The sequence below is a fragment of the Squalius cephalus genome, assembly GCF_949319135.1.
Source record: "Squalius cephalus genome assembly, chromosome: 22".
NCBI classification, from domain to species: Eukaryota; Metazoa; Chordata; class Actinopteri; order Cypriniformes; family Leuciscidae; genus Squalius; species Squalius cephalus.
The window spans coordinates 29,430,611-29,502,699 of NC_137143.1; the positions used below are offsets into that span (position 1 = coordinate 29,430,611).

At 37.2% G+C, this 72,089-nt stretch overlaps 3 protein-coding genes and 2 long non-coding RNA genes across 6 annotated transcripts in view; 4 read left to right on the forward strand and 1 right to left on the reverse strand.

The window, feature by feature from the left end:
* Window positions 1-14,405: 14,405 nt before the first annotated feature.
* LOC307150729 lies at window positions 14,406-26,350 on the forward strand. 2 transcript variants are annotated; one of them, XR_013819773.1, is made up of 6 exons: window positions 14,406-14,465; window positions 16,242-16,299; window positions 17,445-17,513; window positions 18,842-18,924; window positions 19,029-19,088; window positions 26,234-26,350. It is a non-coding gene; the product is annotated as an uncharacterized lncRNA (long non-coding RNA). The 2 variants fall into 2 exon arrangements; XR_013819774.1 differs by lacking the exon at window positions 14,406-14,465 and adding an exon at window positions 15,318-15,388.
* Window positions 26,351-33,514: 7,164 nt separating this feature from the next.
* LOC307150803 lies at window positions 33,515-43,953 on the forward strand. The gene is made up of 4 exons (XR_013819779.1): window positions 33,515-33,933; window positions 34,761-34,884; window positions 38,535-38,590; window positions 43,620-43,953. It is a non-coding gene; the product is annotated as an uncharacterized lncRNA (long non-coding RNA).
* A 9,421-nt stretch (window positions 43,954-53,374) lies between these two features.
* svbp (small vasohibin binding protein) lies at window positions 53,375-55,573 on the forward strand. The gene is made up of 3 exons (XM_079858007.1): window positions 53,375-53,451; window positions 54,095-54,250; window positions 54,954-55,573. Exons 2-3 carry the CDS (start codon window positions 54,140-54,142, stop codon window positions 55,038-55,040), a joined length of 198 nt encoding a protein of 65 aa, XP_079714133.1. The 5' UTR covers window positions 53,375-53,451; window positions 54,095-54,139; the 3' UTR covers window positions 55,041-55,573.
* Window positions 55,574-57,166: 1,593 nt separating this feature from the next.
* On the reverse strand, window positions 57,167-61,926 carry fbxo2 (F-box protein 2). Its single transcript, XM_079858006.1, has 6 exons — window positions 61,750-61,926; window positions 61,171-61,235; window positions 58,472-58,598; window positions 58,204-58,299; window positions 57,982-58,120; window positions 57,167-57,727 (listed from the first exon to the last, which is right to left on the reverse strand). Exons 2-6 carry the CDS (start codon window positions 61,205-61,207, stop codon window positions 57,593-57,595), a joined length of 534 nt encoding a protein of 177 aa, XP_079714132.1. The 5' UTR covers window positions 61,208-61,235; window positions 61,750-61,926; the 3' UTR covers window positions 57,167-57,592.
* Window positions 61,927-64,631: 2,705 nt separating this feature from the next.
* phf13 (PHD finger protein 13) overlaps window positions 64,632-72,089 on the forward strand; it is a 10,386-nt gene continuing 2,928 nt past the window's right edge. Inside the window, exons 1-4 of the mRNA XM_079858283.1 lie at window positions 64,632-64,781; window positions 65,551-65,591; window positions 68,352-68,453; window positions 71,728-72,089. The exon at window positions 71,728-72,089 is cut by the window's right edge and continues 329 nt beyond it. Coding sequence (XP_079714409.1) covers window positions 65,553-65,591; window positions 68,352-68,453; window positions 71,728-72,089 — 503 coding nt within the window. The 5' untranslated portion in view covers window positions 64,632-64,781; window positions 65,551-65,552. The remainder of the gene's footprint in view (window positions 64,782-65,550; window positions 65,592-68,351; window positions 68,454-71,727) is intronic.

Here is a 72,089-nt window from a genome sequence, read left to right on the forward strand (position 1 = left end):
CAAAACATGTCAAACACGTCAAACAAGCCATTTCAAAACAAAACATGAAGGAAGATTTATCTCAGAGTGATTGAGAGAATTGTGCAATCAATCAATCAATCAATCAATCAATAATAATTTGTTTTTTTATTTATTATTTGTCTTCTCGACAAATGACTGTAAAACATTATTTTCGTATGTATGTATGTATGTATTACTTTATTTTGCTATAAGGCCAGATCATTTGTTGTTCTTTCAACAAATTACTGTAAAAAATAAATAACCATAAAATAATTGTAAAGCTATTTATTTACTTATGTTGTTTTATGTATTTTAGTTAGTTAGTTCATTTTTATTTTATTTCTAGTTTGATTTTACTATAAGGCCAGATTTCTCAACAAATTGCTTTAAAAAATGTAAATAACCATAAAATAATTGTAGAGATATTTATTTATTTATTTTATTATTGTTTCTTTTATTATTTATTTATTGATGTATTTATTTATTTATTATTTTATTTCTAGTTTGATTTTACAATAAGGCCAAATCATTTGTTGTTTTCTCAATAAATTACTGTAAAAAAAAAAAAAGTAAATAACTATTAAATAATTGTAGAGATATTTATTTATTTGGGTTTGTTTTATAATTTATTTATGTCTTATTTTATTTATTATTTTATTTCTATAACCATAAAATAATTATAGAGCTATTACAGTGAATTGCTGTTCAAAGTTTCATCAGTGGCCAGAAACTAAACACTGTAAATTCAGTGTCATTTTTTACAGTGCATGTGTAGCCTTTTCATACCAGTGTAAAGTGTCTCTCCATCAGTGGCGTTTAGGAAGACTGCCCTCAGATCTCATTGAGCCACAGCCTCGTTACTCAAGACCAGCAAAGCTGTGTAAACATCACAAAAATGAGAAGTTGCGGGACGCCCATTTGGAACGTATTAGCTTTACTCCATAACCTATGTTTAAATTATTACAGCCAAACCCAGGAGTTTGGCACTGGCAAGCTGCTCCGACCAAGGCCAGTTAACCTCTGGGGTTACAGATGAAATCGTCAACTTTAGAGATATGTTCAGCTCCTTGTGGAAAATGTAAATTTGCAGTCCGCTCGGCCATACGGAGAGGAATTTCAAATGGCTCAATGAGACAGCTATACAACTGTAGAGGGAAAGCAGGTCAAAACAGCATCATAATTCAGCGGGAGTAATTACACCATCCGACCAATCCTACATTCAGAGAGCATTGTGTCATCTTTAGCACTGATGTTCTGCAGTCGACGAAAGATTTTATTCATCTATTTAGCAAGAATAATGCGTAGGCGCAATGCTAACTTGAAATGTATATTAGAATTATGCACGCCTGAGAATACAGACCTCAAACACAGACAAAATACAAAGTTCAACAGAAATTCATGTCGCCGACTTGGTTTTCAGCCAGTATTTCCTCCTATCATAATGTCACTCAAGTTTTAGAGATTATTAAATAGTGATAGTTTATTATTATTATGATTCGTGTTGTTGTTGCAATGAAATCATTGAAGGCCTGATCATTTTCCTAATTCTCATTTCTGCAGCTGATTTTCTTTATCCATTTAAAAAGATTTGTGGCAGACAAATGCAAGTGCTGCTTGTTTTAATTTGAGTGGTAAGCTCTAGTTCAGACCAAGCAAAGTTGCTCCATTTTGTGATCCAGACTGCAGTTTGTCCCCATGACATTACAGGCAGAGAAGTTGGATTCTTCAAATTAGCACTTCTCTATTATACATCTTTATTTTCTCAGACTCTGTAAAAATCTCTGTAATAGAGCATGGCAATCTTGGATAAGAACCTCCTGCTGTTCTCCATCTAATTACCCTCCACTACCTCTCTGAGCTTTCTCTGTGTTTAGATTTAATTTGATGTTGGTTTTAATCCCGAAGTGTCAATCTTCATTCCTTCTTGAGCAACCCTGGACAGAGTCCCAAATTAAACAGCCAGCACGCTCGCTTAAAAGGCCAATTATGAACACACAAAAAGCTTTTTTGTAAGCGTAATCATCTTGCTTAAAAGGTCAAGGGCGAACTGAGATCTCTGCATTGATTTATAATTATTGCGTTTCATAATTTCTTGATTTCCGGGCATGTAAAACTGCATGTTTCAGTGACGATAACATCGCTTTAAACCAGGACTTATTTCACTCTTGAAGAAAACGTACACGTCCAAAATCATTAACTGCAGTTCACTCTACGAATCCAACAAAAACGGCAAAAGTCACGCCAGAAAAACACATTTTTAATTAAATTGCATAGCTCTAGTGTTTTTCCCAACATCGTAGAGTCTTAGCTTATTAGCTCCCATTAGACGAAGTCAATTTTCCAAAGTTTATTTTGTAATTTCATCATTTCTTTTGATAAGTTGTTAGGCTCTGTTCCAAACATTGCGGGACAACCCAAATGAAGCTTCAGTCCAGGATCTATTTAAGTCATCAGTGAGGTCAGATGATTTTATTTCATAACTCAGAATTATCCAGTTCAGAAATCTATAGCGAGTCGGAGGACGTTTATGTCATTAGATAAAATTACTTAGGGGTAATCAATTATGCTGACCGTTCACCCTGTAACACTAACAACAATTCATGATGCATGACTGTAGCAATGCATCACCGTAGGAAAACACAACTGACGGCAAGATGGTAGCACTCCACGCTTTAACATCTTCCTGCCGTTTGATTCATTGGCCGTTAGCTTGGCCATAAGATTCCTGTAACTCAGAAGATAAGATGTTTTATGTTTCTGTGCAAAAGAAATGTACAATTAAACTTTTTGACAGGGATAAATTAAGGTTGCGTAGGTTTTGAATAGTGAAGTTTTATTGCTGTATTGGATAAGTCTGCTAAAATGACTTGGATCCCGCTCAAGGATGCATAAATTGTCTGCTTCTTGAGCAGGAAAACACAGCTTCCAGATTTATGCCGCTGCATGGTGAGGTTTACAGGTTCTCTTCTGTCATTCATAACTCCTAGGCGTTTTATTAAGAGCTATTGCATGCTTTGCACCAATTGTTCTCTGAGGAAACAGTTACTGATGTCTTTAGGATGAGGTTTTAAATTCCGTTATTATACGTCTTTGTTTCTCTGAAGTCCTGGTCGTGATTGACTTGATGCTAGTTGGCGTTGTTCATCATGTGTCTTGTTTTTTTTCAGCTGCATCTTGCAAGGGTCAAACATGAACTGTGCATTGCAATATTTGAAGAAGACGTGCATCTCCTTTGCATTTAGAGTACTCAGTTTTGGGACTTATATTACATTGAACAGCAGAGGTTGGCTGCCAGTTCCCATGATTTCATCACCTGTTTCTCATTCTGCTTGTTGGGGTTTTCCTTGAGCTTGGGAAAGATCTCACGGAGAGGGACTTTCACAGAGGTGCGTCTTGGTGGTCTTGCTCGACTGTGACAGAGACTCTCAAGTGTAACTTATGCAATGGGTTGAAACATGAACAGTCAAAATCATCAGCATTAAAAAAAAGTTGATTGAAAGCATTGTGCATGTTTTTAAAATTTCTCAGATACAAGAGAGATTAAATTTCATCTGGTTTAATTAGTTAGATTTGCCATAGTTTGTGAAATTCATGGCATTAAATCATTGAATGTTATTTTGTTAAATCCATTGTTAATTCCATTATTTTGGGATTTTTACATTTGAAAACTGTATTTTCATAAGGGATACAATGATATACATAAAGACTTTTTGAAGGTCTTTTTCTGGGCCCCAATCTACATATGTCCAGTTCTTTTATGTTTTTAAACTTTGGTTAATTATAAACCTATTATTTCTTATATTTTTACATTAACTCTTTCCCCGCCAGGCTTTTTTTTAAAAAGTTGGCAGCTAGCACCAGCATTTTTGATCATTTTCACAAACGTTTCATGGCCCCCAGAATATTTTGTTGTATGAATATCTGAACATGCAGTTTTTCAAAAGAAAGAACAGAGCCTCTGCTATAAACAAAAAAAAAAAAAACTGTTTTATTTGAGCTTCATGCATCCTTATTTGATCAACACTTGAATGTGGGTAGGTTTCATAAAAAGCAACATTTTGAGCAAAAAGCTGAGAAAATCAAATTTTTGTCAAAGTCTACATCTGGATCAGATTCAGAACGATGATCAAACCATAGATCGAGTCCATCAACACCTCCAAAGCTTCACAGTCCTATAGCTCGTCCTGGGTCCACATTTCATTCTGTAACATTAGGCAATTTTGATTTATATGCTGTTTAATATAGATGATCGCGTTATTTTACATATGCAGATTACATATGCTTTCGCTTGTTTCTGCTTCTTCTTCACATGTCTTTTGATCTAGAGATTCTGTACTCTTTCAGAAGATGCGTAAGAGCGCCCCCTACCGTATAATAGTGAAAACATTTAAAGTCGTACATTTCCGTAAGTGGTGGGGAACTGTAAATGTTATACATCACAAAGATTTTTTTGTTTTGTTTTCAGTTTGGACAGGCAAATTCCTTACTGATGGAAATCTGTTGCATTGCTATCTTAGAACTCAATGTACGTGGACTGTTCTTAGCCGAGATAATGCAGGCTAGTCTTTAACCTGACTATAGGTCCGTTCGTTCACACCAAGAACAATAACTAAAGATAACCATAATGATAATTGTATTAGCGTCCACACCAACGGACAATATCATTCTGTTTATTCGAAGCACATGCTGTATACCGCTTAAGCTCTTTAAAGCAGGATGGATTCTGATTGGCTGTCAATGTTTTTATCGTTCATCAGCTAGAAATAAAAATTGTTCTGAAAGTGATTCCTGCTATTCTGTTATATTTAGATTTTTAGAATCTTTGTGTGTGTAAACATAATTGGCAATAAAGCTCTTTCTGATTCTGATTTATCATTATCATTTTAGTTATCCTCCTTGGTGTGAATAAGCCTTAAAGTCCTCCTGTGGTGAAAATCAAGTTTTTAATGTTGTCTATGTGGTATTTTTAATATGCATTAAGACAAACCATGAGCAAATTCACAAGTCAACGCCATTGCTGAGTATTTTCTCCTTAAAACTGCAGTGAACCAATGACGCTTTGAAATCGCTGGTGTTTCTGACGTCACAAACAAACTTGTAACCGATCAGGTCAACGTGTGATCGTCAACGAGTGGATCTCTGAGCTGAGTGAGTGAGTGGAGGCGGGGCTCATTTGCATATTCATAAAACCGCGTATACTAAATGAAGCAAGGGTGTAGAGTTACATTCAAGCTATTTTAAGGCATGAAGATAAAAAAATTCAAGGAAAAAACTCTTAAATATGTAATTTTGGTGATCAAAGATGAGTTTTAAGGGATGCAATTATTGACTACGGGGGACTTTCAGACCTTCCTTTTTGGTCAAAGTCAAATGTATTCCAGCATTCACATCTTTCAATTGTAAGTGCATTTTCTAAAAGCAGCTCTTAATGCGCTTTAAACAACTTGCAACCCCTACAAACTCCATTTGCGTTGATATTTGTGAAAGTCTAATTTTGAAGAGGATAGAACTGTGTGACAAACTAAAGCTGGCTTGATGGATGGGTCAAATGGAGGCTCTGGCCAGGACAAACACATTGTGAATAGGTCCTCATTCATTTGGGGCCCGTGTGGTCAAGTTTTGAGCTGCGTTTCAACAACACCGCTATTGTGCCTTCTGCTTCAATAAATAGAGGTGCTTATTCAAGGCTGCTATTGATTCATCATTTTTCATATGTCCAGATGTCACACGACGTATAGAGCTGGGGAGTTTAGCTTAAGCACCTGGAGAGGACATTATGCAAGCAATTTTTCAGTTTCACTGAAGCTTTTTATTTAATGCATACTGTGTTTTGTATGGTAAAAAGTCACGATTTATGCCTTATTTTGAGAGAAGACATACGAGCAGGCATTTTTCGGCAATCACTGCCAGCATAAATCTAATGTTTTATAGGCGATTTAGTTTTGTTTAGCTGAGCATCACTCTTTAAAAGTGATTGACCTTGATATACTTCCATAATATTAGCTGTGGTAATGTAAGCTTCTTCACATCATTTCCTCTGTTTATGGTCAATGTCGTTTCAAATCTGGGTGGAGGACGATGAGATGGTCCAGTGAAGGATTGAGTGTATCATTTAAATGAATGATACTCTATGTTTTCAAGTCACATCCAAGCATCATTCATCTGTGAGTTCTGAGCTGTAATGAGAAATAATATAACTCACTCACCGGCCCTCAGACCATCTGGCCGTAAGCGAGCGAGTGTGTTCTCGAAAACTCACAGTCGCAGCTTCTGGAGAGTATCGTCTTACTCTCCAACAGGTGGATTGTTAGTGCCTTGTGCAGACAGCCAGAAAAGAGGTTTACAAATGAGAGTCTGAGAACAGTGGGTTACCAGGACCTCGTTTCTGACCCACCCGGAAAAATGAGAAATCTTGCAAATGCAAATACTTTGTCTCTCTTTCTCTACAATTTTCTACTTTTGATTTACTAGTATTTTTCCATCATACAATATTGTTTTTGTAATGTTTTTGGATCAAGTCTCTTATTCTCACCAAGGCTGCATTTATTTGATCAAAAATACTGTTAAAAATTGTGAAATATTATTACAATAAATTTTCTAGTCTTCAGTGTCACATGATCTTTCAGAAATAATTCTGATTTGCTGCTCAAGAAACATTTCTGATTATTATAAATGTTGAAAAGGTTCAGGGTTCCTTGATGAGTGGAAAGTACAATCGAACAGAATTTACTTGAAATATATATTTTTTAAATATTGTAAATACTGTCACTTTTGATTAATTCAGTGCACCTTTGCTGAATAAGTTTCTTTCGAATAAATCTCACTTTTTCAGAGCAGCATTCACTTTCATCACTATCTATTTGAAGACAACATGAAATCCATATGGACCATATTTATTTATTTGCATGTTACAGTGCATGTTACTGTATTTTATATTCAGTTTGGAGCTGCTTTTTTTGTCTATTTATTTTAAACAACTTTTGTCTATTTTCCAATGTTAACAGTGAAGTCAAATTTACCATTGCTTGTCCTATATGAGCTAATAATATATGTTGGACTCATCAGATATTTTTTCATCCTCTTCCAGACCCAGAAGCCCACCCAGAGTCCAAGGAGGTTCTGCACTTCACAGTTTAACAGCTCTTCCATCACTCGGAGCCGTCATTACGGTCACACAACCGCCCAGAGTTTATAAAACTGAGGCGTTGTGTGCTCCAGTTTGTTTTATTGATCATTGTGCGGAGGCGATGATTAAGTGAAGTGAGAGTGTGTTTCTGAGGCATCTGTCACCTCATAACTTCACTCATTTAGTCAAAACAAGCTACCGTCTTCAGACACACACTCCTCGACTCCTGCGTGTGCCGTAATCCTCTGGATCCAGCCCGTACACACACCTTCAGTGTTTTACATCCTTTTATTTCCCAAGATTAGATGGGATGAAGAACTGAAAAGACCTTTATGAAGTTCATCTACAGGGCATTCTGTCCTCTCATCCACTTCTTGATTATTCTCTCTCTCTCCCTCCCTCTCATTCTCGGGTTACTGACATCAGGGCTGCGCATTCCACGCTTGTCTTAATAAAGTCAAATCGCAATAAACCTGAACCAATTACACGCGCAGCCAGATGGGCCGACCTCGGCGCGGAGGGGATCCACCTGGAGGGTGATGGCATCCGGTTCTTTGGGGTCACAATGAAAAGCATCACCAAAAACCGGGTGAGTTTTTATGGGCGATTTTTTTTAATGTCAAATATAAAAAAAAAAAAAAAATGCTTATCCGTCAGAAATAATTGTTATACACTTAATTTGCTTTATATACTTTTTATATATATATATATATTATATTTATTGCACTATTTTCAGATTTCCAGTCAAATAAACAGTACAATCACAGAACAGAACCACACACCGAACACACAAGAAAAAAATTAAATAAAATAAAAATTAGATTCAGGTTTGCAGATTCAGGCTCTTCTATGTCATCGCTGCAAAAGAAGAAAAAATCCTTTGGAACCTTTATTTTTTAAGAGTTTAGATAGGATTCAATCCAACCCCATCCAGCCTTCTACTCCCGGTTGTGATGAGTCAAACCTGCCTTCACAGCTTCACCTGACAGCCACAGCGTCCTGCCCTCTCTCAGCGCTCCATAAACATCACGTCAGGACTCATTCACCGACCCCCCTCCTCTTCTCTATTAGCAGCTAATAATATTGAGTTACCACTCAGCACGTTGCCAAGTGGTCTCTGCTGGGGCTCAGTGGCTGTTTGTACTTGGCACGGGCGGCCGAGAAGAGAGAACCTTAACGTTTTAAAGGTACAATAACAAACATCTCCGACCCTCCGCTCTACGCTAACCTGCTTGCTTTTACACCTCTGGGAATGGCATTATTTTCATGAATCTGTGCTGCTATATGCTCCACGTTAGAGAGCAAATCAGAGAGAGAGAGGACCTCAACGAAAGATTTCATCTGCGTGGAGGGTTTAGGCATCAATCAAGCATGCAGCCTGAATGTTGATTCGTTAGTTTGATTAAAAACTATATTTTCCATTCGTCTGGGTTTAGGATTTGTTGCCACATCTACGTTAAGTGGAAATATGTGCAAATTCTTTAAGCAATATTTAAATCCTGACAAGATATAATAAACATTATTAGACATGCCAAAATGAAATGATTTAGCAGGGTCTTTTTTTTTTTTGTCCAAACCTTTTAGAAATTAGCAAAGGAATTTTGACCAGACGTGACTTCATTGCTTTTTGTGAGGTGGCATGATTTACATAGGAGGTTTAGGAGAGATTAATCAAACAAATATGTTTACATTTGGCTTGTGCTCCGTCCAGAATAGGATATGACTGCGAGAAAAGATTATTTGATATGTGATCTGCAGTTATTATCATTCCTGAATATATGTATTTATTTCTGCATTCATGTGGTCTGTTTCTGCTTAGTGCACTAATTTAACATCCCATGGAGATTATAATTCTTATTAAGTGTATTTTTTTATTTTATATATTTCATTTCTATAACTTTTGTGACTCATATATGTTTTTTCTCTCTCATGTCACACAGTTCTGTGGTGTGGATGACAACGTGAACAGGACAAAGCAGAGTCTGATATTATATATATATATATATATATATATATATATATATATATATATTAGGGCTGTCAAAAGATCAATCGCGATTAATCGCATCCAAAATAAAAGTTTGTTTTTAATAATATATGTGTGTGTACTGTGTATAATTAAATTTGTATATATAAATACACACACATGCATGTATATATTTAAGAAAAATGTGTTATTTATATATAAAAAAAATTATATTTATATATAATATAAACTATATAAATATATATACAGTATATGTATGCAAATATTTCTTAAATATATACATGCATGTGTGTGTATTTATATATACAAAATAATTATACACAGTACACACACATATATTATGTAAACACAAACTTTTATTTTGGATGCGATTAATCGCGATTAATCTTTTGACAGCCGTAATATATATATATATATATATATATATATATATATATATATATATATATATATAATTTAACTGTTGTGTGGTTGCATATATTTATTTAGAAATTAGGATTATAATAAATTATATTTTTGTCATTTAACTTTTTATATATCTAAAATGTAACTATTATATATATATATATATATATATGTATATATATTATATAATACTATTATGATATTTAACAGTATATATATATGCCACATTTAAAAGATAAAAAAATAATAATAATTAAAAATCCAAATTTGAAAAACCAAGTTGAGCAAAAAATCTGAATTGGCTTATAGTGTGAATGTAGCCTTGGTCTTCATTTGGGAGGAACTGTAGCTGTGGAGGAAAAAGACGAGAGCGAAAGACAAGACCAGGAGAGAGAGAGCGGGAGAGAGAGGTGTTGGGACAAAGCAGCGTCCTACTCAATGTTTGAAAGTGCTCCATCAAGTCGACTAGTTTAATTGCACAGGGGGCGGTTTGTAACTATTACTGTGAAAGGAATCCTTTAGCAGCAATAACACTAAATCAGCCCTTATTAAAACAGCTATATATCTGCCTGCCTAAATTGTTGCTGGACTCGTGGGTTATCACAATAACCGTAAATTTTGCCAGATTTCTGGCCGTAAAAACTCATTAGGTATTTCCCAGCTAAGAGAGAAGGGGAGAGGGGAACCGCCTGTTGCCTGGGAGCTGGGGAGCAAAGCATTGTGGGGGCTGGCCACGGTTACCTTTGTCATGAATCACTGTGCGAATAGGCCACGGGCCAGGAAAGGCTGCTGATAGTGCTCACACACACACACAAAAACATGCAGCAGACACAATAAGACGCAATGCAGAACTCCATGGAAATGAAAATAATCCAGCAGCCGTCAACCCTGTTACAGCCCCTTTTCTGCCTCCCACAGTGGGCTCGAGTGTGTGTGTGTGTGTGTGTGTGTGCACAGCACGCCTCGCCCCAACACACTCCCTGCCTCTCCAGTGCTGAAAAGACACAGACAATGTAAGTCATATGGGTGTCTGGGGGGCCTGGTGCACGGGGTACAATTTGTCAAACGTCCAATCAACCCTTCCTCGTCCTGAAACCGTGAGTGCGGTCTCGGGCACAGCGAGCTTAAGCAAGCACGAGTAAATCTGCTCTTGTCGACATGTGTGATGTTCGCGGTTTGTACGTTTCGTGAAAATATGTACATCTTTCCTGCTGCAATAAATTCTCAGAAAAGCATTTTCAGAGCACTCAGCTGCATGAGATCCTTAAAAAAATGACATCCTCATGTTTCATGTCGAATCATCCTAAAATCACCAGAGAACAGACTGTCATGTTGTATTTAACAGCAGGTTTAGCATTTAAAAGCTTGTCTCATAGGAAATTAGATCTCTTTAATAACTATTTCTCCTAGACAGCAATGAGATTTTCTTCGGGGAAAAAGACCCCAATAGTGTCACATGTCTCATCTAGAGTTTCAGATCTCAACTAAGTCTAAAATTGTGGAATCATAAGTCAGAGATCTTATGTTTTTCATCCAATTCTTTCAGGTGTAAATGACCCAAGGTATGCTATCCTTGTCAATTTCAACTGAGGGTCAGAGGAAAAACATGCCTATTCTTACAATTCACTGCCATTAATTCGTAAATTCGTTTTTTGTCATGTTTGTTTCTGTTATCACTATCGGTAAGTTTAGGGTAGGGTTTAGGGTACGTTCACAGGACAACGATGAACTAAAACGAAAAAAAATTTTCTTTGAACAGATGACAACGTTATCAAACCGGTCCCCGTTCACATGGATCTGCAAAAACAACTAAAAACACTGTATTGTGCTGCCAGACAAGTACTTGGCGATGTCACTTTGTAAAGAAAGACTACGCACCTGTGCACATACACATACACATTTACAGAGCACTCATGCTAACGCGTATGTGGCATGCCAAACACGTAATACATATGTGCACACTGTCACCGTTTTCACAGATTCGGGTTTCTGTAGTTTACACGAAGACAATAACGGAATGAAAAATGAGCATTTTCAGGCCACCAAAACGCTGTTGTCATGTAAATTAACGGCCAAAACACATAAAAAGTTTTCAGTTATAAGTTGAAAACGGTGTCGTGTATATGGCCCCTTGGTGTAGGCAGCGTGTTATTTTCAAATACAATAATAACCTTTTAGCATCACATTTAAAGGTGCATTAAGCGATTTATAAAAAACGCTGTTGAAAGTGGATTGGACTGAGCACCATAACAAACTTGTAGTAAATCAGCAGAAGGGGGCGTGTCCACTCATAATGGAGGAGGAGAGAGAGAGAGCAAGAGGGAGGTCTGAAGAAAGACTGTAGAAAGAGAGATGGCTGAGAGACATTACAAAAGAGAAAAGGTCAGAGGAATAAGAAGGGTTATGAGGTTTAAGGGTTATGAGGAAAAAGAAGGGTTATGATCAGGCAAGAGGTTTAGGACCCGTATTAATATTAGGAAAGCTTCCCAGCGCTGGAGAGACCCAAGCGGGAAGGCCTGAAAACGGACGCAGAGGTTGTGTTGTTTCTGGTCCATTCGTGAGTAACATTGGTTTTAAGTGTGTGCTTCTGGCAACTAAAATGAGTTTTCCCTTAAGGGAATTAATAATGATTTGTAATCTAACAACCAACTCTTGCTTGTATAATCTTGTGCACTGTATGTTCATTTTTTGACGATGACGACGTCTATGCGACACACCGAAGCAGTTTGTTTATATCTATGGATCCAACATGGCGTCAGATGCGAAGTTACCTTTCGATGCAGCCTTAGATAGAGTTCTAAGTAGTTTAGAACGCAAGTTTATTTCGTCTTCTTCCTCGTCGAATTTCTGTCGCTCTACATACCTCATCTGGTATAATTGAAACGATTGGCTATGAGCTACGTACAGGCGCATTTGATAGACATTCGTAGCGCCCAATAAACGGCTCTGGGCATTCGTAAACCACGCCTCAAATACGAGAAAATGAACATGTGGTTCCCAGACCACGTCTCAATGAGATGAGGTCTGACGTTAGCCAGGCTAGTGTTCAACAATGATTCTTGGAAATCACAACCACTCAGGGTTGCCAGGTTTGCATTAAAAAAAACAGCCCAATTGCTATTCCAACAGTGTAGAAGTTATGAGAGCTTGTTTGCGCCACGGAATAAAACAATTTAAAAGAGAATTTCTGACTTTTTTTCTTACACAATTCTGACTTTATAACTTGCAATTGCAACTTCACATCACACAATTTTGAGATGTAAAATTACAATTGCAAGAAAAAAGTCTGAATTGTGAGATAAAAAGTCGCAATTACCTTTTTTATTCTGTGGCGGAAACAAGCTTCCATAAAAAGTAGCCCAATTCCACGGGAAAATCACGGACTTGGCAACACTTCTGTAGCTATGTGCAACAACCAAAGTGATAAAACATTGCCAGATTCACGTTCATCTGTTTCAGATAAAACTATATATGATTTTAGCTCCACTCACTGGACATTTCACTTTGAAAGAATCGCGAAACGTGCAAGAAGCAACGTAATATGATTTTGCTGAAATGAACCCAAAATGAACCCCAAATTCTCCAAATGAACCTGGGTTGTCTATTTAGTAAGTCAACATTTAACTCATTTGTGTCTTTTTATTTCTCCCATGGTATTTTTGAGAAACAACGTCGATGTTTAAATCTACTGAGCCGTGAAACAGCAACCTTTACGCAATAAATCTTTCCTCTGGGATCTCATCAAATGTGTGGCACAACTTCTACCCTGACCTTAATGACCTCTTTCTACAAGTGATTTCAGCTTCATCAGAAGACATTTCATAAGTCCATAAATTTGCCTTGGAGATGCATTCCATGAAAAACCACAGAGTATGTGATGCATCTCATCCGATGGCCAAAGATCATAGGCTAGTAAGATTAGTATAAGATACTCAATTTCATTGGTCGTTTCAGCTGACCAATCAGTTTCTTTCCCTGATCGTGAGAGTAGAGTGACTGGACGCTTCCACGGTCCAATGGCAGAGCATTATAGGGAGGGTCTGTTCACCTGAGCGGCGTGTCTTTCTCCCTGGGGCGACTGTACTGCTCCAGAGGGAAACCACATCCTATCCATTAGGTTTAATGATGTTCTGACTCCTGCTCCGGGCGGCAGATCGAGCCAAACCACAGACACATTAACCCCCGGCTTCCCCCAGCAATTATTTACTCCTGGGCTCATTGTTGTAAACAAAGCTTCACGTGCCATCGCTGAGCTTTTAATGAGCATGCCTTTAAAGTGTTTTCTTTTCCTTTTCCACCTCTTTAACAACTCATCCATGTTTAATTTCAACATCAACTTTGACTCAGATGTTAACTTGGGGAAAAATAAAAATAGACAAATGAAACAAGTGTTCAATAAAGTTAGAGTATACAGAAGTATATAAAATGAACTTGGATAGCGGTTCAGCTAGGCATTTTCTTTTCTGCTTTGCTGGTTTCCGAATTCAGACACCAAAATAAGTTTTTTGCAGGTGTGTGTTGGTAGTTTGATTTCATAACGAAGTCTATTATTGTTTTATGAAAAAAATATGAAGATGGTAGTGCTCCAGCATCACTATTACTACATTTACTGATTTGATAAGTCAAGCTACGCTGAAATGAATTTCACAGTCATGATAGACATGTATTTTGCTTTCGTTCATAAGATAAAAGGCAACATATCACAGGCAGCTGAATTTGCATGTTTGTGTTTCTTTGACAGTCAATTAGAGTTTTTTCATCTCCTGTTGCCCCCCACTGGTGAAACACGGAACTGCATGAGCTTTTCAATCACCACATTCTGAGAGACAGCAGTGAAGGCATTATACACCATACAATTGTTTTTTTTCTTTTCTTCTTCTTCTTTTAGTCTGATTGCTTTGAAAGTGAAGCTTGAAGAAAGTGTTTGTGTGCCTTTCACGACAATTGGTGAGTAGTTCACTTTTTTCATAAAAATCAATATTGCAAAAGATTGTGTTGATGGGTTTATTAGCATGGAACGACAAAAAAGAAATATGCTCAGCATCGAAAACGTTATGTATGTCCACACTGCTTGTGTGTAATGTGAAAACTGCAAGCTGTTGATATGGGTGCGCAAAGCAAAAGTCAACATAAAATTACATTTACAACTCATTTGAACTAAAACAAAATATTCAACAGAAACAAGATGCAGGAAAATGATTGTATCAATCCGGAATTGATTGGAGAGGCAAAAGTGTCAGAGCAAATAATGAAATTTTGATCACTGCAAAAGATTTACTTAAATGACTTACTTATTCAGGACTTTTTGTCTTGTTTTCATTACAAAAATCACAAAAATCTTAAATCAAGATACATTTACTTAAGAGGGAAAATGACTGTAGATATGTCTTGTTTTCTGAAAAAATAATCAGAATTAAGTGAACCTGTATTAAATATATATCATTATGGTAAGAAAAATCATTTTGTTTTGCCTCTGAATTAAGTTTAATTTTATTATGCCATTGGAAGATATGTTTTAAGAATAAACTCACTTAATTGTGATCAATATATCATAAGTCATTTTGCTTCTCAAGTAAATTATTCTTGATTTAAGTAAGTATTGCAGACACAGTTTGTTGCATTTTTAATTCTCTGCATCAGTTTATTTAGAAAACCATGTTGTATCATTGATAATAATGAGAATGTTTTAGTTTTGTTGCATGTTGCTTGCTTGCTTGCAGACGTTCTCTCTCTCTCTCTCTCTCTCTCTCTCTCTCTCTCTCTCTCTCTCTCTCTCTCTCTCTCTCTCTCTCCCTTCTCATCCATTTTGGCAGCACACCCTAAACCTCCATTAGGAAAGAGTCCCAAATGCCAAATAAACAATCAGCACGGTTAGTTTAAAAGTGACACCTTTTATTGTTTGTGTGTGTGTGTTTCTACATGAAAAAGCTGTAAAGTTGTTGCGCACACATTTGAGTTAATGTGCATGTGCGTGGATGCGTATGTGTTTGTGTGACTTTGTGGTCTGTATTTTCCAGCACGCTCTAGGTATGTTCCCGCTAAACCCCATCCTCCGTGCCTCGCTAAATGCGGCATTAGCTGTAATTGCATGCAGAAATCCTTATCTTGTACTTGAGATGGGAGGCCTCGGCCGCCAGCCTCTCGCCACAAATACCAATTACAGCGTTCTCCATGTCAGGCCGTAGAGATCCTTTCTGTGAGTGAACGGCACACACTTTTCCCCAGGAGAGGCCTGCCAGGAAGCCGTGTAAAAGCCTGCAGTTGATAATGTCTGTTTTGCTTTCAGTTGCCTGTGCTTCACAACACAGATTGAGTACCTCACCGGGTCACATATAAACTCTGTTCTTTTTTACCTTTTACTGTACAAACACCCTTGCTTTTATACGGGTTGAACTGTATTTGGAGCATCACAGAATGTTAGATATGTTACGGAGTGAACATATGGTGAAGGAAAAACAAATTAGATGGGGAGGAAGAAGTATCTGTCAGTGCTTTTGCATTCTCTCGTAAATGTTGTGCATTCCATCGAGAAACTTTGCATTGGCTCGCAAAGAACTATAGAGCACCTAAAGGGACATGTGGTGGAATGAATATGAGATGGGATGCGTTCCCACGCAAAACGTTTGCGTTCGCTCACAAAGAGCACAGAACTTTTTGCTAAAGAAATGATAATAATTTTTTATATTTTTCTTCTCTGTCCGACATTGTTCCGCATCTCCGAAGCTAAACCAAAGTCTGCAATGGAGGAAACCGAATGTTAAAGGGATAGTAATCATATTAGGTAAGAAGCATTATATTTCTTTCTTTTACCAATTTCTAAGGCAGTGTTGCATGTATCCTTCAAAGTGAAAACAATCCCAGAATGCAATGTGATGGTGAAAGAGACACAGTTTTGATTATTAGTATACAGTACTGCTCAAAAGTTTTTGGTCAGTAATATTCTTTTTTTTTAATAAAGTGATACTTTTATTCAGTAAGGATGCGTTAAATGTATCAAAACTGAGAGTTAAGACATTTACAATCTATACAAAAGATTTCAATTTTTTGAACTTTCTATTCAACAAAGAATCCAAAAATGCATACTGTATATCACGGATTCCAACATATTTGTCTTTCAACATTGATAATAATTAGAAATATTTCAAATCATAATATAAAAATGATTTCTGAAGGATCATGTGACACTGAAGACTGGAGTAATGATGCTGATGATGATCACAGGAATAAATTACACTTACAATATATTCAAATAGAAAGCAGTTATTTTGAATTGTAATAATATTTCACAATATTATACAATAGTTTGTACTGTATTTTTGATCAAACAAATGCAGCCTTGGTGAGCATAAAAGATATAAACATCCAAACTTATAAATCACTAAGATAACAATAACACACATACATTTTTCTCACTTTGTGCACTTCAATTATTATTTTTTTAAATCTGAGTTTATCACAATGCATCATTGCCTTCTCTGCAAATAATACATGTGATGCTGACTTAGATTTGGACCAAAACAAGAATAATGTGAGCATTACTGTTGGCTCAGATGGCCTCAACTCTCATTGAAAATGAATGAGCTCTGTTTGCTGCAGATTGCTGTCAGTATGAACCCTTGACACTGTTTACACTGCAGCGTGACATAATGAGAGCGATAGTTTTGTTGCATCCCATCGCTCACTCTCAGTGTAAACATGACGTTACAGTTACAGATAATTAAATTGGCCCTGTCAGATAACGTCAGCAATCCTTTCAACTGAGATGTAGCTACTTAAGACATCCAGTTTTAAATCTGGATGTTAAACAAACAGGCCCTTAACGCTGCTTATCTAAGCGAGAGAGTGTGGGAGAGGAGGCTTTATTAGACAGAAGAATGCAATAACACAGGTTAAAAACTCTCTCTCTCTCTCTCTCTCTCTGTCTAGATCACTTATCTGCCCACCCAGGTTCTCCTGAGACCGGCGAAAGCGTGTGGCACGTCTGCCAACAGGCCCGTAAGGCTCAATGTGTGCACTTTCAGGCCGGTTGTGTGATCGTGTACAGTTCAGTGTGATGTAAAGAGACTGACGTCCAAGACAAACATTTCCCTTCTGAACCATGTGTTGTTGTAGTTTAGAATAACACGAGTTTCACTTGATCTCAACAAATGCAAGATATTAATAAGTAAAAGGCTCATTTATTAGCTGGCTGACAGATTTTTAAAGACAAAATACATTTTCTTAAAGGGATAGTTCACCCAAAAATGAAAGTTCTGTCATCAATTACTCACCCTCATAAAAGGCTAAATTCAATCTGTTCATCATATAAAGCGATCGAGTCCCTTCAGAAAATTTGGACTAAACCGCTTGATTAGTTTTACGATTTCTTTATGAACTTTTTGAAGCGTCAAAGTGGTAGTTGTGTAGCTGTCAATGGAGGGACAGAAAGCTCTCAGATTTCATCAGAAAGCTCGTCATTTGTGTTCCTAAGATGAACGAAAGTCTTACGGGTTTGGAACGACATGCGGACGAGTAATTAATGACAGAATTTTCATTTTTGGGTGAACTATCCCTTTAAGTCTTAATATCTCATTTAGTGTTGCTTCTCAAGTAAATTCTAGGCATTCTAGGCACTGTACTCTATACCTTTTTTTTTTTTTTTTTTTTAAGAAATGTATACTTTTAAACAAGGATTCATTAAATTGATCAACAGTAACATTGAAAAAAAATTACATTGTTACAAAAAATATATATATTTCAAATGAATGCTGTTCTTTTGACTTTTGATTCATCAAAAAATCCAAATATATAACAAAAATATTAAGCTGTGATTTCAACATTGATAATAATATAAATATATTTCTTGAGCTGCAAATCAGCATATTAGAATGATTTCTGAAGGATCATGTGACACTTAAGACTGGAGTAATTGCAGGAATAAATTACATTTTAACATATATTCTCATAGAAAACAGTTATTTTGAATTGTAATAATATTTCAGAATATATTGTATTTTTGATCAAATAAAGGCAGCCTTGATGAGCAAAAACTTTGTCCAAAAACATTACAAAAAAAATAATACTCCAAACTTTTAAACGGTAGTGTAAATGTAGATTTCTCATAGGTTAATCAGATTGCAAGATTTTGCAATGTTACAAGTTTCAGTGGAACCAAAAAGGATAAAGTCCATTAAATTGATTAAAGTCCATACATTAATCATATGTAAACCAGGTAAAAAGCTTTTTCTCAGCATATATTTGTATTTATCACCTTGAACGTTACACTACCATTCCTGCTCAGGGTTCATTGGGTTTGTTGATGCTTTTCTGTGCATGATGAACAGATTGAGGAGAAGTTCATGCTAATATCCAGCCTCAAACACGACAGCACGTTCACGACAGCATTGCCTATTCAACAATCATCAAAGTCGGTTCCACACCCCTGTCACTACTGTGAAGCACAATATTAAATCATTATTTTACGACCCATCATTTTTTGACCATGAGACTGTCGTTTCCTGCCTTTCACAGCACAGCAGAGACGGGATGAGGCTGACGGAGGCGAAGGGTCACACAAGCAGATGTCATATGGTATTTGGCTTTCCATGGATCTCTAGCTTTGCATTAGAAGATGTTTTGTAGGATTACTCTTCAAATCAATGATTTGATGACAAAAGAATGCGAACAAACAAGATTTGCGCCATCAGTTTCGCTCACGCGGTCGGTTTGAAGGCCGCACGATGCCCGCCATCCAAAACATGCTCCATTATGCTTCTTTTGCGTGTGGACATGGGTACATGCTAAAGAATTAATCATTTTTATATTTTCCTTCTCTGTCCGATGTCTGCCATAGAGGAAACCGATCCCCAGCTATTGTCTAAGAACCTTTTAGATTAGTGTTATTTCTGAATGTTCTCTGAACGTTCCAAAAGTCCAGTTTTTTCTTTGTTATAGGAACTTTAAAGGGATATTTCACCCAAAAATGAAAATTCTGTCATCATTTACTCACCCTCAAGTTGTTCCAAACCTGTATGTATTTCTTTCATCTGCTAAACACAAAAGAAGATATTTTGAAGAATGTCGGTAACCAAACAATTGATGGGCCCTATTGACTTCCATAGTTCCTTACTACGAATAAACACTATAAATATTCCATACTACTTTTGAACAGTAATGTATATGATGTTTTGAGGCATGATTTTCATCATGTAGGCCACACAGACTAATATTAACCAGTAGACAAATAACTATTTATCCATTGTTTTTGGCTTTTGTTGTTGGTAATACAACCTTTAGGTCAGTGAGTTGAACTTGAGAATCAGATCAGACTAATTCATCAATGAATCCTTCTAATGAGGGGATTTGTTTTGATCTGGTTCACAAATCAAGATTCTTAAAATTGAATAATGTAATGAAATAATGAAAAAAGGTAAAATAATGACTTATATTCAGTTTGTTCCTAGCTCAAACCAAATGAAGGACTTCAGAATTGAAGGTGCTTGTTTCCTTGTTTCAGTGAATCCACATTGAAGTCTGAAAGAGAAGAGGAACAAGCCCACAAATCTTCCAGTTTGACATGGTTAATATCCATGTATGGATGATGGGTAAAATGATTGCAAAACCATCCCAAATGGTCTTTGAAACCTGACAGCTTCCAATGGAGCGAGACCGAGGCTGCAAGAGCGAACGGCTGCTGTTTGAGACGATACGCCTGCATGCTCTTCCCTGCATCCTGCATTGCGTGACAACTGCGCTTTTATTAGTGGGTGAAAGTTTAACACGCTGTACATCCACTGCATCGTTCACTGTGCTTTGCTTTCAATTCGTGATTTTCATGCTTTTACTGACACACCTGTTATTTGCAAAGCTGCAACAACAAATGTCAGTTCTGCTTTCATTCATGGCAGATTCTTGTAGAAGGAGCAACTAATTTTGTGGCGCTTTAAGGCAGCATCTTTGTTCAAGCAATTACTGATCTATTGTCAGTTTTAGCTCCATTAATTTTCAGCATTTTCCACTTCCTTCTTCCGAACACAGAGCCTCCTCTTTGGCAATCATTTGCACCTTTTAAAAATCACATGTCCTGGACGATTTACTTAAATTTTATTATCCAGCTTACTTCATGGCTGCTCCCCTGCTCTCTTTGATGTTCCACTTGCTTGCTTTATTGTAATGGAGTTTGGTTTATTTTGCGAGGTGAAAATTGCCCCCAACAGGACCGGCTTGTTTACGCCTTGGGGATTTTCACAGGATTGAATTTCAATGAGAGTTTATCTTCACTTCATTTAAAGGAAAAGAGATCTTTTACTGGATCAGCAGCCCTCAGGTCAAACCCAGAGTCCACAAAACACTTACAAATGCACATCAAACCAACATCACAGGCCATTAATAACCCCAGTACGGGACTCTTTTAACTTTTGGCAAATGTGCAGGAATTATCATTTAGAAAGAAGAACATTTAATGGTACAGAATTGCACGACTTGTCACGCAGGATAGACAGATGTGTGCTAAAAACAAAAGACCGTGCCAGGAGAAAATGGTAATAGGATCAAGGGCAGGTTTATGGGTACATCTCATTCAAACATGCCCAAGTTATGTTTCTAATGAAGCCTGTTTAGGGTGATTATTTCATGACAATTTTCTTCTCATTCAACATTCAATTCCCATTTTCTTCAGTCGTGATTCTCATTAAATTATTATTATGTATTCATAAAGGTACACAATGGAATTCTGAGCTCGACATCTGTGGTTGAAACAAGATTTTAGAAAATTACAGACATTCATTTTTAAATTCTCGTTTTGATTATCCTGTAGGCTGGAATGGCAAGCAGCAAACAGTCACTGGTGTGGTGGTAAAGATCTTGGCTGGTGGTCGGCATCATGTCTTTGAGCAAGACACCTAACCTGTCTCTGCAGGACACATGTGCTGTAATTTGCAATAGATACAAATCATCTGGTAAAGCAGTGGTTCACAACTGGTTTTGCTCTAGAACACAGATTTTACATTGCACACTGCAAGTTGTTCCAAACCTGTATGAGTTTGTCTTCTTTAGCTGAACACAAAAGAAAGTATTTTGAAGAATGCAGTTACCAAACAGTTAGGCCCAGTTGACTTCCACAGTATTTCTTTTCCATATTATGGAAGTCAGTGGGGTCCATCAACTGTTTAGTTACCCATATTCTTTAAAATATCTTCTTTTGTGTTCAGCTGAAGATAGAAATTCATAGTGTAACCCTAACAAACTTGTTTTAATGATTTATAAATTATTTAATACAAGTAAACAAAAAAATAGGAACTGGAAAGTGTGAGTTTAGTCTATTTGTCTTTTAAGTTATCTATACTCAAACATTTAAGTTAATGCAATGAAAATTCCACATTCGGTCAACTCAATTTAATTGAGTTGTAAATTTCCCCATTACTCAGTTGAACTGAGGGAATAACTTATCTTAAATCATTTGAGTAGTCTCAACTTTACAACTCAAGATTTACAGTTTATAGGTTTGGAACAACTTGAGGGTGAGTAAATGATGACAGAACTTTCATTTTTGGGTGAACTATCCCTTTAATTTTATTTGACAAAAACATAGTTTTGACATCTAATTTGACTATTTTGATAGATGAATTTGCACTAAAATGATGTCGAATTTTTTTGGACGCACAACCTTTGACATATATATTGGAAATGTTTAAAACGGTTAAATGTTGCTCCCCAAACTAAGAGGCATTTTATCATTTGGATTTAGCATTGTTTTTTTCTCCTCAAAAGAGACCTGTGGTCCACTTTTGGGTCATGACCCAGCAGTTGAGAACCATTGAGCTTGACTATTTGGTTTACATTATGGGATACATGTTCCAATTTCTCCATTAAACCTAGGTTGAAATTGGCCTCAGCATCTGAAAGGACTGCGTCTGGAATGACCGTGTTGACCTGTGTCAGGCCATCAGAGTGCCTTTTAAACGCTAATCTGCTATGGTGGATTATTTTCCCATTCTTGGGTGTTTTTCCCAATCTCTGTCTTTACGAGGGACTGGAAATTATTAGGAAAATGAGTCCATTGTGAGGACTACACCAGCCTCGTGTTGAGCGATGACAGAGACTGTAGCCTCATTCATCAAGCTGTTCCTCTCTCCCCTTGCCATCAAATTAAACACAAATGTGTAGTGAACAGGCACAGAGAATGGGAAAAGAGTGCCATACGTGTACCCATGATGCTCTAGTGCTTCGTTGCTTGCTGGAGTTCAGTAAGTTCATTATTTCACTTCGATTTCCATGTTTTGCCAAAAAAACGAACGATTGGCAGTTAAACTACTTGTCTTTTCATCGGCAGCAGGATAAATTTTTATGATTTTTAAGAAGAATTTTAGGTCATGACTTGTTATTCCTCATAACCGTGAGAAAGGTTTCTTTCTCAAACAATCAGGTTGAACCGCATAATTTCCCATCAGCGATGATGCGACCAATCATCAAGGCGATGACTGTCTGGCCGGTCGCATTAATGAATCCCAACCGCGAATTAGTGCAGCGATCCAGCGGTCACACGGCAAAGACACGCAAGATGCCATGGAATGTGCGCCCCGGCCCATCGCACCAGTCTCGCTGAGATCCACACGCCTCCATCGTCTTTTTCCAATCCAGACTTCATTGTCTTGGAATGTTTCCTCCACATGGTCGCGAAAACACTTTCCTTCCCACATCACTTAAGTGACTCCTCTGAACTTGTATTGTTCAGAATTGGTTTCAGCATCAGCTAATCATTATCAGCAGTACTCCGTGTAGAACAGCGGGGCTTTTTCCTCCTTTCAAACAAATGTGTTTTTGCTGTGCGCTCAATGAAAGTGATGCTTTGGGACGGGAAGTGAGACCAAGAGTTTATTTATGAAACGACTTGATCAATTAATGGACAAATCTCGTATTGGGTTGGTTGACCACCAACAAACATTTATTCTTATTGTTTGGCTCTGTGGCACTACTACATTGCACACTGCAAGTTGTTCCAAACCTGTATGAGTTTGTCTTCTTTAGCTGAACACAAAAGAAAGTATTTTGAAGAATGCAGTTACCAAACAGTTAGGCCCAGTTGACTTCCACAGTATTTTTTCCCATATTATGGAAGTCAGTGGGGTCCATCAACTGGCCAATTCTTTAAAATATCTTCTTTTGTGTTCAGCTGAAGAAAGAAATTCATAGTGTAACCCTAATAAAGCTGTTGGTGTGATAAACAAAACTTGTTTTAATGATTAAAAAAAAAATAGGAACTGGAAAGTGTGAGTTTAGTCTATTTGCCTTTTAAGTTATCTGTACTCAAACATTTAAGTTAATGCAATGAAAATTCCACATTAGGTCAACTCAATTTAATTGAGTTGTCAATTTCCCCATTACTCAATTGAACTGAGGGAATCACTTATCTTAAATCATTTGAGTAGTCTCAACTTATTAAGATTTACCTGTACACTACAGGTTTAGAACAACATTTTTGGGTGAACTATCCCTTTAAGTTTATTTGATGTAGTCTTGGTATTATTTTATTTAACCTTACATAGTTTTGACATCTAATTTGACTATTTTGATAGATGAATTTGCACTAAAATGCTGTAGAATTTGACTGGACGCACAACCTTTGACATATATATTGGAAATGTTTAAACGGATAAATGTTGCTCCCCAAACTAAGAGGCATTTTATCATTTCAAGACGTTTACCACAGTTGTAAAGTTCATATTTCATTTTTATTTTGTAAAAGTCATCATTAATCCTAGCTAGGGAATGCTAACATTAGCAACCTACACAAGTTCATTCCTTTCCTCAGCAAATTTTCAAATATATTTCTACATTCATCCTGAAAAAAAATTATCACAGTTTCCACAAAAATATTAAGCAGCACAACTGTTTTCACCATTCATAATAAGAAATGTTTCTTGAGCAGCAAATCAGCATATTAGAATGATTTCATTTCTATATCCAGCCTAGTTTTCAGAGGAATGATGTCCACATATTTCAACGCGCTTTCTGTTAAACACACTTGACTTATGGATGAATTGCATCTCGTGCAGGATATTAGGAGAAAGATGACCCCGGGAGCTTCAAGTTTCCAGAGGGACGCTTGTTCTTCTCTCTTCGGTTATTCTGATACAATTAGAAACAGATGCAGAAAGAATAAAGTCAGGTACCATTGCCAATCACACTGTGAAGAGTGTAGTCCCAAATGACAGGGTAATCCGTCACAGGTCAACATGACTGATAGACAGGGATCACGGCATGGATCATATAGCATACTGTAATATTCCATGTCTCTGTGCTCTACCTGTCAGTTTTGGCACAGTGTTTGTCAGCAGAATATGTTGAGTTGAAGCAGCTTGACTCAAGTTAAAATACCAAATGATTTAGCTGAAGCTAAAACCCTCTGAATGCTATTCATGTGACAAGTACTAGATTTTTACATTTATGATGTTTCAGGTGTGATGCTGTGTTGCCAAGGCATTGCTATGTGGTTGCTAAGGTGTTCTATGTGATTTTCAGGGTGTTGCTATGCGGTAGCTAGGGTATATGAGGTAGTTTTCAGTGCATTGCTATACAGTTGCTAGGGTGTCCTAGGTAGCTTTCAGGGTGTTGCTATGTGGTTGCTAGGGTGTTCTAGATTGATTTCAATGTGTTCTATTAGGTTTTTAGGAAGTTCATGAGGTTGCTAGGGTGTTGTAGGTGGTTTTCATGGTGTTGCTATGCGGTTACTAGGGTGTTCTAGAAGGCTTTAAGGAAGTATCTAGGGTGTTGCTATGTGGTTATTAGGGTGTTCTAGTAGGCTTTAAGGAAGTTGCTAGGATGTTGCTATGTTGTTGCTAGGGTGTTCTTTAAGGCTTTAATGAAGTTGCTAGGGTGTTGCTATGTGGTTACTAGGGTGTTCTAGTAGGCTTTAATGAAGTTACTAGGGTGTTGCTATGGGGTTACTAGGATGTTCTAGTAGGCTTAAATTAAGTTTCTGTGAGGTTGTTAGGGTGTTTTAGGTTGTTTTTATGGTGTTGCTATGTGGTTACTAGGATGTTCTAGTAGGCTTTAAGGAAGTTGCTATGTGGTTGCTAGGGTGTTGTGGGTGGTTTTCTTGGTGTTGTTTTGTGGTTACTAGGGTATTCTAGAAGGCTTTAAGGAAGTTTATGTGAGGTTGCTAGGGTGTTGTAGGTGGTTTTCATTGTGTTGCTATGTGCTTACTAGGATGTTTTAATAGGCTTTAAGGAAGTTGCTATGAGGTTTCTAGTGTGTTGTTGATGGCTTTCATGGTGTTATGTGGTTACTAGGGTGTTCTAATGTGCTTTAAGAAAGTTTCTAGGGTGTTGCTATGTGGTTACTAGTGTGTTCTAGTAGGCTTTAAGGAAGTTGAGGCTCATAGAGGTTGCTGTTGGTGGTTTTCACGCCATTGCTATGCGGTTAGTAGGGTGGTTTTCATGGTGTTCCTATGAGGTTGCTAAGATGTTCTGGATTGTTTCTATGTGATTATTTACTGGATTTCATCTTTCAAACACATTTCAATTTGATTTCAAATTAGTGCATTATTCAAAAAAGACAAACCAATTTATGACATACTCTGAGATTTTCAACACAACCTTTGAGATATTTTCAGAGGTCGAGTTTGTGAGATTTCATTGTCGTTTTAAGCTCAGTGGGAAAAAAAGGAATTTAATTTGACAGTCCAAACGAACATTCCAGCTCATATTTATTTATACTTTAATCCAAAACTTCCACAGGGCAGGAGAAAGTATATCCAGGACACAGCAGAAGTTCTTAAGGGGTTTACCTTGATGAGATGTCCTATGAGAGATGCCCCCTGGTGTGCGAAGCAGAGCCCAGAGAACATTCCAGATCCCAGCAGACAAACATTTCCACGAGGGTCATCTCTGTATGTGGAGAAGTCAATAAAAGCTTTAAAAATCCCATCAAGTCGCTTTTATAGACGACAATAAATACCAAGTATCTTAGACTGCGTAGCTGTTGTCATGATTTGTACCATGACACTCACACCGCTCAGCCATCAACCCCTCCGGCACGAAAGCACACAGGCCCATATAAACTGAACGTTGAGGTGTTCCAGAGACTCGGAGCTCAGCAATATCCTGCTTTACGAAGACGGCGGGCATTAAGCCACGGCTGTGTTTTTATTACAGTCTGCGTAAAAGAGACTGACTCCAGATTACATTTTGCACTTAAGATTGGGCTCTAAAACGTAATGGGGAGAATTCAGACTGATGTTGTGTCCCGAGACAAGTTCATGTTCAATTCCCAGCGAAAACGTGAAAGCATCCCTGCGATATTAAACCTCGCATGCCCTCAAAACACTTCAGGGAAAACTTTTACTATATGGAAGTCATGGTTACAGAAATGCATCTGTCTTTCCTCAAAAACACAGAGCCGCTCGGGTGCATGAACCATCAGCCCTTGTTTGTAATGTAGCATCCCTGCATGTTTTACTGGGAATTCAGTCCAGTAACCAGTACATTTTATTCCCTGAGGTCCGGTTAGTCAAGGTTTTGTGCACCCACAATAGTCGTAATTATTTTTTACATGACCATTTTTGTTCTTGCTTGTTTTTCTACTGTACCAGTTGAGCGCTGCATCACCCTGGTTCCCTCAACAAAAACCCTATAGGATTATTTCATTGGCTTTTGGATTATTGCATAAAATAATATTTTGAGCTTGTCTTCACAGACCTTATTTCAGGCATTTAACCAAAAAGCTATAAAAAAAAAATTTACTTCAGGACAATGGAACTGGAAGTGTGACATAAAATGTGACACAAGATGGACATAAAAGTATTTAAAAGGGATTTGATTGAGCTATCATTGCAAAAGGAAGTTAAAATCCTCTTATATCCTATTTTAGGATGAATGATCTAAATATTTACCCAATCTATTAATAAAAAAATGGAATTTTATCAAATGTAAAAAGGCACGGAGAGCAATCACAATGGGCAATTTCAATACTTTTTGGAAAGTCTGAATCGTGTCAGTGAATACAATATACTTAGTTTGCCGTAAGCCCGTGTTTTGACTGTTTCAGACATTTCAAAAGGAAGAGTAGATGTTCAAAGCTCACTGATTACATCGGTATGTTTCACTCCCCACAGAGAGCTTTAAGCAAAGTTTACAGTGTCCTTACACTAAAACCCTCATTCAACAGCTGAGCCAGGGGTTGAAATGATTTTGGATCTTTAGATCCAAAAGGTTTTCGGAATCATCTTGGATCAGCGAGCTAAAGAATATTCTCACTTTAGCATTTCAACACCAGCTGTTATTTAGTATTTGAACAGCTGGCTTTCACATGTCAAGTTGTACACTAAAACACATGATTACAACGGAAAGCTTCATGTTATAATTAAAACACAAAATCGCCTGTTATCATGTGAAATAAACACCGTAGATCAACTAATAAGCTATATAATTTAGCTAATGTGCACAATTGCAAAGACTAAACAAGATGGTCATTCACTTTGAAGTTACTAGTGATACATCTGGATAATGAGGCTGTTTTTCACACTGCTTAGATGATGATTGAGATGCTACTGTAATTGGCAAATTTTTTGCTATTTGCACACGCTACATTTGTTTTCATAGACCGACAACAAATGAAATTTAGCGTCTCAGTGTGTGTGGCCTCATTATTGAACCTGTGATTATGTACAGCTCTTTTTAAAGTACCAGGCTTTGATAGAAGAAGGAGTGAAAACCTGAATTGGTGATTTATTTTCCCTCTAACTACCGCTTTTCTACAGGTCCGGCTGGAACTGAAATGGTATTACACGAAGGGGCAACTAACACGATTTCTCATGGAAACATTTTAAGCTATTTTAAACTTTGGATTGAAATGTGACCTGGACATATTTTCATGAGAATTACTCTGAAATCTTGTTTGTAGCCCATCCATCCGTCCGTCCATCCATCCATCCGTCTGTTCATCCATCCATCCATCTATCCATCCATCCATCCATCCATCCAATCCTAATCCTAATCCTAATCCTGATCCTGATCCCAATCCCAATCCCAATCCCAATCCCAATCCATCCATCCATATAATCCAATTCCAATTCCAATCCATCCATCCATCCATCCATCCATCCATTCAATCCCAATCCATCCATCCATCCATCCATCCACTATCAGAAAAATATATTGATTTTGGGTGAAATATGACCCAAACATGTTCTTGCCGTAAGAACCCCAGTCACTGTTGATGGTTTTCCTTACATACGTGTTGCATAATGGTGTGGCGTGCCGTTCTTAATAAATAGGCCTGTGCTCTGGATTGATTCTTGTTTTTCTATTTACAGAGCAATCTTATAATGTGTTTTGCTGGAGTATAATTCATCAGTCAGATTGTCAGCATGTTTGGTCTCAGTTGATGCAATGTTCATGGGGATTTACATTATGAACCATGTGCACTGAGCTCTCGGGTCAGAATCATTCACCGCATCACTTATTACTGAAGCCACACATTTTGTCATAGTCAAATAAAAAAACGCCGACTCCAGAAAGGCAACTACCTTTTGATCAAAAACACTTCTTGAATATATAATTTGAATAGAAAAGCAGCTACGCCTTAAAAGACATATAGATGCTGAAAATGTGGATTCAATCAGAGCATTTAAAGTCTTCAGATCAGAGATCTGAGATTCAGATCACGACTTCAGATCAGAGCATTTAAAGTCACGTCGCTTTCCATCATGGACTGGTTGATGTCGGGAAAAAAAGGTAAAGCCATGCAAAAATCAGAAATACCCTCATCGAAAGGGAGATTTTGAATACCTTTAGCTAAATGATTTGTGGAGAGAGACAGTTTCCTCTATTGATCCGAACTGGATCCCACATCTGTTGGTCTGGACCCTCACACCCGCTCTGCCTTCCTCATGGCTCATCCTGTTCTGATTAAAGATTTAATCGTGCCGGGTTCTGTGCGTGTGTCTGTATGAATAGAGTTTGCCATCGAGACGCTTTTGTCACTCTGAATGTTTTGCTCACATCTCAGCAGAGCTGTGCTTTATTAAAACTGGAATGTTTCAGGCACCTCGTCAGCATAATTATTCCAAAAAGTGTGTACTGCTTATAAGGAAGAGAAAAAAAACACATTCACAAGGCAAGTACAGCATCACTGATGTTGTCGTGAAGTTAGAAAATCCCAAGAGAGTTTTAAGCAGACAGAGAATGTTGTTTGTGAAGTTGAAAGTCACGAACACATTTCGAACTCCATGTTTGAGAAGATCTCCACCCTGTAACACATTTAAATAGTCTTTTGTTTCGACTAGTTCTAGAATTAAACAGTACAAGAGAAATCCAGTCATGTTCTTAGACCTGCATGCTGTTGGTCCCAAGATAGATAGATAGATAGATAGATAGATAGACAGATAGATAGATAGATAGATAGATAGATAGATAGATAGATAGATAGATAGATAGATAGATAGATAGATAGATAGATAGATAGATAGATAGACAGATAGATAGACAGACAGACAGACAGACTTTAAATTATATTATGTGATTTTTAACTGTCTTCCTTTAACATCTTCCCTAAATCCAGATCCAGCTTTTATACTTCCTCATGGCCCGTGGCAAAGTTAAGAGCCAATTCATCATCATACCCTTAGTGTTGATGAATAAGTGCAGCATTTTTGTGCCAAGTGTCTTGCACAGCTGTTGGGGAGATGTTTTATAAACGAATCCTCTTATCAAGATCACCTGCAGGGGCAGAAGACGGCCTCACCTGGGCCTGGAGCAGGGGCCGAAGACACTGTACATTGTTTACCGCTATCTGTTAGTTTACCCCTAGCAGGCCAGTATCTGCCTTATCTCAGCTGGGATTCTTCTGTCTTTTCAAGCTGCTAAGGTGAGCATGACGCACTGTCAGCGTGCTAGAGAAAATAGAGGCAAGAGGCAAAGCCAGAATGAGAAACCCATTTCTGAGGTTATAACGCAGAACACGTTGATGTGCAGTATGTAAAAATTATACATCACTGTTTACTAGTTCATATTTGGTTTATAAAGGATTTTATTAATGTTCTTATATTCACCACTGAGTATTTATAGGATAGAACAAGTTTATATATATATATATATATATATATATATATATATATATATATATATATATATATATATACACAATATAAATATATATATATATATATATATATGTGTGTGTGTGTGTGTGTGTGTGTGTGTGTGTGTGTGTGTGTGTGTGTATTAGACAGATAAGTTTCCTTGTTTTAAGCAAAAACTCACTTAATTTTGATTTATTTCCCCAGAAAACAAGACATAATATCTTATGGCATTTCACTACTTTAGTAAATGCATCTTGATTTAATAATTTTTTTGATATTTGGACTGGAAACAAGACAAAAATACTAAGTAAGAAAAACATGTTTTGCAGTGTATATATGCATAATTTTGTCAAATTGCAATTTATTATACTTTTTTTAAATATTAAAATAGCTTGTCCTATCAAAGTTTTGAGCTTGTCCTAAAACAAGTTTTACTGTACGTGAGCAATTTTTTAAATATTTATATTCATTTTATATTTATATTCATTTTTTATAGAATCAAGAACAAGTTTTAATATACATACATATATTATACATGTAATATAATACATACATACATGATCAATAACAATATTTTAATAAAATAGCATTGATTGCAGGCTTTAGTATCTTAGGAAATTGCAACAAAGTTAAGATCTCTTAAAGTTTGGAGGAGACACATTTAAGATTATTTACTCTCAATTAGAACTCATTGCTGTCTAGAAGAAACAATTAAGATATTAAAAATGTCTCATTTGTGATTTTTGCAACACAGTGTCGAAGGCATTTTCATGGCATACCATTTCTAGTAATAGAAATACTGCATTGACTGTATTCATTCATTTTTGTTTGGCTTGCATTCTCCTCAGTTTCTAATTTAAGACACAGACTGTTGAAGTAATGTACAGCTGAATTCCCATGTGCTTGATTTAACAGTGAGAGTTTACAGTGAGCTGGACTCAGTGAACGGTGCCCTCATTTCTTCATGACAGTATCTGTCAAACTTTTTCTTGATCCTATAAAAACTCCAATCTATTTCATCAGGCAATAATCAGTGGTGAATATAAAAACATTAATCTAAGAAAAGCCTTTATTAACCACCACATATAAAAAGAATAGTTGCTATTTCTGGGAGAAAAAAAAGCTTGAGGAAAAACATTGAATCTTCCAACCAAACACAACTGGGAGTCTTCGGAGGCTTCCAAGATAATGCAATTCTGCTACAATATGCAATAGCTACAATATCTGCTTAGATTAAGCAGGACATGTTCCCAGAAATCCAAAAATGGAAACTGGTGGTGATAGATGTGAATCAATCCCATAAACCCTAGAGAGAAACGCTGCTTGCTGATGTTTGAAGAATGTCAAAGAATTGCTGTTAATGGGGAAAGTGTAGCTTCCTCAAAGATTCGTAGGGGCCTAAAAACAAACAAAAGAATAAATAAAAATGAAAAACTTTGTATGCGCTTTGGCTGGTCATTTACACGACAATGGCATTTTTGGGGGCCTGCAAACACAAGCTTTTGAAAAGGGGTTTGAAAGTGCAAGTATTTGAAAAAGAGACCGTTATCGTCTCCATGTAAACATCAAAAACGTGAATTTGTGAAAGTGACCGCCAACTACTGGCCTGGCAGCAAGCATAATACAGCGTTTTTAGTCGTTTTTGCCGACCCGTGTGAACGGGGATCATTTTGACAGCGTTGTCGTCTGTACGCGAAAAATGCAAAGGAAAAACGTTTTTCCGTTTTTAGTACATTGTTGTCGTGTAAAAGTAGCTACCCTTAGGCTTATTCTTGTCTATATTGTTCTTGAGGGTTGGCTATATGCCTTTTTTTGCTGATTTTGCACATGAGAATATTAGTTTCTGGATATTTTTAAGCACCAGTGCAGGTTGTTTGAAGGTTCTTTACTTTGAAGTTTCCATTCACGTCTACCAACATAAACACCTCCATAAGCACTTGACTCTGGTTCTCCTGATGCTCATTAACAGTTGATTTCATTGCTACAGCCCTAAGTTCCTCAACAGTGTTTAGAGCTTCAACAGTTTACAAATCAGAACGTCGTCGCTCAAGGGGCCGTTTATGGAAGCACGTCACCGCTGGTATCAGAGCACAAGTGCAACAGCCAGATTCTCATTGACATCTAAACAAACCCAATTTTAAACAGAAGCAAATTAATGAACTATGATGAAACTGCCCTCTTCTTATTGATTGTCAAATAAACTAAATATTTGAGGATATGAAAAGCGTGTAATCAAATCGAGATTTAAACGCTGGTGTTCCTTGAATGGCCATTAAATGCAGATGTTTTTCCATTCATTATGATGAGCCACACGGCATTGCACAGAAACATGTGTTGGTTTATAGCAACGGACGCCCTTCTCGATTTAGCTAAACGCTACAAGTGTTTCAGGATGCAAACCATCTTGTTGTTAACTCTGAAAACTTCGAAAACAGATAAACCGATTATCTAATCCACCAAATTCAGCCATTCTTAATGACGACAGTAATTCAAAAAAGCGTTTTTTGCATCTGCCATTAGGATGATGAGGAAGTCCACTGGGATGAGGTTTAGGAAAAGCCCATCTCTCTTTCCAGCCGTCTTGATGCCGTTTATCTTTCATTCCTTACAAGAGCGAGTTTGTCTTTCACAACAGCCTCCATCCCGTGGGTCTTTACGTCCACACGCAGCACCGGCAATACATTTGCCTGCTCATCAAGCATAAACTAATGTGTATTGGCTTACAACTTTTCACATGATTAATTCCCACGTACAGGGAGGAATGTGGTCCCTTGGAGAGCAAAGGGGTGTTTTTAACTCCCTGGGATGAGCCAGCGCTGCAGACAGACCGAGCTGAGAAAAAGGGAGAGAGCGCAAGAGTTTATTGATAACAGGTGGTCATGCATGCCGAGACATTAACGATAACCAGCTGTGAGGCCGGTCTCGCGCCAAGCGCCCGGTCGGAGGACCGGAGAGAGAGAGGAAGAAGCCCTGCGCTCTGTTGGCCAGCTCTTACCTGACCTGATCTATTAGCTCATCAGTTCTGCTTTTATTGTTTTCTGGGGTCAGACGCAGCTGACTAAATCTTGACACAGCGAGCATCATTACTCCGCGGTAGAGAATCGTTTAGCCGCACATGTGTCAGGCAGCGTATCCTGTAAAAATAGTGTTAGAAACAATGTGTTCGTTCGTCTTGGTCCTCTGCTCGAGAGGCCTTCACATGTCATGCCAAATGGATCACCCCTCCAATCTCTGGTCTGATAAAGTTGGGGTGTGTTAAGAGAGGAAAAGTTTGTACCCTCAGACATCTGCAGACTCGATGAGGACTGTGAGCAAAGAGCAATACAACAGCTTAGACAAGCAAGAACTCTCATGCTGGTTAGTGCTGGTTTGGTGCTCGTCCAGCTGGCGGACCATTCAGAAGTAATGACATTAGAATGTTGCATGCAAAATGGAAATTTAATTGCAATTTTTTAGAATATAGCTTTATTTTAGTAGATGTTTTGCCAGTGAATTTAAAACGTTAGTCTCTTCTGCTTACCAAGGCTGCATTTATTTGATAAAAAAAAAACGTAAAAATGGTAGCATTGTGAAATATTGTTTTTATTTGAATATATTAATGCAAAGCTAAATTTTCAGCATCATTACTCCAGTCTTCAGTGTCACATGATCCTTCAGAAATCATTCTAATATGATGATTTGCTGCTCAAGAAACATTTCTTATTATTATCAGTGTTGAAGACAGTTTTGCTGCTTATTTTTGTATATATTCTGTAAACTATATTAGATAAATGAAATTACATTAAAAAAAAAATTATAATATTGTTAAAGTTTTTTTGGGATCAAATAAATGCAGCCTTGGTGAGCATATGAGACTTCTTTCAAAAACTATAAAAAATCTTAGCAGGTTGTATAATTTCCTGGTGGATCATGTGACAGAACTGAAATGAATGGGAATGATAACAGATTTGTTGATGCACAATTTATTTGATAAATATGTTTGTGTGCATATCTCACTGAATGAAATGAAAGTGTATGTTTCCATTCAGCAATTTTCAAATAATTGCATGGAAGAAAACCTAACTTTTGTTTGCAACATGCTTTACCATGTGAACTGAAGAAACACTATACTGAATGTCATTGTTGCAAACTGAAAACAAACACACAGTCACATCTTTTCTCTTTACATGATCTCCTGTGCCCAGAATGGGATTTGGCGGGAATGGACAATCTGAAGCAGATGCGATGAGAAGCGAGACCACATGGCCAAGATCTGATATCAGCGAGACATGCTTCTGGCTCAACGCAGTAGATGCACTGAACTTGAAGGTGAGGTGAAATAAGATGCCCTCCAAATTTACCAGCAGCTGCTTGAAAGTTCCACGTTCTGCATCGAGCCATGTTGAAAACGGCAAACAACACATCAGATAAGTGTATCTCCATTGCTCTCTTTCATCATGAGGTTGGAATCGATGCCAAAATGATGTTATCAGTACGATGCAATCCATATAGAATGCTATAATGAATGCTCCATCGCATTAGTTCACTAATTGTGGTCTGATGTCTGAAACCCTGCCAAGCGCAACAAGAAAATGAGTTTCGTGGGGAATGAGGGGGTCAGAATGTGACGCCCCCCCACCCTCACTTCACCGTCACACCCGTCATGTTGGCCCGTATCAACAGCTCTGCTGAATGGAGTGGCGAAGAGCACCTGATGTTCTACTCGCCACACATACTCGCGTTCTGTCACTCACGTTAATGAAAAAGAGCCCCCATGGCTCACCCCACTTCCATGGCATAGCGGAGGAGGCGCGGGCCCCCCAGGGGTGAAATACACACGCACACATACAGGCCTTACGGAGATGTTATGCATATTTGTGATCATAATTTCTCAGTATGTTTATATTTTTAAAGCATTTCTACTGAAAGTGACAAGTACAGCATATCCATCAGGGTGTCATCAGAACAAGCATGCAAGTGCATTGCAAAAAAGAAATGTTTGTCTTGTTTTCTAGTTAAATTGCCTAAAAATTCTTAAAACAAAATAAATAAAAGGGGTGACTGGCAAGATAAATTAAAGGGGCCACTGGAAAGATGGGCTTTTAATAAATTAGTTTAGAAATAAATTTCACTTAGAAATTGCTAGTACATTTCACAATTACTTAAAAAAGATACGCCAAGTAACACATTGGATTAAATGTGAATTTTTGAAGTATAAAGTCTGAAATTGTACTTTCTTGGAAATAACATCACAACATATATTTTTCATGAAGAGGTACATACATTTTTGGTCAAGATCTTGTATTGTCAATTCAAGAGTCTCCTCCAGCACATCCCAAAGACTTTCAATGAATTTAAGGTCTGGACTCAGAGGTGCCAATTCATGTGTGTCCCTCCCAAACATTCTTTCACAATCTTGACATTGTCATCCTGGAATATGGCCATGATGTGTATTCCTACATGGTTGTTTAAGAAATGAAAAGCTACACACTCCTTCAATTAGGGTTAGAAGAACTGTTGCCAAACATATAATAATCACAGCAATAATGATCCAGTCTTTGACTCTTAAGTATTTGTCTATTTAAATCCAAACAGGGATTTTTTTTTTTTTTTAGAGAGAGAGAGAGAGAGATTTGTATTTTTGCGCACTGATTAATTGTGCATAATAAGAGCAAACATTTTTGTTAATTAAGTCAGTTTTGATGCTGACTTTAAAATTGAATCTGCTATTTAGTAGAAGGTGAAATGTGGTCCCTGATCATCATTATAAATCCAGTGAAAGCGAAACTATGGACCAGGGCCCGTATTTACACCCACCCATAATCGTCCACTTCTCCATCCAAACCACAGGCATTTGACTGATGGATGGAAAGATGGGTGAATAATTGAATATATTATTCACCTAAGCAGAATTTTATTCAGCGTGAGCAGTATTTGGGGTCTGTATGGTTGGCGCTGTCCTTCCCTCGTCGGGTTTTTCACTGCTTTGGGCACACGCAAAGTACTTTTGGCATAAACACAAGTCAAGATACCACACTGTAAATGCCTGAGCCTGTTTACTCGGTGCAGTAAACGCTTTGAGGGCAATTAAATGTCCCACTCCCTAATCTCCAGTGGGAAATGAAAATGTCTGTGGTCTATTGGGTCACTGACCTGTCAGTCTGTGAGATTGACAGGTCGTGCTCACAGTGAGACAGAGAGGTAATTATGGGGCGGTCAATCTGATTAATGAACTTTGACCACTCGGGTCAGTGTAAATGACAGTTATGAGAAATATTAACTCTTACAGATGTCATAAAAAGGCCCAGTTTCAACTAATTGGATAGTTTTGGCTATGTTAAGAAAAGGCATTTTCACAACTGGTTCTGTCAAAGGTGGTTGGAAGGTCTTTAATTCTTGACCAGTACTGACTATTTCCTGATTTCCAGTTTTCAGTTTCAGCTTATGTTCCTTTAAAGATACTGTACCTTCTTTTCAGCTAAACTCGAAGGCAGTATCACATGTATCCTTCTTACAGGAAAAAAAAAAAACAATAAGGCTTTGGACCAGTTCAGTGCATGAGACAAATGTTGATTATAAATATGCATTTAAAATTGAAAAGTATTGATAAAATAGTTTAGTTTAATTCAATTTAGAATATTTTATTTAAAAATATAAAATAATATTTTATGCAATATTTTAGTGCTTCTTAGAGTATCCTTCTGTTAGCTTAGAAACATGCAATTGTTAAAATCTAAGAAAAAAAAAAAAACCTTTCTTAGCATTTTCGACTTGTTTTCCAGTACAAATTTCTAAACATTCTTGGGCTGCATTCAATTTACCTCGGAGGATTGATGTCATAGCTGGGAATGACATCACGCCCGAGTTGACCGCGTTCCAGTACACAGGTCAGAAAACTAAGATGGATGCATCCAGGCAAACCTTTGTTGAAGTGTCATGTCCACAAATGGTGGTTGGATAGTAGCACCACTGAGTTTATTGAGACAGACAAACAGAAGTGCAAATAAACCATATATTACTACTGTTTCACTATGGTTGATGTGTTGAGCAGCCATATTGGATTCTGAAGTCAGAGTTGTTGCGCTTTCCCCGAGTTTCCCAATCACAACTCTGACTTGAGGGGGTGTTCCAGTTAAAACCACAGTTAAACTGAGAACTAGGACTTTCCCACTTCTGAGGACATTAAAGCAAGATATATTTACTGGAGAAGGAAAAAAGTTAAGACATAATGGCCTGGTTTCACAGACAGGGCTTAGATTAAGCCAGGATTAGGCCTTAGTTAAATTAGGACATTTAAGTAAACCTGCTTTTGAAAAAAACATTGCTGGTGTGCATCTTGAGCCAAAACAACAGCAGATATGCCAGTGCAAGTTGCTTTCAGTAAAGACAGCTCAAACATACACTTTAGTCTGGAACTGGGCTTGAGTCTTGTCTGTGAATCCAGGCTTAAATCTTGTTTTCTGAAAAGAAATGTGTTTTTTTTTTTAAATCAAAATTAATTGAGTTTATACATAAAAAAAATAATTGTCAATAGGTTCCAGTTGACAAAAACAGCTTAAACCAGTTTAAAACTGATTTAGCTGTTTTAAGATGGTTGTTCAACCTCTCCATGCTGGTGTTAGGCTGGTTTAGCCAGATGATCAACTGACGGCTGAAATGTGCTGAAATCCCTCTAAAACCAGCCATCCTGGCCAGCCAGGGACCAGCTAAGACCAGAAAACTAGCCTGGGTTGGTTTACTTTTTCCAATAGGGCATAGACAGCTCAGTCGGTTTTAGAACAGAGTTCTTGCAACAGTGTTTGCAGTGTGTTGCAATCATTGGGTGGTTACCGTCCTCATTTCCGTTGAATTAAGAGGAATTGTCCCCATCAGTCTGCTAATCATTAGACTTCGGTATAAACGTTCTTTTTCATTAGTGGTTTTCAACCACTTGTGCAGTTTGTTAGGCAAGATCTCTCTTTTTTTTTCTTTTCCAACAGCTCCATACTGTACGTCGGTGGACGCGAGACTGTCTTCCCTTGATTTCGCTACAACTGTAAGTCCATTGCTAGTTTGATAAATTTCCCTTCCAGGTCAATTTTTCATAAACTGAGCTTGTCCACCCTGTCCCCCTTCATTTTCTGCCCACTCAACAACTGCAAAGCACCACACAGAACCTCCACGACTCCTGGGACGGTATACATTGAATGGCCGTGAGCTGATTAATAAAGCAGAGGCCTGATGGGAAATGAACCGCAAACTTACTCAAACAGCAATAAAACAAGTCAGGATTCACAAATCTGCATTAAGAAGGCCCTGCTATTTGCTCCCCCTCCTTCCTCCTTTCACCCTGATTTATAAAACAGGACTGGCTGTAATTGACTCCCCCTCGGATCCTAATATAAAGTTATAATCGGACTCGGGCATGCGAGCCAGGTCTCCGCCACACGTTTAAAAGCAAATAGAGCAAACTGCATGGAGCAAAGAAACACGGCCATGAATGATGTCTCTGTGAATGCTGGCTAAATTAAGAGGCAAGGGTGGATTTAGGCCATCTCGCTCTTCTCTCTCTATCGCTTTTTCAGGGTTGCATCCACCGGTTCTTGTGCTTGTACTCTATCAGATGCATAAAACTGCTTTAATAATGACAATAAATGTATAAAATTCATATGAACACTAGTCAAGTCAAGCCACTTATCAAGTTATTTATATAGCAGATGCAAGTTTAAATTACAAAAGGCCTGGATTTTCAATGTGGTCTCAAAGTTTTTGGGTCCCACTGCGTGGTTAAACCAGAATAAACCACTAAACTTTCATTGGGCAGTTTGTTGTTTAGGGTGGAAGCTCTTATCAAGTACAAGATTTTTATAGTGGTTTGGCATGTGTATTGTGCTGACATTCGTTATTTGATTATGTTGATATTATCCAGGTATTTAGATGTTGTCTTTCTGGTTGATGGCATGATTGGCATCCTTCAAAAACAAAGTTACCCGGGTCATTAACTTAATGGCTTCACTTCAGATTTCATAATACTAACGGTTTTGCGCCAGATTATCTACCTTCAACTCACGCTATATGATACGAGAAGATACTGCGGTGATGCACATTCTGCTTATAATATAATTTGTAATGAAAAATGAATGAAAATATATGTAAAAAAAATACTCTACCGTACAGTAAGAGTCTCTTATATTCACCAAGGTTGCATTTATTTGTTCAAAAATACAGTAAAACATTCTTTGATAAATAGAAAGTTCAAAATGACTGTATTTACTTGAACAGTAGTGTATGTTATAGCTAATATCACAGCTTCATTCTTGTTGAATTACACCATAATATGATGCTAAAATTAGGCAAATATTGCAGACATATACTGATGTTCCTCTGTATTTAAATAGGATAGTATGCATCTGTGAATGCGTGACCAAAGCATTGGTGTCCGTTGTGAGTATTTTTTTTTTACACCCGGGTATTTTCTGTTCTCTACTTTTTGCAGAACATTTCAAAACAAATGAGTTTGCTGCTAAACAGACCATGAAAAAACACCACCTATGTCATGTTTTTACAAAAATGGTCGAACAGTCAAAAATGAATCTCAGTCAAAAGATGCTAAATTATATTGAATAGGTCGAAGTCAAGTAAATCATAGCAAACTGTGCAGAACTACGTGTGCAGATAAAAAAAACAAATGCACTGAGTAGGGATGTGCCCGAGGCCTAAATCCGAATTCGAAAAGGCTAGTATGAGGATAGTATGAATGATATCCGGACGTACTCTATCCTCCATGTTGTTACTGTCATGTGACCAACCAGCATCAGTTGCGTCGCTTCACTGCCGTTCATAAATCCTCTGCCATAGTCTCATGGGATAATAAAGATGTGCACGAATGTGCCCTCACTCGGCAGAAGTAGGTCATCCGGGAACTTTTCGTCTACTGTTTTTTGAATACTATGTATTTGGACATACTATTCTTTTTGGCTTACTGTTTTTCGCATACTATATAGTAGGTAAGTATCTGATTTTGGACGCAGCATGGTCTTTTATAATGTTCAAAAAACGTTAGCACAAAACGTTATTTATACATTGTTCACAGAGCGTTTTTTTTTTTTTTATAGATGGACGTTCGTCTAACATTTGTTTAAATGTTTATACGGTACTTGTTTCAGAATGTTCCTAGAACATTAAAAAACAACATTCCCATAAAGTTTGAAGAATGATAAATGGAATGTTCTCTAAACATTCGTATTACCAAAAAGTTTGGTTACGCTTTATTTTAAGGTGTCTTTGTTACACTGTAATTAGACATTTAAGTACTGAGTAATATTAAGTAACTACATGTACTTACTGGGGTTAGGAATGGGTTTGGGTTTGGTTTGGTTTGGTTTGGTTTGGTTTAGGGTTGGTTGCATGTAATTATGCATAATTTATAGTTATTACTATAGTAACTACAGTACTGTGCAAAAGTCTTAGGCATGTTAATATCCCCACCCCAAAAATATCCCCAAAAATGGTTTTAAGTCAGTTATTTATATCTTTTGCTGTAGTGTGTCAGTAGGAAATATCAGTTTATATTTCCAAACATTCTTTTTTGCCATTAATTGTAATAATCCAGTGAGATTTGTGTATGCACAAGGAGTCTGACAACAGCCAGGATGATCTGATCTCACCATCATCGAGTCCGTCTGTGATTACATGAAGAAACAGAAGAAACTGAGACAGATTAAATCCAGGAGAACTGCGGGAACGTCTCCGAGACGCTTGAAGAAACCTTCCTGCAAAGATACAGTACTGTGAAAAGTACTGGCACTTGTGTTAAAATGCTGTAAAGTGAGAATGCTTTCAAAAATAAAATCACAAATTGAATTTATTTATGATTTAACTTCTATTAACTAATTCAAATCAATATATGGTGTAACGACCCTTTGCGTTTAAAACGGCTTTTGTCCAGGTACACTTGCACATAGTTTTTCAGGGAGCTTTGCAGGAAGGTTTCTTCAAGCATCTCAGAGACGTTCCCGCAGTTCTTCTGGATTTAATCTGTCTCAGTTTCTTCTGTTTCTTCATGTAATCACAGACGGACTCGATGATGGTGAGATCAGATCATCCTGGCTGTTGTCAGACTCCTTGTGCATACACAAATCTCACTGGATTATTACAATTAATGGCAAAAAAGAATGTTTGGAAAGTAAACTGATATTTCCTACTGACACACTACAGCAAAAGATATAAATAACTGACTTAAAACCATTTTTGGGGACATTTTTGGGGTGGGGATATTAACATGCCTAAGACTTTTGCACAGTACTGTACATGTAACAATGACAATGTAAAATAAAATGTTACCAAACGTTTTTAAAACTGGACATTCAGAGAATATTCAAAAAGAAAGTTTGCATGACTTAATGGGAACATTAGCAAAACGTTCTTGGAACATTTTTGTTAGCTTGGTATGTGGCTTGAATGCTACAGGTATTTGAGGATATTGAAAGCAAAGAGTTCTTCTGACAATTCCTGCTCATTTGGCCCAGAGGACTGTCTAGTGTCGACTTGATATGTGTTTTACTATTCACAGGGCATTTGATAGGTATGTGTCTTTGAACAGCGCCCAGATGCTGTGATCCACACATAGCTGGCCTCTGGCTTGGCAGCTCTCTCGCAAAAACCTTTTTTTTCATAACCAAGGTTGTAATTCATTTCATACTGAAAAATATTGCCATATTAAAGCAGAAGTGGGGGAAGAAATCAATGTCAATATAAATAAAAAAGTGATTTGTACTATGTCAAATAAAACTTAGCATTTCATTTGTGATTTCTGTGATCAACACAATGAATTCAGTGCGTTATTTTCACTATACACTCTCAGAAAAAGAGGGACAAAAGCTGTCACTGAGACGGTACCCTTTCAAAAGGTACACCTTTGTACCTAAAGAGTACATCAGTACCTAAATGGTACATATTAGAACCTAGCGTCCCAGTGACAGTACCTTTTTTTTCTGAGAGTGTATGTACAGTGACAGCAGTTGTTATGACTTACTAGTTGAGTTCAGCAATGCAAACAGAACAAACCCACATACCGTAGTTGATTTTGATAAGCTGCATGAGCGTTAAAGGATAACCAATTTTTGTTACATCAGTCAGTTTGCGACCCATGAAACCTTCGCCACCACCGTGGCGGCAGGCATACCAGAACATGTATCTCTGCTTACGTAAACAGATGTAAAAATCCTGAGAAAAGGAAAAGAGAAGGAGAGCAAAGAAAGAAAACATGTTGAAAAGTGCAACTCAAACACTTGCCTGCATTTAAAGCAGTTCACTGGGAAGAAGCTTCGCTAACACCTGTGTGTGCTCATGACATATTTTGTTTGAGGTATACAGTAGGCTATATGGCAATTAAATAACATGCTCAATCACATTTTCCTCAGAAAGTGTGAAAATTTCGTTTTAAAGTTCATTTTCATACCTTATCAGTTGAATAAACATAGCTAAAATGGCTTAAAGGGATAGTTCACCCAAAAATGAAAATTCTGTCATTAATTACCTTCATGTCGTTCCAAACCCGTAAGACTTTTGTTCATCTTCGGAAGATCTTTTTGATGAAATCTGAGAGCTTTCTGTCCCTCCATTGACAGCTACGCGACTACTTTGATGCTTCAAAAAAGTTAATTAAGAGAGCGTAAAACTAATCCATGTGAATTGAGTCCAAATTTTTTTCCGAAGAGACTCGATCGCTTTATATGATTTCTTAATGAGTCAAAGTAGTTGCGTAGCTGTCAATGGAGGAACAGAAATCTCTCAGATGAACGAAAGTCTTCCGGGTTTTAAACGACATGAGGGTGAGTAATTAATGACAGGGTTTTCATTTCTGGGTGAACTATCCATTTAATGTTATCTGAACAAAATCCATTGCTCATTCTGTGTGCAATTCTTTCATATAAAATTGAGTTATCTCTCACACACAAATTGTTTATTTTCATCAAAATTGTGAAGTATTATTACCAACTGCCTAGCTCATTCACCTCATCTCTTACTTATATAATTTATATGTCTCACTCAGAAACCTTTCTCATGTGTGCGATCTTTTACAGCCCTGAAAGGACCTCCGTGCCCTGGGGTGCATCTCTTGGTTTAGGCCGAGTCCGCTACCCACTTTTCTGCCAGCGGCATCCGCTGCTGTGGCCAAACGCACCCCTGAGCCACACGGTGGAGAATATGTAAGCGTCTCCTTCAATTAGTCCTGTTTGGTCTTAACACTACAGCCGGCGTCGGCAAACCCACCACTCCCAGAGGACCCGGCCGGTAATATTTTCAGTGTCAATAAACCTTTACAGCAGACTGGGAGAGACGGTGCCCCTAATGGACATCAGAGGTACTGCAGTTTAAAACTGTGTGAGAATCAGAGGAACTTATTATAAGTAACATGACCAATCTTTTAACTATGAATTTTAATAACCGTTTCACAATAATTTATGATAAATACAATTTGCTTAATCATTATTTAGTGTTTTTTCAGCATTTCTAAGTGTTAAAATAGGCAGAAGTAGAAACTATCATGCACAACTTTGCTAATACATTTCATTTTTCCACTTTGAAGCTTGATGCATATTTATTTTCATGCAAAATAAATAATAAAATCACTAGTTTCCTTTCAATCCTCCAATACAAAGACCAACAATTCATCCCTATTTCATGTTTCTTTTTTTCCCCATTTCACTGGAAAACATAAATCATCTATTTAATATCATGAAATTGCATACAGACTTGTTTTATTTAATCAGAATCCACTTTTGTACAGAGCCCCACACATAACATGCATTCATTAGTGCAGGTTTAGTAAAAGTGCCCCTATTATCCTTTTTCAGATATTACCTTACATGTAGTGTTTAAAATGGCTGTTTGTGAATGTACAATGTCTGAAAAGTTTCAGAGATCAATGTGCAGGAAAATGACGTAATTGTTTTCCAAGACACAGAACCGATTCTGAAAGGCATGAAACGAGTTGTCAGATATTCCAGTCTCACTTCCTGAATGAACCTACGTATGTTTATAACACATTTGCATAATGCCAGCCTATGGTCTTTATTGGCTGCCTGCGAACAACATCTAATTTGACCCTCAAACACTGTACAGTAGCTGAGACTGGAAGGGTTCGGTTCGTGTTGTCGACATGTCGAGACGATGCTGTTTTCTGCACTGTGAATGCAAATCAACTTTTCATACACATCCAAAGGATGAGGAATTGTATTTTAACAATAACAATCATTTTGAATGGCTGTCAGTGGAGAACGATTTCCCTCACAAAAGAAGAACCAGGGACAATCCCTGTTGGAATTAAGTTCCTTGCTTAAATGAGATCTGGCATGCTGTTGCAACAAAGCAAACAATCCAATCCAATGCTGACCGTGACTTGCATATTATGAACATCTGGAGGTTTGTATACAGGTCTGTGGTGTGGTGGCACTTAATGATTGGACGTCATTGGGTCAGATGCCAGTCCTGACCACAGTGTGGTTATTCATTCTTCTGAATTACACCTGTATCCCCGGCGGCTCGCAGAGCCCTGCTTTTTTGTTTGCACAGCTGGTTTGCGCTGAAACAGTCCAGGTTAAATAGTGTCTTCAATTGTCCCTCTAAGACGTGAACCTACGACCCCGTGCTTTATTTTAGACAGTGGCACAGTTGCAGGTTCAAATCAAGCCTGATCTTGTTCCGCCTCCACTTTCTGGCCTGATCTCTACATCATACTGGCAAAAGTGGATTTTATACTTACAGTGCATCATAGGTATTATCATCAGTATGCACACTGCAATAGAATTTTGTTGTTGTTAAAATATCTAAAAATCCTTACAACAAGATACATTCATTTGATATTAAGACAAAAAAATTCTAACTCAGCATTTTTTTTCTTGTCTTCTACGGAGCCCAAAGGTCTTGGTAATGATTTAAAAAAAAAAATTAGATGGGAGGAAAATTTTTTATTTCAATGCTTTTGCGTTTTATCGCAAATATTTTCCGTTCCCATGAGAAACATTGCATTCGCACGCAAACCTTTTGAGTTCTTTGCCGGGAAAAGGTTTTGCGATAGAACTTTCCATCCCATCTAATATTTGTTCCATCACCTTTTCCCTTTAGGGGCTTTGTAGTTTTCCAGAACAAATACTGTATCTAAACATTCTTAAATAAAGATAGATTTACTAGAGAAGCAAAATATATTAACTCTTGCTTTCTGAAAAATGTATCAAAATTAATTTATGCTTAAAACATGAAACAAAATCTGCCACTGGGGTAGTAAAAGTAAACTTATTGTTTTCCCTTTGAATTAAGATTATTTTTCTTAACCCACAGGCAGATTTTTCCCCCCACTTCATTTTGATAAATGTTTCAGAAAACAAGACTTAATATATTATGTAATTTTGCTTCTCTAGTAATTCTATCTGGCAGATATTTTCACTCGATCTGCCAGTGCAGTAAGACAAAAAACATTTGTGTTAAAGATACATTCTTACAAAATGAGTCTTAAGATCTTATGCAGGGTTTATAAATGTATCTTATTGTAAGGATTTGGAGAATTTTGGAGTAAACAAGTCTAAAAAGTAAAATCTCTAAAGCTTTCCATATTGTGTTCTGACTTTCTCAGAGACTGATCAATCTGAATTATGTAGTCCTCATAGTCAACAGCACAACTTGTTTTGGGTGGGTTGGATGGATGGTAATTCATTTGGCTAATTTTGGGTTTAGTGTCTCTTCCAGCACTCGAGACAAACGGAGGACTCTCATTAGAGGAGCGTTAACACCATTTGAGGGCCTGATCCCTCATGTATCACATTAGTGCTAAGGTCATTTGATGGTGTGGAGGTATGTATAACTAGTGGTATGTTCCTTGCAGACATCCAAGAATGCTACTGTTGTTTATCACATTCTTGGTACATATCGACAAGTAACATAATACGTTATTCCAAGCGAAGGCAACTTGACAATCCGCAAGCGGCCCGAGACTGAAAATTAAGAGGGTCAGGGTCCAAATTACACTTGGAGAGAAAAGAAAAATGGTTGATTTGCTTCCCGAAGTATATATTTTCCTTTCTCTCTCACTCAAGACTCAGTGTGTCAGACCTGCGTTACAAGGTATTATTGATTCTATCTCAACTAAACCGGTGTCCACGTTCCCTAACATAAATATCGAGTGTTGGCGGGGACACTTGCGCCGCTCTGCGCTCCTAAGTACCATCTGGCCGCTGCCAAAACAAACAGTAGTAATGAGTACTAGGTCGTGGTTGAGAGGCCGGTCTAAAAGTCGGGGATTTGCCAGCGTGCGCACACTGAGGGGCTGTCATAAGCCAAATTAAAAGACTGACTGTTTCTACCCCCTCACCCCGAGTGACGCTGCTGAAGATGCTGGGAGTCGATGTGGGGGAACGGGGGGGAGGGCATCGTGTTCAACAAGCACATCTTGTATTTGAGAATCGGCTCTGGGGAGTGAAACCGAGGAAATAACAAGTGAGGATTTATTGCCAGACGGTTTGTTTACATTAAAAGGATAGGGCCCTTCGCGCCAGCCAAGGCGATATTTGCATAATACATATACATAATCCATATTTGCCACACGCATACCTGTGAAACCTTGCATTTTAAAAGATCCAGAGAAAGAAGTAACCAGAGTATCGCTCGGGCGCTGGGCCGGCGACCAGCATCGATGCATTAAAAAAATGGGTCTGAGGGAGCGGCAGCTGTGCGGAATATAACTCCTGCAGATCGCAGGTGACTTCATTTATTATGCTTTTATTAATTACCCTCATGTCGTTCCAAACCCGTAAGACTTTCATTCATTTTCTGAAGATCTTTTTGATGAAATCTGAGAGCTTTCTGTCCTGCCATTGACAGCTACGCAACTACCACTTTAGACGCTTCAAAAAGTTCATAAAGAGATCATAAAACTAATCCATATGAATTGAGTGGTAAATTTTCTGAAGAGACACGATCGTTTTATGAAGAATAGATTGTTTTATTCATGTAAAGATTCATGAACTCACACATCAGTTGTGGTAAACAGAAGCTAAAGCATGTTCATTTGAGCTTCTACAAGAACCAGTGAGGTTTGTTCTTGTGCCTCAAGCAAGTTCAGTTGAGCTTCTGTTTATGTTCACTGATCAATGTTTATATGTAAATAAAAACCTAAATTAAATATGTTCGTCATATAAAGCAATCAAGCCTCTGCAGAAAATTTTGGCTAAACCGATCAAATCATATGGATTAGTTTTACGATCTCTTTATGAACTTTTTGAAGCGTCAAAGTGGAAGACAGAAATCTCTCAGATTTCATTTAAAGTATCTTGATTTGTGTTTCGAAGATGAATGAAAGTCTTATGGGTTTGGAACGATACTGATGACTTTTTTTTTTTTTTTTTTATTGGATAAACTAACCCTTTCATAATATATTAGCCAGGCTTGTGCAAAATTCAGAATTTCATAATTGGCCTCTATTCAATTCATGAATTGGAATTTGAATTGAATTGACTCCGCCCCACAGGAAGTTGAATTGGAATTGGAATTGGAATGACGGGAAGTGGAATTAAATTCATGGCAATTCAAAGAAATTCCACACAGTCACTCAACAGAAATAATGTGTTGAATCTCACATACATTCAGTGTTAGGAAGGTACCTTAGGAAATGCAATTGCTTACTGTTATAAGTTACCCATTATAAATGGGGTTTGGATTACTTAATTTGGATTACTTTATCAATGCAAAGTTCAGTAATTCAACTAATTTAATAAAATAATTTCATTACACGTAACTAGTCACTCCTCAACCCTGCATACATTTTGTTCTAAGATATAGATAATGATCAAATTCTTATAGTCCAGTGTTGACCATCAAATTGTGTAGAAAAGAAGCTTTCAAACAAATGTCCATTTCAAATTGTTTGGCAACCATTTTAAATACTTGGTTAAAGTAAAGCATTCTGGGAAATGGAGTCATGTTCCATCATGTTCCACAAAATTACAATAACAATAAATCAAACTGAATTATTTGTTCTGTGACTAGAGCTTTTAACATTCATTGCAGGGGGAAAACATTACCTGTTAATGTATTCTGTACAAGTAGTTCAAACTAATATCATTTATAGAATATGTAATGCAATCATATCTGACATATACTGTAAAGCTTCATTGTTAAACACTTCACTTAAAATATGTATATGAATTTCTTTGAAGAATTGCAATTCTGCTTTCTTTAATTCAAATTCAAATTGTAATTCTAGATCCTGTTTTTGACATCAATTCAAATTCAAATTCAAGAATTGAACTGGAATTCAGGAGTCAATCTCAATTCAATTCTGAATTGTGCACAAGCCTGATATTAGCATAAATATAGACATGAATGATTCCTCAAAGCATGACTCTTGTTGAAAAGAAGTGTGCTGTTACTGACCCAAGTGATCAGACTTTTACCTAGATTTTGACCTAGCATCATGATGGTGATTTTTGCACAGGCAAACAGCACTCATTTTCTTTCTAAAAAATCTAGTTTGAAATAGCTTCGCTAAGAACGTAAAGTCATAAAGCATATTATATCAATCTAAATGACTTCATGTAAAAACAATTAGGTCTTTTCAGGTAGAAGAAGTCCTCATTCAAGCCAGTGAAAGAGAAAGAGCTGATTGACTGTCTAAGCAGCCCCTGCTTGTTCAAAGCACAGATCTGCCTCACGCATGTCAAACTTCATCTCTCCAAGAAGTCTGAAGGAAAACAGGTTTCTCATTTTGCTTATTAAAACTCTCTAATGAGCATTCAACTGGTGTTTGCTTGTTACAAGCCTGAACATGGTCCAGTAACAATGCTTCTTTTGTTCTGTCCTGTGAAGAAATCCTCCCGCTGTTGTTCAAAAAACCCTGATGTCTCTGAATGTCCAGGACAGGTCAGAAAGGCTCTGATTATGTCACTTGAGATGGACCCAACAAATGCAGAACTGTTTTAATGTGGTCTGTGGCGTTTATTGCGCACGATTACGACACTCAATATGCGCATCCACAAAGAATGCTGCCACCCCATGGCTAACCCACAAACTGGTGCGATCATTTCCTCTCCGTCCTTCACTAGTGCAACAATGCCACTGTTTTTGCTGGACGGATCTGCTGGTCAGACGCATTACAGGTGTGAAAAAACAGGCCTCGGTTTGCCATTCAGTCTGGGCATCATTCATTCTGGAGGTTATTTTTAGTGCTGAAAAGTTCAATGTGGTGCTACGTTTCTTTGGCAGCCTGGAAAGGTTTTTGAGCCAATGCTGGATGCTGCTGTGGCTAAAGTCTTATGTGTAAGGCGACAGCAATATGAAATGTTTATTAAAGGCTGCTTCCTTTGCCTCTTTATTTTTAACTCGCGCTGCTCGTCTGTATTTGTTGACAGCCGTGGTGGGTGTTCCAGCCTTTCTACATAAGGCTGTCTTTTCTGTTCTTAAACAGATATCTGTTTAACATTCAGACACACCTACTAATCTTTATTATTTTACACTTCTTTTTTTTTGGATATTATAGTAAAGCCATTAAAACTATGGAACTTATAGATGTATGTTAATAAATAAATGCAAACTACAAACATACTGTAAATAAATGTCTGTTCTCTTGCATTTATGCACTTGGTACAAGAACATCATGATGTGCTTTTTAACCGCTGTTGAAGGAGTTCACATGCAGTTTTTCTTTAGTATTGGGTCCAAATCATCAATCAATTAATCCATCCATCCATCCATCCATCATCCATCCATCCATCCAATCATCCATCCATCCATCCATCCATCCATCCATCCATCCATCCAATCATCCATCCATCCATCCATCCAGCCAATCATCCATCCATCCATCCAGCCAATCATCCATCCATCCATCCATCATCCATCCATCCATCCATCCATCCAGCCAATCATCCATCCATCCATCATCCATCCATCCATCCATCCATCCATCCAATCATCCATCCATCCATCCATCCATCCATCCATCCATCCATCCATCCATCCATCCATCCATCCATCCATCTATTTTAAACAAAATAAAAACATATTTTAAAAATAAATATAACAAATTTTACATTTAAAAAAAAGTTTACATTTTTAATGCAAGTAGACAAAAAAATAAACAAGTAGACAAAAAATAAATGTTACATTTTCCATCCATCCATCCATCCATTTTAAAAATCAAATAAATATTTTTTTAAATAAATATAAAAAATTAAGAAGTTAACATTGTTAAGAAAATAGATAATAACAATTATATATATATATATATATATATATATATATATATATATATATATATATATATATATATATATTATATAATTATTAAATAATTTATATTTTAAAATAAGTCAAATAAATAAATAAATAAATAAATGTTACATTTTAAATGTGTACATTTAACTATTCAAATATATACACTGTAAAAAATTTCTAACCCTCCCAAATCAAAAATTTCAAGTGACCGATAACATCTAAATTTTTCAATTGGCCCAAGTGAAATTCTGTAAATTTAATTTTATAATTTACAGAATTTCACTTGGGCCAATTGAAAAATGTAGATGTTATCGGTCACTTGAAATTTTTGATTTGGGAGGGTTAGAAATTTTTTACAGTATATATATATATATATATAAGATAAAAAATACATATTTTTCATATTTATATATAATTTATTTTCAAAAATACACATTTTGAAAATAAATATTTTTTATCACATTTTAAAAATATTTACATTTTATGCATTTTGAACATAACCCTTTAGATAAAAAACAAAACAAATAAATACAATAATGAGAAATATACATTCAGTCAATTAGTACTACAAAAGTTGTGGGCCTATAGTATTTGGATAATCACAGTTTCAAATGATACCCTTCATGTACACAGGCTGCTTTCCACTGCTATCTTTCTTGACTCATTACCTCTAGATGGAATCCCATCATGCATCTGACTGATGAACTGTGCTCTGGAGTGAACATCTCGATAACAGATGGATCACTTTGAATTACTGCTCCAGTCAATGGGCTGTGCCGGTAGGGAAGAACACACGGTCAAGAACGGCGGGCAAAGCTCCTCTTATGCATCTGACAACAGTCTGGCGTGACGGGCTGAGTGACTGCACCTCCCGACCCACCGCATTCAGTTTGTTCAGGCTGGCTTTCCACAGACCTCTCGTAAGACTGGCAGTGCACTGGCTCATGGGAACTCCCTCGCGCATGCCAGCTTTTCCTAGGGCGCTAAAGGTCGGGTTAAGAGTAAAGACTCAGTGGAAAATCTGTCGGAGGGGGTCTGTTGAATTTAGGATCAGTTGTTCTTCCTTGGATATTATTACAGAAGCGAGTGCTCTCCTGTGTTGGGGATGGAATCCAGGAAAACACAATGGAATGTGCCATGATAAATTTCATGTGGCACAGCAGTGCCAAAGGGCATAAACATGAGGACAGCTATATGAGCGTCCAGTGAGGGTTCGTAAAAGTACAGCATCATATATGGTCAAACTGAACTAAACCCATCACTGACACACATGTCTTATTTTGGGGCATTTGTACAATTATACGACTCCTCTGTTACTCTAATGACACAATCCAAACGGGATAGTTTATAGTCTCTTTGACATTTTTATGCCTCATCGGGCTCTGCCAGGTATCGGATTAACCAATATTTACGTAAATGATGATCTGTCTGCCTTCGCCGAGAGCTTTTAGCAGTTTTTTCCTAGGTGGTCCATTTGTGTCTGACAACCTGACACCTTCTTAACTCCACATACAGTTTTCTTTCTTTCTGGTCGGTGACATATGAGTGTTGTCGACGTCGTCATCTGATAGGATAGGATAACAATAACTGCTAGCGTAGAGCTTGTGACAGCTAGGCCTACTCTGGAAAAAATGTATTTAAAAAGAACAAAATTAGCTTTTAAATTATGTCACGCAAGTAATTCAATAGAAACACTGGAATACATTTAAATTCCAAAGTGGCAGGGAGGTAAAAACTAGAGTGAAGTGTTTTTATTACTATTGCTGAATGATTTAGCACCTCTGGGGCTGGTATGTAAGATGACCCGGTCTGTATAGATACTGAAGTAACTCAGTCTGGCCAATTGTTACAAAAAAACCCGAAAAAAAAACGGAAAAAAAAATCAACTACTGTTAATTTGATTTAAAAAACAAATTTTCAGATAAATTGTTGTTTAAAAAAGGCTTGCATGCAATGAAATTACATAAATCAAGTGTTAGCAAAACTATCATTGATCTCAACCATAGACTGAAAAAAAACCTTAATAACAGTATAAGAGCGACCTCTTGTGGTTGCCTTTAGTTTTGTGGGCAGCAAGTGCATGAAATCTGTTATAGCCTACCAACTAATACATGCAGCCTAAAAAACTAAACCATTAGAGTAACACTGTACATTCTATTCATTTATATTTTATAATGCTTTTTATGCGTTTATACAATACTTTATGCTGTAATATAACTAAAGGGAGACCCGGGCTACACATTTTCAGTGAATATTTTAAAGTCAGTTTATTATAGTCTATACATTATAAACACAAAAAATTAGCTATTATACATATTCACACCGTTACAGCACCTAAAAACCGTTTAACTGAGTTTAATAGTTTAATACAGTTCAATCGTATTATTATTTTTTTTTATTGTAGGTTAAATATTTGTTGACCTAACATATTTTATGCATAACATAAGTTACAACACACATTTGTGTAACTGGACGTTTGACTAAAGAACGTTTAGCTACTGAAACATTGCAAAGTCTTTGAATATAGCCGCTTGAACGGAACGTTGTAGCTGCTACATTTTCTAACCGGGTTTATTTACAAGTGACGCCAAACCTGCTAAACCAAACTAGCCTCATCTTTGTTGAACTGTTTTCGTTAAAAATCATAAGGTAAGACTCGCAGAGATCTTTTATTTTCTTCCTTTGTTTCTATTTCTTACAGTCTTCATAGAAAAAGTTTGATAATAAACATAATGTCGATTCACATTTTTGACATGACTTACTAGCAATGCTATTTGCTAGAAAGCTTGAGGCTTATTATTCAAATGAAATGTATATTTATTGCACTTATTTTTGATGATATAATTATTATTAATAATAATAATAACAATAAAAACCTTACACACATGGTGTTATATAATAAGCTATACCAACGGTTTTCAAACCGAGAGTGCTAGGAATTTTTCGGAAGGAAATGTTCAGAGAAAACCTAAAAAAAGAATAACGAAAAATAAACAAGTAAATGAGTAAGAGAACAAATAAATAATACATCTACAGTACTACAATATATAGAACAATTTAATAATGTAACTTTAGAAATATATTCCAAACTATATAATATTATAAACAACATCTATATTTATCACAATATAAATCTACACAAGAAACTATTTAGATACCTTTTAAATGTTGTCCCTTGCATGAGGATCATCATATTTGGGGGTTAGTGGCAGATTGAAAAGCCTTGATCTATACTATTAACTCGTGACTTGAGTAACAATCTGTTTTATTGACTTTTTTGTCTTTATTTCAGTGAAATAATCATCTTGACTCCAGATTGTGTCCATCTGCTTTTAAAATGGAGCCAGCATGTCGAAAAGACAAACAGAAACAGCAAACACCGACCCGTGGAGACAGAACGAAACAGAAATCAGCCCAGCAGGAGCTGAAGCAGAGACAGAGAGCAGAGGTGACAGTGACACTCCCTCTTCATCCTCATGATGATTTTACATATACACAGATATGACTCATTTGTGCCTGGAACTGCCTTTTCTTATAGTAATTCACGACCAGCCAAAATGAAAATGCTCCTTTTGCTTCTATTTTGCAATGGTGATTTTCATTACATTTAAGTGAAAGTTTAAACAATTAAACTAAATATCAAAATGTCTTTGTATGTCGTTCTTTATAAAAAATAGAGCTGAAGAAGAGGAACATGTTTTGAGAGTTTCAATAAGCATCATGTGCTTCAGTGTAACCTTCTGTTCAAAGTCACATGATCAATATGATCAGTCACACATTTGCATTTAGTGAATGAAATAGTGCAGACTTAAATATTTCACATCGTAATTTTTTTTGTTGTTGTTTTTTTTAAAGTAAATGCGCTACCGTTCAAGTTTGGGATCAGTGCAAATTTCTTTATTTTTTCCCCCCAAAAGAAATCAAAACTTTTATTCAGCAATTATACATTTAGAAGTGACTTTCATAAAGTCACTCGTTTACTTGCATTTAGTGACTTTGAAATAGCGCAGACTTAAATGATTCATATTGTCATTTCTTTCGTTAAAATGTCAAAAACCCTATAACTTTTTGTTTATTTCCATGTATTTAAATTGCACATTTCAGACCAATTCATCTCAGTTAGTTTGTTCTCTGTTTCTGGTGTATTACAGATTTACGCCCTGAACAAAGTCATGACTGAACTTGAACAGCAGCAGTTCGAGGCCTTCTGCAAGCAGATGCAGTCACAAGCAGAATGAGAAGAACTCATGTCAAGGCAAACACTCACTGGTTAGGGTTACGTTACGATGTTACTACTGTATATACCCGTGTCATTTAAACCTAAATGTATCCGCTGGAGAATGCATGGCTGTATTGGTGCACAAACACAGTACTTGAATCTGAGTGTACAATCACATCGCAAACATTGGGTATTATGTATAAAACCAAAAATATCATCATATTTATCAGAGAACCACCCTTTGAAAAGACATTCACTTACTCTATGGCATGTTAATGCCATCTGTTCAGTTTCATTTTCACTCTCATTGTTAATTGTGATGTTTTATATGACATGCAATGTTTATTGTCCTGAACGAGTATTACATTATGTATGAATGTACAAATCTATTTTTCTGACAATTTGTGACCTATTGACGGAAGGAAAATAAGGTAGTTGTAATTTTTTTAGTTTATCATTAATTTATTTGTGACATACTTTAATACTGGGTAATGTTCCTTTTACCACAAACAGTTTTTGTTTAAAATTTGGTTATTAAAAATCGTATCTTGGAAAAAATATTAAATGATTTATAGCCTTATTTTCCTGCATCCCACAGGACCTGATTTTAGATCATTTTAAGCTTTTCACACTACGCTTAACCCCTGGTTATCATCGTTCTAAACCCTGCTTTTAACCCCGGGTAAACCCGAGGTTTAGGAACGTACATTGTGAAACATCAGTTTATGAATGCCAAGGACTAATTGTTAACCTCGGGTATAGTATGAGAGTATGAGAAGTGTGAAACGTGAATAAAGATAACCCAGGATTCTGTTTCCGTTTAAGATAACCCAGGATACCTCCTCTTACCCAGGGTTAACTATTTCAAGTGTGAAAAGCCCTTTTTTGAGGAGACTGCATAGCCAATGGGTGAAGCTTGAAGCCCAGCTCCCGCTCACTGGATGGTAATGGGTGGAGCTAGACGGTCCAACCACACCCCAACCCTACGCTAAACATAACTCCACCCATTAGGTCCACAGAGGTGGAGCTGGACTAGGCCAAGCTCCACCCACTGTGTCCAGAGAGGGGGTAGAGGACGTCATTTGGATCTGCAGTGAGCACCACTTGAAGTAACACATTGGCAGTGTCCAAAATCGAATTCTCTTTTTAGTAGGTACTTATTTTGAATAAGTAATTACTTCACGACAGCTAAAAAAGTATGTTTTACATAGTATGAATGAGTGTAGTATGAATGTAATCCGGACATACTATATTTGCCATGTTGTCATTATCATGTGACCAACCAGTGTCAGTTATGTTGCTTCACTGCCATTCATAAATCCTCTCCTGTGGCCTCATGAGTTAGTAAAGTGTCCATCGTATGCACACTTCAGATTCTCACAGGAAGTAGTAGGTCATCCGGTTACTTTTTTGAGTACTGTGAATTCTGACACACTTCTGTCACATACTGTTTTTCTCTTACTGTATAGTGGGGAAGTATGCAGCCATTGCCACTTTGAGTTCCTTTAGACACGCCCCTCTCCTTCTGCTCCAATCAGACCTCTCTTGTAATTATAACAAGCAGATATAAACGTATACCAGTAAATAGTTTGTGGTCAGTAAAAAATTAATACTTTTATTCAGTAATGATGCATTAAATTGATCAGAATTGATCATTTATTTCAAATAAATGCTGTTTTTAGCTTACTGTTCATCATGGAATCCTGGAAAATGTTTCACGGTTTCCTCAAAAACAGGAATTAACAACTGTTTTCAACATTGATAATAATAGTAAGAAATGTTTCTTGAGCAACAAATCAGCATATTATAATGTTTTCTGAAGGATCATGTGTCACTGAAGGAATAAATGACATTTTAAAATTACTGTTTTATTAATCAAATAAATGTAGCCTTGGTGAGCATAAGACACTTCTTTCAAATACAGTGTAAATACACTTGTCAGTTGAACTCTTAGCAGGGACTGTCTTGTGGCACAGAAACAATGTCTGGAAAAAGTGTGCCGAAGGTCTTCAGATGGTGGGAGGTTTGGGCGTTTCCTCATCAGACATGAACTTGCTCACTTGCAGTCAGATGAAAAAAGCCATTTGATGTTGCCAGTTTCCCAAGTCATGATATAATAACGCAAGTGTTTCAATGCAAGGAAGGTCAGAAACAGATAATGTTTTGTCATTTATTTATTATAATTTTTTTTATGTGGAATGAGCATGATTATGACCTATTTGGATTTTAAACCACATTAGAAGATGCTAATTACATATAGAATCTCTTAGAAGCGCATTATTAATCTAAGATAACTCTATGTAGCTTGCTGGAGCATATAGAGGTAGTTAGTGGTTGAGCACAACGTTACTCTAAAGTTCTAAAAAAATAAAGTAAAATGAATTCTAATCTAGTTAGATGCTTTTTTTTATATGCTTAGCATTACGTTTATCCTTTAAATTAAATAACCTTTAGCTATTAGTGTTACACTTGGTTAGTATTACACTTAGTACAGCAAGTGCAAAAATAAAAGCAAGTTGCGAGAAAATCTTTTTTTAGGCAATCAATCTTATATTTTTGTCTGATTGGTGTTTAGAGGTCTACAGTAACAGAGCTCCCAGTAACTCTCACTCCAAACCAGCCCTGCCAATACTTGGTGTCTTGACCGCCATGTTCAAAAGAGATGAAGCGTAGGCCCGGGCCGTAGTCTGTGAATGTGTGGCTCACCTGTGACAGAAGTGATCAAATAGTGTGTTTGCATGCACAAAACTAAGTTGAACTGAATTAAAACGACAGGCTAACAAAGAAATACTTGTATGAAGTAGAACCTAAATATACTATATAACATGTAGAATAAACAGCTTTAGGTCATTGATATGACTAGTGGTTTGCATAATATTTGTTTTCTATTTTCCTATTCATTTCTTTAAAGCTTTTAAGTGGGTATATTATGTCAAACTGGACTGAACTCAGATTCATACCTTTCTCCAAGAGCATTCGTCACAGTCAGGGTCAAGGGTCACGTCATCCGGCTTAAATTCTTCAATGACCTCTTGGCTTTCATCAAGTAGGGTCACCGTGAGCTTATAAATGCACCCACAGTCTGATCGGCTACAGTACCTAAACACTCAAAAGAAAATCACTGAATGGACAACGTGACAAAACAAAATTCCTGCCATTATGTCCACAGCACCAAGGCTTACCAGTCCTCCACAGTGACAGCCGGCTGTGCGATATCTAAATTTTCGGGGTCGTAACCCTCCTCCAGCAAGTCAATCACTTGTCTTTTTAGACACGGCCTGGAACAGCGGACAGAAAAAGACACTGACACACACAGATGTACAATTGATGAATGAACAACACACACCGAAACACAAGCAGGGACAGTGTGAATCCTTTTTTCACCCGGCTCTTTTAAAGACTTTATTTTCCTCAGCCTTGCCTATTCAGACACTATTCATTCTTTCTTACTCATAAGAGGTGCAGAAGAATTTAGTGATTGATTCATCGTTGTGAGTGTGTCCGCAGTCCCCCGGCATGTCCTCGGATCGCCACTCGTCGCCTCCATTCATTGTCAACTCCCAGTGTTCCAGACCATCTGGTGAAAGTACATGTGACAACATATTAGATATTTAGGTGGCTACTGATTTGATCAATTTATTAAGCTAAAGGAGAGTTGGCACGTGATAGCAAATGAGTTGTTCTTCATCTGACTAAAACTACAACATTTAAACAGCATTTTTATATTCTTTTGTGTTATGCATGCAGTATGACGTTTTAAATGAGCAGTAAGTGATTTCTGAGAAACACTGTTGAAAGTGGATCACCAGAGTGTCATCTCTCTTTCTACAGTGATTCACACTGATGCCACTCTGGTGTGGATCACTGTAATGTCTCTCAGCCATCTCTCTTTCTACAGTGATCCACACCAGAGTGTCATCAGTGTCTCTCAGCCATCTCTCTTTCTACAGTGATCCACACTGATGCCACTCTGGTGTGGATCACTGTAATGTCTCTCAGCCATCTCTCTTTCTACAGTGATCCACACCAGAGTGTCATCAGTGTCTCTCAGCCATCTCTCTTTCTACAGTGATCCACACTGATGCCACTCTGGTGTGGATCACTGTAATGTCTCTCAGCCATCTCTCTTTCTACAGTGATCCACACCAGAGTGGCATCAGTGTGGATCACTGTAGAAAGAGAGATGGCTGAGAGACATTACAAAAGAAAATTGGTGAGAGGAATATCACTGGAAAAAGTTGTGATCAGGCAAGAGCTTTAGGATCCGCGTTAATATTAGAAAAGCTTTCCAGTGCTTAATACCAAGTTTGTGTTGTTGTTTCTGCTCCATACGTGAGTAACATTGAGTTTTGCTGTTTCACAGAACCAAGATATGCTGTTGTAGGTATTTTAGCTCTAGTAACAGGACATTTTTGAGTGTCATTGTTTGTCTGGAGCTATTCCAGAAAGCAAGGTTAAAGGGTTAGTTCACCCAAAAAAATATCCCATAATTTACTCACCCTCAAGCCATTCTAGGTGTATATGAGTTTCTTCTTTCAGCCAAACACAATCTGAGTTATATTAAAACATATCCTGGCTCTTCCAAGCTTTATAATGGGAGTGAATGTTACCTTAGATTTTGAAGCCCAAAAAAGCACATACATCCATCATAAAAGTAATCCATACGGCTCCAGGGGTTAATAAAGACCATCTAAAGAGAAGTGATGCGTTTTTGTAAGAAAAATATCCATATTTATAACCTTATAAACTATAATCACTGGCTTCCCGAAACGGCCTTACCCGACGTATTGACGAATGCGGAACCGCAAAGGATAGAGCAGAACAAAACACTGGTCATGAATTGTAAGTCTAACACGAGTATTTTTACAGAGAAATTTCTGAGGATTTCAATATAAGAGAAGAGAAGCTTGAGTTTGTTGCCCAGCCCTATTTGTTTGAGCCGCGGGAGGGGACTCTTCTCTCACCTAAGCTTACGCTACCGCTACATCCTACATCATGCGTCGGGTCAGAGGTCACTCTTCTGCCGGAAATAGACTTGTGTACGGCCGTTGCGGGGAGCCAGGGATTATAGTTTATAAAGTTATAAATATGGATATTTTTCTTACAAAAACGCATTGCTTCGCTTCAGAAGGTCTTTATTAACACATGGAGCCGTATGGATTACTTTTATGATGGATGGATGCGCTTTTTTGGGCTTCAAAATCTAAGGTACCATTCACTCCCATTATAAAGCTTGGAAGAGCCAGGATATTTTTGAATATAACTCTGTTTGTGTTTGACTGAAAGAAGAAACTCTAGGATGGCTTGAGGGTGACCACACAAAGACATTCTCAACTGAGTGCTGAATCCAGGAGACATCATGGAAACGGACGCTAGGAAGAAGCGTGTAATACTTCTTTTTCTTTTTTTTACATTATTAGTGCATATCGCCACCTATGAGGCAATTGTGCAATCATTTTTGAATCTTATCTTTTAATCTTCCTTTAATCAGTTTTTTATTACTGTGAACATGAATTATATTGTTTGTTTGATGCTAAATATATAAATTAAAAAAGAGAGATGGATGGAACTTTCAAAGATAATATGTGTTTTATGTTTAGCCATTTTACTTCCACATTTGTTGTGAGATGTATCAAATATGCATTTTATTATAGAAACACATTACATAGAAAATGTCCCAATTTCATTCAAAAACCTTTTACTATGGCTATTTACATACCCTAAAAGTTACCTCTGTTTTTGGAACTGAAAGTTGAGGTTATTTGCTTACTCTGAGTAAACTTACCCAGTTATGTCACATAACCTGCTTTCTGGAATACCCTGCAGTTGTGCTGCTGGCGACTAACAACCACCTTTTGCTTGTATGTACTCTTGTGTACTGTATGTTCATTTTTTGTTCTTCCTTGTCATTCGTTCATTATCTTGGTACTTAATATTTATTTTGAAACCGCGATACATTTTTAAGGATTCTTTGATGAGTAGAAAGTTCAAATGAACAGCATTTATTTGGAATAGAACATGTTAAGACATTATACATGTCTTTACTGTCACATTTGATACATGTAATCCATCCTTGCTGAATAAAAGTATTAATTTCCTTAGAAAAAAATGTTTAAATGTGTAAATAAATATACATAAATATAACTTACCATCTCCATTAGGATTCTTTAGAAGGTTTCCAGACATTTTGTTGAATCTGCTTTTCCAGTAACTACTAGAGAAAAAGGGCAAATAAAAAGTGTAAAGAGTGATTTTTTTTTTTTTTTTTTTTACAAATAAAAAGCTTTTTTAAAATGTTCGTTGCTGTGACTTTTGTATTTTGTATCTCTTAAACCTCAGCAATCCTTTTTGTCATTCATACGCCTGGGGTTGATTTCATTTCCTGGATGCTGCAGTATTGTATTGCTTGAGTATTGGATTTCAAGAAATTCATCGCCAGGAAACCATGCATAAATTAAAGCCCACTATTAATGCAATGCTAAAGCCGACAACTTTCAACATAACCATTCATTATAAAGCAGTAGTGTTTCTTTTCATTTGAATGAGAAGCATTTGCTCAGTGAAAACAGTGAATGAGCTAAGCTTAGCTCTTTACAGTAAACCGACTCATGTTTCTTGCTGTAGACCTGTTATACGTAAGGAGCCTCTGCACATAGTTAAAGTACAGTAAATGCATCACAGCACACACATAAAAAGGTAATGCGTCATTTAAACTGTCCAGTACTTACAGTGAGAGTCTGTCCACTCAGCTGAGCCCAGTGCTGTGTGTGTTGAGGGCAGAGGCTTCCTGTAATATGATCTCGCTGCAGAACTCCTCTGATTGGCAGAATAAGGCACATGGGTCGTCCTCATAGACTGGTCGTCCTACAGCAGCAGCAGCAGTATTGTATTTACTCCTGACACTTCTGCAAGCACATTGTGCACATTAGCACAAATGTCACTCAATTTACAGAGGAAAACCACAGCTGAGCTGACATACAGAAAACAGAGGCAATCTTCAACAGCCAACACTATAATTCGTGAAGGGTGGAGAGGACTAATAATCAAGCCTTGTCAAAACCTCTTCATTTTTCATGATGCTAAAATCCATGTCAAAACTGTTAAAGGGGTCATAACATGTTTTATTATTATTATTATTATTATTTTAATATGTTCTTTGAGGTTCAATTATAATGTTAAGTTTTATATATGCAAAAAGCAAAAAGATTATTTTCAACCTTCATTCTGACCCTATGTCTGAAATGATCTATTTTTAAGGGGTGGTGCCTTTAAAGGGATAGTTCACCCAAAAATGTTAATTAATTACTAACCCTAATGTCGTTCCAAACCTGTAAGACTTTCGTTCATCTACGGAACGCGAATGAAGATCTTTTTGATGAAATCTGAGAGCTTTCTGTCCCTCCATTGACAGCTACGCATTACGCAACTACCACTACAACCACTAATCCATATGAATTGAGCGGTTTAGTCCAGATTTTCTGAAGCGACACGATTGGTTTATATGAAGAGCAGATTTAATTTAGGCTTTTATTCACATTTAAATATTGATAAGCGAACATAAAAAATTGAATCTCAACCTAACTTAACACGCGAGAACAAACCTCATTGTTTTTGAACGTCAAGCAAACACACTTGAGCTTCTGTTCACCACAACTGATGTTTGAGTTGATGAATTTTAATGTTTAAATGTGAATAAAAGCCTAAATTCAATCTGTTTACCATATGCAGTGATCATGTCTCTTCAGAAAATTTGGACAAAACCGCTCAATTCATGGATTAGTTTTATGATCTCTTTATGAGCTTTTTGAAGCATCAGAGTGGTAGTTGCGTAGCTGTCAATAGAGGGACAGAAATCTTTCAGATTTCATCAAAAAGATCTTCATTTGTGTTCCGAAGATGAACGAAAGTCTTACGGGTTTGAAACGACATGAGGGTGAGTAAGTGATGACAGAATTTTCATTTTTGGGTGATCTATCCCTTTAAGGCTGGTTAGTTGTTATGATTGGCTAACATCATTTCATAGACGCTATTAAAATAAACCATCCACTTTTTTTTCTGAAGCTGAGATACTTCTGAAATCTGTACAGAGAGCCAAATGAGCTGTTTAAACTGGAAACATCAAAGTGAATGATGTACTCTTTCTTGTATTCTTGTACTCTTTCATTTGTCCTGTTGTCGACAGACTCAAGTGTGTGAAGTACGTCAGAAACTGAATGTGCATCTGTATACTGTATCAATTATAGAAAGCGTAAGTGATTATAATAGGTTCTATTGGCTCATGACGCTCACATCCAGTGTAGGCAAATGTTAGCAATTAAGTGTCTGAATGCCAGTGGGCGGGGCCTATGATGCGATGATGTAAAACTATTCGTCGATGTCTTGCTCTGGAGGCAGTCATATGCAAATGTATTTGCTCATGTGACGTCACAGATCTCGCAATATCCAAACGAGCCATTTTTGGAGCTTGATTAAATAAATGCTTTGTTTATAATGAGGAGGACGTTTTAAGCTATGACACTTACAGGATGTTTTAATGGTATAAAGACAAAGTCAAAAAGATCAAGGCAAATTTGATTTCTCATGTCATGGTCCCTTTAAATGTTATATTTGCATAATGGAAGAATGATTCATATTTGCACATATTACGAACAAATACAGAATTATATTATTAAATGAGACATTTCATTTGAGATTAGTTACCTGAGACAGGTGCACCTGATTACTTTTTTTTTTTTCACATTTATGATTTACTTTTATAAGAACTATAATTTGTTTAAAATGACCTGCAGTGTAAAATAATGTAATACAGTAATGCTAATAAAACTTTTGAGATGAACTGAAGTGAATTGGTCAGCTGAAAGAAGAATGTGTGATAAAATAAAAAGTAATTTGAGCTGATCATTCTGCTGTCAAAGGGAAAATTATTGAAAAGTGAGAACCTACATCTTGATTTTGGTTCTATAATAATAAAGTATAGATCACAATGTGGCATAAAAAAGAATATTCTGAGTCATGTTTTCATTCAGTCAGTGGCATGTCATTGGTTTCTAACTCATGGTTCATTAACACTGTCATTTGGTGATTATTCAGATCTAATCTCTTTTACTCAGAGATGCTGTAAATTACATTTTTTGGAATACAAACATATCTGAAACATGACTAATATAATTTAAATTTAAATGTGTAGACTGTAAATATGCATAATGTGTTTTAGACTGGAGTATTATGCAAGTAATAAATTATGTGAACTTTTTCTGCTAATATTTATTGCAGTATTTTTCTCTTTAAAAATATCTAAACAATATCTGACAGTTAAAGTGTAAAATAAATTAGATGTGTTCTGTACATAAAATTTACACACTCAAGTCACAGACGTACACAGTAACAAACTCATTTTTGTTTTGTTTGAAAAGTGTATTTGTGCTATATTTGATTAAAAATAAATATCACTTGGTTTGATTTTTTTGTTATCTAATGTCCTTCTAAGTGTATAATATACACATTTTAAGTGAATATTATATTTCTGGCCAGTAAACTGACCTATAGATGGGTGATTCATATGAATCAAATGGGGACTTTTATTTTGGCAGATTAGCAGATCTGTCTGTCTGGGTTTCACCCATCACAGCTTCATCACATTCGGACATATTTCATCACTGTTTCCCATCACTCCTGCCACTGTCATCGCCGGTTTTTCGATCCAGGATAATTATCTGCCTCTTTACCGTCGCGTAGTCCACTATCTGTGTTTCAGCAGCAGGTAAACGTGAATAAAACACCATAAACACACACATCAGTCACAACAATGTTAGCATGACGGCTAGCCAATTAGCAAGTTCCAGCAGGGGAAGAAAAAAAAGTGGATCAACTTTTGTTTAAAGACATTACAGTTCGAGCTAGTTGAGTATTTAGATGTGCAATATTATATATTGGTTATAATTGGTGTGTTATGGATGATATGGTGTTATTAAACTTAATAGATCAGGTCTGTAGTGCTAGCAGGCAGGCTAAATGAGCTCGAAGATTGCCCATCAAAAATATTAAAAAACATATTTTTTTTTCAATAAAATAACCCATAAACATAACATATCTTTCAGATGAGTCCAATTACAGATGTGAAGATGAATATATAAAGTAGTCAGATGAGTTAAATGTGTTTTTGCAGTTTATTTAACGTTAGGTGTGGAGATAACGTTACGTGACGTGACTCTGTGCATTATAATCTCTTAAATTCTTTTAAAACTTTTTAATTAGTCTGACAAGATTAATCTATGCAGTGATCGATTAAACTCAACAGCTATTCTAAGGTTTTTAATGAACTGTTTGGTCCAGTCAGATGTTACATTGATATATGAAATGCTACAAATGTTATCATAACTGATAGAATATACATTATGCATCATAACAGGAAAGTGTAATTCGATATAATTACATTTTATGTGTTGTTATGACGATACATGTGTCATGATGTGAGTCGCATGTTGTTGAAAATGTGATCATAAACTTAAACAGCTTTTTTTACTCTATAGAAATGGATAACAGCTCGACGACTTGTCCATTTGACACACAGGTAAAACATATTTTGATTTTCTAATTTTATATCCATATATAACGTGTTTAATGAATATTATTTTGCTGTAGGAGTACATCTCGTTGTCATCTCAGTATTTCCGCATGAATATGTTTTCATATTAATCCTCTTTGGATGTGCAAGTTAGCTTAAAATAGGCTTTCCTCGTTTAAAACGGTACGCAATGTATGATCATCAGCACATCGAAAATATGTAAATACATATCTTATTTCAGTGCTTTTACTTATTTATTTACCAATTTGATCTCTCTGGTAAGAACTAAAGTCATGAAAGTAAGTGTGATTGTTTTTAGGCTATCTCAGTAGCAATGGCTGGCTAACTCATTAGATTCTGTGAAATTGATTAAATGAAAGTTTTTGTTCTGCTTTTCTTCATCGTTTTCACAGCCTTAATAAGAGATGTATTTCGTTACACTCGTTGTTTTCGTTCTCTTTTTTCCTGTGCATGGAGTTGCTAAGAAGCCTTTTAGTCTTCGGTCACATTAATAAATACGATTTTGCATCTAAGTTTTTGTTTTGTTGATGCAAACGGAGTTCAATATATCAGGCGAATTCAAATTGTTGTCGATCGTGTTATTTAATGACTGTGATGATGTGTCATTAGTTAGCGAATATTTGCACAGTTGACAGAGCCAGTGCGCGAAATGGCGAATGCGCATGCGCGCACATTGCTTCCCTCCCCCGATAGCATCGTTGGCCAACTATGGTCGCAAGTTCATCGCAATGTCCATTGAACTCTATTGGTAACGACGGAACTTGCGACCATAGTTGGCCAACGATGCTTTCGGGAAACCCACCCCTGGTTGGGAGAGTAAAGCACTGCTTTCATTAAGACATTTTAATGGGAGTGGATGGGCACTAAAATGTTCTTTTGGCATGATTTGTTTGTTGTAATTATCTGGTGGAGATTTATTTGGAGAATCATGGGTAAAGTAGTTTTTCACCAGGAATTCTGTTAACATGGTAATTTTAAAAACAAGTTGAAATAATGTTGGCTGATGGCTTCAACAAAAGCAATTACCATCAATTAACAATCTCATAGCTCACTGTCAGTCTGTTTTTAATAGTTATAAGTTATTGTTAAAAATCAGTTCCCCTTTGGTAAAAAATAATGGGATTTTGAGTTCTGTAACCTGACTGTTGCACTCTATAAATAGACAAATACAAGGAAACTGTTCTGTGTTGATTCTCCTGAAAAGTGCAAACACATTGGCTCTAATGCATTCAAAACATTGTGTTTGTTTGAACATCACGACCAGCCCGACACAGCAGTGACTCAGCTAATGACCAATGGCCTGTGTTTGGGGTGGGACTACCCATTTGAAAGCAGTCATTAGTTGTTTTTTTTAAATCCATTTGGTGGTGTTAGTGATGCAGAAATTACACATTTTTAACTAATGTAATCCTGAGTCATTTTGTTTCATTTTTTACTCTTTCAAACTTGGTTTAACATGGTGCACTATTAAACATAGGTTTAATAGACTATGTTCTGTGATTGTACAAAGTGCATAGATATTTAAAGGAACCGTATGTAAGAAATGTATTTCAATTAGCCTAATCATAAAATGGCCCTGATGTGTCACTAGACATTAAGAAATCATGTTCATTTCAAATACTTATATCACTGACAACAGTAGTCCGGCCAGGATATTGTCATTTAAAAGTGAAGTTGCAGCCCTCACCTGATGTTGATGTTGTCATGTTGTGTTTTGGCCTGATGCCCCACCCTCCACCTATCTACCAATCACGAAGTCAGTAGTGTTTCGGCATCTGGGTTGCCAGCTCTGCTCTAGTTAAAAAATACAGCTGGTCGCTTTCACTTATAGCGTCAGCTAAATGAATAGCTGTATCTTTGATATCTGTTACACATAGTGACTTAGGCTTGTGCTTGTACTTACGTTAATGACAGATACCTACCGTTACAAGTTAGACTAACAGCTACTGTTCTAACAATGTACTGTCACATATGAGCGTACATCTTTACGATTATATTTGGCTAATCGCCATTAGTCAATTTTTGCGATACATAATTACTTCGCAAAACATCTCTCATGAAGCATAAACATAATTAACAGAAAAAAAACTTACTGTGTAGGACTCGTCACTTTACCATTGGAAGCTCCTTGTAGCAGCCTACGTTCCTGCTGGATCCTGCAGTCTAAAGCCCAATTTATACTTCTGCGTCGAACTCACGTCATAGCTACGTCGTAGGCTGTGTGTAGCGCGCGTACCCTTCGGCGTACCCTGACGTGCACCTCTCCAAAAATGGAACAACGCGTCAGCTCTACGCGGATGCAAGCGCTGTGATTGGTCTGCTAGGACCGCTCCCTCGGGTTTCACATGCTCCCTCTGCAACAACGCAGAAGTATAAATGAAAACCAACGCGTTGCCTACAGCGTAGAGGCTCCGGCGTAGGTCCGACGCAGAAGTATAAATCAGCCTTAACTGGCAACCTCGAGTCAGGGGGGAGGGGATACACTGCTCTACAGTAATTTGAAAGTGATTGCAGTACCAGTTTTGGCCACAATCTTATGGTTCCTTTAATTAGGCATGCATTGTTTCGTTTCTGATTGGTTGTCTTTTGCTTAACATTTAGCACTGAAATTTGGGCATAATCTAATGCTGAAAGTGGTGCTAATGCTTTTAAAAAGTGTGAAATTGTGCTCTAAAAGTGGTATTAACCTTGTAAAAAAATAAAAAAGTATATGTTGAAATGACTATTTTTCTGTTTTTATTGCAGGGCTACAGTTCAACGTTTAAGCGTAAACGAACAGTGGAAGATTTCAACAAGTTCTGCACTTTTGTGCTGGCATATGCTGGTTATATTCCGTATCCACAGGAGGTGAGTATTATCATGTCTTAGTGATGTAACTGGGAGGAGATTGTGGTAAAAATGATACTCATTGTGCTTGTACGTTTGCTAGAAAGTTCTGTCAGTGTTGCAGGGTGAAGCGGCCTTGCATTTCCTCGAGATCGCTCAACGATCTGACACATCCGACCTCCAGGATGGGTTCCTATCCTTGGCAGTGGTGTGGCACTGGGTGCTTTTTCTTTTTTTTTGGTGGCACAAGCCCTTATGAGCTGCTTTGCTGTTGACGCTCTTGTTTGATCCACAGAAATGGTGGTGGCTCTTATGTCACGGCCGCTGAGAGACATCTCCCTCCAAAAAAACCTCAGCCCTCCCTCCCAGGGTAAGAGGGCCACTCAAGTCTCCTCATTCTCATCTCAGACCCTGTCTCTAAGTGCCATTCTTCACAACAGCAGTGTGTGTGCATCCACAAACACTTCAGTTTCAGGACTTTCCTTTAATGGATCCTTCAATGGATGGAGGCTAAATCGAGGAAACTGGGGAAATGCATGAGGGCCGATAATAGCTCCAAGTGTTCCAAAACCTAGTGAGCTGCCTGCTCTCTACATAGGCTGCTGCCTTCTAAGGAAGCATCCTAACTGCTAAAATAAAGTGCATGGGACACTCAACTCTGTTGACACTTGCATGTTGTTTAAAATGAAATTATGTAACAAATATTGGGTAAAGTAGTCAGTTTTGGGTGCCAAATAGTCATTGAGGAAGGATGAATGACGTCACACCAACATGGTGGCACCCTGCTAGATATACCATAGAATTACACAAGATGCGTCACTCGTATTGTTTTGAATGGGGAAAAGTGCAACGCTCAATATGGCGGAATAAGTCCTGCCTTCTAAATAAGAGCTAATCGTTAAAACTAAAAGCTCCGGAGTCAGTCAGACGCGCGCTTCCACTGCGCATTAGCTTGATCCAGCCTGAAAAATTACATTTTCTGTCATGATTTGAGTGTTTAGAAACAAAATTTATGAGACAGTTGTTGTCAGATTTCATCGGTGATTTTAAATATGAAATTTAATCGTAAGCTTGCTTGGCGAACAGTTTTGGAGAATTTGATGTTCCCCCATTCAAAAAGATAGGAGCAGCATTTGCATGCCTAAGAGGCATTTCAAAGATGGCCGCCGAGTGGAATTACTTGTCTTAAAGGGACTTTGGATATACTCAGTGATATATACATTCACTTTTAAGCAAATAAAAAGCTGCGCAGAGTTAAACTTCTTACTTTTAGGATATAAATGTTTATTGAAATAGATGTGTAAAACCCAGTGAATTATTTGTTTTTTGGTCTTTGTTGTTGACAGTCAAACACTGACCAAATGGTACAGTTGCTTTTTTTGTTTCCAAGTCATCTTCTGAGCATAGGGCATAAACTTCCAACATATGGTTAGAAATTGCAGATATCTAGTAGAAATACACACAGTTCAGTCATGTAACTATAGATGGTGCTAGCTGGTTCTTAACTCAATCTGCTTGCAATCTCATCATTATCTATTGGGCACAGCTGATTGGTTCCTGCTGTATCAGTAGCCAATGAGATCGCTGCTCAACCTTCAAATAATTGGTCAGCATTTGCTGTAGAAGTTGCAGTGCGCTTTCAGAAACCCTCCACCTTCCCCAGCTCCACCTGTATAAATCTGCTACGGGTAATTAATGTACGCTATATTGTATAGCAGCAGCATGTCTTACTTCCTCACAGTTGTGTGTTGTGTGTGTATTGTTAGTAGCAAGTCCTGTACTTGCTCTGCAGCACCAGCAGTGTAGCAGATCTATTTCGCCAAGACCAAACATATAAACATTGTCATATCCTTTACCATGCCAAACACTAAGAGAGTTGTCATGACAGAAATATACTACTTTAGGCTTTTGTTCTGCCATGTTGATTGAGCTTGTTGCAATGCATTCTGGGTATGCTTTCTTTGTGAATATATCTTTGAAGCTAGCACTTTTTGGAACAGCTTTCATGTCAAAAAATGTCTGCTGTCTGAAATGATGTCTAGGTAGGCAACTCACTATGTTTTGGAACAGCTTGTGCATTCATAATATGTTTTCACATCCTTTCAGCTTATAGAGTCTGTGTGTTTGGAAAGATCATTTATTCTTTATTTGCTTACTACTTGCTTTGTTTTCGCAGGCTACTCAGCACAAAGGAGACATAGCACTTCATAGCACACAAATAATGATGGCTTTAATAACAAAGAAACAAACAGAAAATGAGGGTATAAACAAAAGTAAGTGTAGACAGAGATGGACCCGTGAGAAATGCTCCAAAATAATCCACCATTGATGTGGGATCCATGTGTTTCTGAGCTCATTAGTCGTGACTAAGAAAGCTGATTAAGGTTTGACAGCAAAATGAGGGGGAGGTTTTAAATTCTCTGAACATACAGTGGAAATTCATAAACCTGCCATTTTTGTGCCTTATTTTTACAGCGTGCAGTCATTCTTGGATTTCATTGTGCAGGCGCTTGCATTTCTGATGACCCGTAATTTATGTTTTTCTTAGGTGGTAGCCATTAACTTTAGGAGTGACTCTACAAAAGCGTTGCTTGGCACTTTGCTTCTCTTACCCTGGTTTGTGATAGGCATTTTTCTTTTTACCAGTTGGTGTCTGTCGGCGTTCATGTAATTTTTCATGTAATTGCTTGGCTTTTAGTGCTAAAACACTAAACGGGTCAATTGATCTAATAAAGAATTGTTGAGATTTTTACTATTACATATTCTTCACATTTTAGCCTTTATCAGACTATCTTTCTCTTTCTCTCTCTCTCTCTCTCAATCGCACTACTCAAGCTCAGATGGCTACAAAATTTTATTAGCAATGTTTCTTCAGGCTTGAGCAAAACGTTTCTAATAAAATTTCGTAATGATGCAACTGAGTAGTGTGCGGGATTTATACATTTTATATTGGACTTTTATCCAATGCACCTACAAATGATTCGGGTGTGTGAGGCACTATATTTTCTATTTAGTCTTTATCAAACTGCAAAATGTGAAATGTTTCATCTTAGAGATCTTGATTTGTAGGCAGTTTCATCTTGCGCCAGTGTGGTCTGCATTTCTTGTCATTACAAATATTGCTCCATAACCAGCAGGATTTGTGGGTGTGGATGATTTTCACCATAAGTCTTTGAAACATGCAGTGAAGTTATTTGGTCACTGTTTGCTCATCTTCAGACTTCAGACCGATGTTTCAGTCCAAGAAATTCAATGCATTGGTGGTTAAAATAGTGTTTTCTATTGCTGTCCACAGGAGGCACACTTGAGGAACAGCTCTAGTCCTCCTAACAGCACCGGCAGCACTGCAGACAGTGATGGATGGGAGAACCAGAGGCTGGGATGTGACCTCTCGTCTCCGGACGAGCCCCCACCCAAAAACCGCAAGAGCTTCGCTGGATTCAAGAGACCCGCCAGCGAGGATTCAGAGCCCCAGAAACGTCCTAAGTCAGCAGGTCTTCTCCTGGAGGGTCGAACGAAGGCTGACAAGGTGAAGAAGAAGAAGAAGAAGCTGAGGAAGAGTAAGGATGAGGAATTGAGATCTTTCGCTCCATTTACTACTCATAGTGCTGAAGGTGAGATCGGCAATTTTGGATGTACCATCAAAGAAGAACCAGA

Bases quoted from the DNA above. Each gene is read 5' to 3' on its own strand.
- svbp (XM_079858007.1), top strand. From the start codon at position 54,140: ATGGAGCCAGCATGTCGAAAAGACAAACAGAAACAGCAAACACCGACC. The intron at 54,251-54,953 runs GTGACAGTGACA...GGTGTATTACAG, and splicing joins AGCAGAGACAGAGAGCAGAG to ATTTACGCCCTGAACAAAGT.
- fbxo2 (XM_079858006.1), bottom strand. From the start codon at position 61,207: ATGTCTGGAAACCTTCTAAAGAATCCTAATGGAGATG. The intron at 58,599-61,170 runs GTAAGTTATATT...TACTTTCACCAG, and splicing joins AAAGAATCCTAATGGAGATG to ATGGTCTGGAACACTGGGAG. The intron at 57,728-57,981 runs GTATGAATCTGA...CTTCTGTCACAG, and splicing joins ACGAATGCTCTTGGAGAAAG to GTGAGCCACACATTCACAGA.